Source organism: Monodelphis domestica, chromosome 7 (assembly GCF_027887165.1).
Source record: "Monodelphis domestica isolate mMonDom1 chromosome 7, mMonDom1.pri, whole genome shotgun sequence".
NCBI classification, from domain to species: Eukaryota; Metazoa; Chordata; class Mammalia; order Didelphimorphia; family Didelphidae; genus Monodelphis; species Monodelphis domestica.
Genome location: NC_077233.1, coordinates 165,630,360 through 165,702,448, shown reverse-complemented (window position 1 = coordinate 165,702,448; position 72,089 = coordinate 165,630,360). Strand labels below are relative to the sequence as shown.

The 72,089-nt window shown below is 36.4% G+C and overlaps 1 protein-coding gene across 4 annotated transcripts; it reads left to right on the top strand.

The window, feature by feature from the left end:
- Positions 1 to 13,125: 13,125 nt before the first annotated feature.
- UBQLN1 (ubiquilin 1) lies at positions 13,126 to 68,111 on the top strand. Of its 4 annotated transcripts, none has more exons than XM_007498919.3 (11): positions 13,126 to 13,628; positions 45,014 to 45,165; positions 51,620 to 51,735; positions 53,115 to 53,377; positions 54,047 to 54,205; positions 54,376 to 54,622; positions 56,812 to 56,954; positions 60,995 to 61,078; positions 62,859 to 62,974; positions 64,440 to 64,608; positions 66,105 to 68,111. In XM_007498919.3, exons 1-11 carry the CDS (start codon positions 13,473 to 13,475, stop codon positions 66,255 to 66,257), a joined length of 1,758 nt encoding a protein of 585 aa, XP_007498981.1. In that variant the 5' UTR covers positions 13,126 to 13,472; the 3' UTR covers positions 66,258 to 68,111. The 4 variants fall into 4 exon arrangements, with proteins under 4 accessions (XP_007498981.1, XP_007498980.1, XP_007498983.1 ...); XM_007498918.3 differs by having other exon boundaries at positions 13,133 to 13,628; positions 66,102 to 68,111; XM_007498921.3 differs by lacking the exon at positions 60,995 to 61,078 and having other exon boundaries at positions 13,147 to 13,628.
- Positions 68,112 to 72,089: the final 3,978 nt, after the last annotated feature.

The following is a 72,089-nucleotide window of genomic DNA, read 5'->3' as shown; positions in this document are numbered from 1 at the left end:
TGGCGAGAAAAAAGGAAGAAAAGGCCCTACTTCTAGTCATGAAAGTCAATATATGCTCCTTCTGATGTAATCATCCACTCCCTCCCCAGCATATCCCAAGAAGTCTCTCACTAGACAACAATAGCCATACAGGAAATGAATTCAAAGGATTTCCTCCCAGGAAGTAGCAGGTCTTCTGGAAGTCAAGTCACTCTGACATGTGGCAGTATGATGCACATTCGTCCCCCAACATGGTGGCTAATAAGAGTTCTTGTTTACAGATAAACAAGGAAAATTTCTCTACCCTGCCAGCTTTTACATCTAAATGAAAGAAGAGATGACCCAACAAAGCCTCAAGAAGAGACAATCTGAGCTTCACCCTAAAATCAAATTGTTTGAGCTTATAAATCAAAAGGTTTTCTGAGATCCAAAAAGACATAGAAATTAATATTAACTTTCCACAATACATAGTATGGTAGCTATTTAAGTCAAATGCCAATAGTTAACGACTGTTAGAAATGGATGCTCTAAGATGATTTAACCAAACTATTTTTCACATATTTTTTGGTTACATATCTATGTTGAAAATTTTTCAATCTATCTTTATAGAAATATCAACCTTCTTCCTGTAGCTTTCCAACTTTATTACAATTCAATTCAACAAACATTTATTGAGTACCTAGCATGTGCAAATCACTTCTCTTGGTACTGAGAGACACATCAAGGTCAATAAAACATGATTTAATGCATTGACTGAAGAAGGGCATTCAATAAATATTGACCAATTGATTTCCTCATAGGACTAGGCCTCTGATGAGGCAGAAACAAGCTTAAATCAAAAGGAGAGCAAATCACAGTTCTATTTTCCAACACATCATCATTCTTTCTTTTCTCCCTATTGCTTATTCTCCAATGGGGTTCTGTAGTATTTTTATGAGATTGTTGTAGTGATGATGACTTTAGGACCTAATCACTAGCTGCCTTCATCAGGTGTGGATACCTTAGGAATAGAAATATATACTCTATGCTTGGGGTTAAGTATGGAGCATCTATATTTATTTTGGAATTGACAATTTATTCTAAAATTTCTCTGAGACATACTGAAGGGAAAATGATGAATCCTTATGGAACATATGAGGGAGCCTGGGAAAATAGAAACCCCAGCTCCCTCTCAGAGACTGAATTAAAAGGTCTTACCTTAGAACTTATTGCCATGAATAAGCTGGCCTTTTTTTTTCAGCATAACCAAATCAACCATGAAGATACTACCATCTTAGCCTTAGCCTTTGTTACAATGGAGCTCCTCAACAATTCAGTTTTGTAAAAATGGAGATTTTGAACCCTAGACTTCAATCCCCAGAAGTCCTTGGTATTTCCCAAAATTCCCTATAATCGCACCTGAGTCTCCACCTGGGCAAGATCACAATTGGTATTTGACTGGCAGTAATGCCCACCTCTCTCTCTCGTCTTCTCAGCCATTGCAATGTTGTAGTAAGTAAGCTAAATGCAGACATTCTTAATTGGCTAATCAGCCATGGGCACATGGTTTATTATTTTGTGTCCTTGATTTCTAATAATCCTTAATAAGCCTCATAAATATAATATTTTTATTATTAGACATAATTTAATTTTTACAGTTAATGGCAACCATAAGTCGGACGAGAACTTCTCAATTTTATTTTAAGATAGCCTAGATAATTTTTTTTTTAAGCTATGTTTCTCTAGCCAAGGTTTTTTGCCTACCCTCACAAAGCTTCTGATTCAGCTCACTCCTGCTGCCTGCTTCTGCGATCATGCCATCAGCTCCGGCCCTGCTTGACCCAGATCGCTTTCCCAGTCCCGACTTGCCAAGGCCGGCCCCAGCTGATCTCCAAGCCAGATCGCCCCAGGCTGACCCCAGGACCCAGGCTGCTGGTAGCTGCTCCTGTGTCTTCAGGAATCACAAACCAACTGGTAAAAACTGGGGTGTCCTTTCCTTAGGCAACAATTAGCCTCCATGTGGCAGGGGACCTCAGGGGGGTGGAACAAGGAGAAGGAAGAGACTTTTCCAAACAGGAAGTTACAAGTGTAGTGTATTCTATGAGAGAGCAATGCATTTCCTATTTCAAAGGATATTTTTTGAGTGCACTGATACTTTTATTTATCTCACCTGAGATTCAGGAGAGAAATTCATCTCCCTGCAACTCTTACCATTTAGGCCTGCCTGATTTGAGATTCCAAAAACCCACATTCACCCTTGCTGTGGGATATTTGTCAGTTCTGACAAAAGGCATCTCAACGGATAAAACAAAAACAAAAAATGAACTTTAAAGAGACTGGAGGATATATTTCTTAAGGCTTTTCAGACTCCAATGTTTTATAAAAATCTCTGTATTTTTTTGCATTTTTGATTGTTTTGTTCAAGATTTAATTTTGTGGTTTTAAGTTCATATATTAATGTATTCAATACTATTCTGTTACATTGAATCATTTTAATGTACTGGGTTTTAACTACTGTTAAATTCTGTTGCTTTTCCCCTATAACTATCCTGAAAAAATATTATCGAATAAGTCCATATTTTAAAAAAAACATCCTTTTTTCTATTTTGGCTTTGTAAATTATCAATGGATGGACTTCATCAAAAACTGGTTACAATTGTATAATAACCTTTAGAAAATTTAATGAGCTAAATATCTCAAATTAATTTTAAGGGATCTTTAGACGTGATTTTTAGATTTTTTTTTCAACAACTCTGATAATTTTGCCTGCCTCTAACAGGAGATAAGTTCCATTTTAGTAGCTGAAGTGAAATACAATTATAATCCCTACCTCCCACATTTATAAAAATGTGAACGGATGGGACATCACAGTCTCATACCAAAGGAGCGGGGAAGTTAATCCCAGAGCATGGTACCCCTGGATGGCTCCCAAAAGAGGAGCATCTCTCATTTATAACTCTTCAGCTCACTTTACCCAACATCAACAGTACAGAGGTTTGCTTTTTTTCCCTAGACTCCTTTGCCACATTTTTTAATATCTAGATTTCTTGATGATGTTCTAGACTCAAATAAGTTTTACTTTGTTTAAAAATATATTTGCCAAGGTTGAAAGATTTCCTATGTCTGTAAAAATTGTGACAAATATCCATCAGTTCATAGGATTTTTTTTAAAAACCCTTACCTTCTATCTTGGAGCCAATACTGTGTATTGGCTCCAAGACAGAAGGGTGGTAAGGGCTAGGCAATGGGGGTCAAGTGACTTGCCCAGGGTCACACAGCTGGGATGTGTCTGGGGCCAGATTTGAACCTAGGACCTCCCGTCTCTAGGTCTGGCTCTCAATCCACTGAGCTACCCAGCTGCCCTCTGTTCATAGGCTTTTAAAAATGTCACACAGCAACTTATGTGAAATATGATAGTAGGTTTGTTTGCTATTGTAATTAACTGGGCTATTGTGAATTTGGGGGATTTTGATGTCTTTTGAATTTGCATTATATGTTATACTGCTGTTCTTTATTAAAAAAAAAAAAACCTGTTACTGTGTGAAAGTCATTTGCTTGTACTCACAGTGGATCATGGCCAGATATGAAGAAGAAATGGATCTCATTTTTGGTGAGAAGCCTTGTATTCTACATTTCCTTAGCTGATACAGTGTGTCAATGATTTTAAATTATGTATATTTTTTATTATTAAAACTCTTTTATTACAGTTTTTGCTTGCATGTACAATATACTATTTCAGTTTTTATTTTTCTCCTTTTGTATTTGAAGTACATGTCACCAGTATTAAGATTTTCTTTGACTTTTTTGATTTTGAAGTAATATAAGTTTAAAATACATTTGCTATAATGTCAATGCATGCCCCCAAAGCTTGAGACTATAAAAATGCCACTGATTGTTTAAAAAAAATTATGGGACTTTAATGATTCTGTCTGATTCCAGGTCAAGAGAATACAAAAACAGCCATTGCACAGTGCCAAAGGAGCACAGATTTAACCTGATTAGTGCCAAAGGAGTACACAGGTCAAAAAAAAAAAAAAGAAGAAGAAGAAACCAATCCAGGTAGGATTGATGCACTTCTAAGCCAATACTAAGGACTTGAACCTAGTGTGAGATTCGAGGTTGCAAAACTTGGCTAGATGTAGGCCTGTGAAAATACTTACAGACAAGTACCAAAGTTTGGCTATCATCCTGGCTCCCCCTATCCCTGAGAATGAAGGTAAAATCAGACCAGGGAATGATACTTCCCTATCAAAATAAAGATCTAGTCCCTTTTCTGTCTTTCATAATGTGGCAACTTTCTGTAGTCCTGGCTACTGATTGGGTAACTGCATAAATGCTTATATCATTTTAATTGGGCCCTGATGCAAGGACCTGTTATAGATTTATTTTTCCTTTACTTAGAATTTTTACATATAAGACTTTGATAGTCTATATTTCATCCAGAAATTATTTTTTTAATTTGAATTTTTTTGATGGTTTTAATTTCTTTTGCCAATTGATTCATATACCTCATCACTCAGCCACGCATCCCTAAATGATCCCTGTGCTTTTCAATCACCCTCTTCAGAGGGGGAATATATAATTATTATTATTTTGAATTACAAAGTTTAAATTCCTTTTGAGAGTAATTTTAGGTTAAGAAACAAAGCTACCTCTCCGAATCCAGAAAGTGAACCGTTTGGAGAAGACACCATGAAGATGCCTCCACAGACTACAAGCTGCATCAGAAGATCCAGAGTGAACTTTGGGATGTGGTGATCTGAACTGTGTGGGGTTTAAATGCATTTGTTTTGAATGTACACTCATGCCAACGGGGACTGTCCCCTAACTGGCTTTTTGTCAATGCACCTAGCAATTATTGGTTTTGTTCTCTTTTCCTCTTATCTTCAAATTATTATAATTTCAAAGTTGGTATGTTTACAAGACCCATTGGAGAGACTAGTCTTCCTCGGGTCTCAGGAGGGGATGTAAAATGGAGATTTTGAACCCTAGACTTCAATCCCTAGAAGTCCTTGATATTTCCCAAAATTCCCTATAATCTCAACCGAGTCTCCACCTGGGCGAGATCATAATTAGTATTTAGCTGGCAGTAACACCTACCTCTCTCTTGTCTTCTTGGCCATTGCAATGTTGTAGTAAGTAAGCTAAATGTGGGCATTCTTAATTGGCTAATCAGCCATGGGCACGTGGTTTATTATTTTGTATCCTTGCTTTCTAATAATCCTTAATAAGCCTCATAAATATATTTTTATTATGAGACAATTTAATTTTTACAGTTTCCTCACATCAGAAGGTTAGATTAGATAATCCCTAGGAGAGGATGAGGGTCAGGTAGATGGTAGCAGATTAGAACATAAGGTAGTAGAACCTATTCTACCCTCTGCCTCCCATTACAGTCTGAGAAAAAAAGATTTTTTTTTTTTCAATAGAGCGCCTTGTGATGCCAATTGCTGACAAGAAGGATTCTTCCCAACAGCATTTTCTCCTTCATTCACTATTCTGGACTCAAAAGAATGAAGCCAAATTTTCTCTGGGATTAAATTTGAAAGCCTCCTCACCTGAAACTACTGCCATGTGTGAAAGTAGTATTTATGCTTCCTTGATTGACTGAATTACTTGAGAAACACCTTCTGCAACTGTTAAATACCCTCTACCATCTTGGACATTAAGTATGAGTTTAGTTGGTTCCCTAATGATCTGATTACCAGTTATTTTTTTATTTAAAAACCTTACCTTCCATCTTAGAATCAATACTATGTATTGGTTCCAAGGCAGAAGAGTGGTAAGGGCTAGGCAATGGGAATGCTCTGTTATCAGGGGACTCTGGAGGGTGGCAGTTCTAATCAATTAGTACTATACATGGGGAAATTAGTCCATTGGATTGTAAAATCTCACCATCCAGTGAATCAGAGTAACCATGTGCTGAGATGAAAGCTCCCTTCCCCTAAAACCATTCTCCTCTCTCTTATACTCATTTGATTTTGCCCTCTCCCAACTCTGGTCTCTATATACCTTTTTTTTTTTTGTCTTTCATCATGTTCTCTGCAATTCCTATTCTTTTACTGAAGAATTGCCCTTCATCCTTCATCTTAAGCTATTTTCACTCATACTCTTTCCATTTTCCTGAACTCATAAAAACCTTGCTCTTCATGAAAATTACCATTTCTTGGCCACCCTCTCTGGTAATGGATGATTCATCTTTCATGACTCCTGACATACTAGGCTAAAAGTAGGTATATTCTTTGTTCATTATCATCTCTTTCAGGTTCTTCCTCTGTTGTCATCATTCAACAGCTTGTACTTTGAGGTCCACTCTCTTGTTTTGGCAATTTATAAGCCTGTTACAAGTCACTTCCACCTTTCTCAAGGAGTTGAGTTCCTGGCACACATTCTTCTTCACTCAAATCCCTACCCTCATATTTAAGGGCTTCAATATACATGTTGATGTATCCTCAAACACCCTGGCCTCCCAGTTTGCCAACCTCTCAACTCCAGAGATACCTATTTTTTAAAAATACTTGCCTTTTGTCTTAGAATCAATACTACCAAGTTCCAAGGTAGAAGAGCATAATGGCTAGGCAATTGGAGTTAAGTGACTTGCCCTGGTTCACATAGCTGGGAAGTGTCTAAGGCTGTATTTGAACCCAGGAGCTTTTATCTCTCTCTCTATTTACTGTCTATCTTTCTATTTACTGAGCCACCTAGCTACCCAGATACCTACCTTCATTACACTTCATTTGCCCAAAAAAGATAATCATCCTTAAATTTCATCATTACTCATTACTGTATTACCTCCACAATCCCAAACTTTGAAATTCTCTTCTCTAAACATAACCTCTTATCTTTCCATCTTTTTCTTTGATTCATTCTTCCTAAAACTATTTTTCATATAATCTCTGGTACCTACTGTACCTATCTATGCTGGTCTAATTTTGCTTCTTTTGCAGTCTTTAAAAATTTTTTGTATTATTTTATTTTTGCGTTAACTTTCATTTCCTAATAAATCCTTCTCCCTTCCCTGTCCAGAGTCATACCTTTAACAAGGAATTAAAATAGAAAAGATAGGTAAAAAAAAACCAAACCCAAAACACACACACACAAAATAGATTAGCAGTACTATACTACCAACAAAGCATTCAAATATGAGAGTAAATGAATTGATCATTAATTTCCAACTCTGTGAAAAAGGTGCATTTTAACATCTCTTCTTTGGTGCCAAGCTTGGTCATCATAACTATATGGTATTCGGTTTTAATTTTTTTATTTTTTCTTGCCATTTACATTGTTGTAGTCATTATGTATATTGTTTTCCTAGTTCAACTTACTTTATATTAGTTCAAGTAAATCTTCCATGACTACCATATTCTTTGTTTCTTACAGAGCAGTAGGATTTTAGGATAAAACTTGTAAAACTGTAAGGGATCTTAGAATTCAACTCTCTTGCTTGATGTCTGAGGGTACCAAGAACCAGAGAGCTAAAATGATTATTAGTCCATGGTAATAGTCTGAGGTGGGATTAAAACTCAGGTCTTCCTGATTTGGATTCCAACATTTTATCCACTATTCCATATTCATTGTCTTTAAATAACTTCTATCATATAATTCCAAACCATTTTCCAAAATGATTGGACAAATGCACAGGTCACAGGTGCATTAGTGTGCTTTCTTTTTTCCTTTCCATAGCTCCATCATTGACTATTCCCATTGAGGCAAAATTTCTACCCACAGAAATGCCAATAAGAGAAACAGTCTCAGGCTCCAAGCCAAAAAGAATTAGGTTTATTGAGAGAGAGAAGGTCTCATAATAAAGCCGGACTCTGGTCAAGACCAAATACACAGAGCCTTGTGAGAGGCCTTCCTTTATATCCAAAGAATATTATAACTTTTATATACCAAGTTAAGAATAAGTCAGAGTAATAGTTATACTTGGCTAAAAAGAGAGGAACACAGGAGCATTGTTCATCGGTTGAGACAGTCAGGAAAGATTTCCCATTGGTAGAAGTCACTTGATAGACAAGAGGGGAGTGTGTGTGTGGGGCCCTGATACCTACTTTTCTAAGTCACATGATGTAATTGATGATGTAAACTAGGGTACATAACACGATGAAGGGGAGGTGGCAGGCCTCGAACCAAGAGAAAAGCCTGCTAATGAAGGCTAAGTCACAAGTTCAAGACCATAATTCCTGAGGATGCATGACATAGCAGGTTTGAAGCTAGAACTAAGGCCTATGCTAACAATGATTAACTATATTAAAGCAATTATCTACTTAATTCAAACCTTAAAACTTATACTAAAATAATCATAGAAACACTTAAAATCATAAAGAGTATTGATATTAATTCACCTATTCCAACATTATTTAGCTATCCTAGAATTATAATGATGATTATCCAAAAACTACTGCTAACATTAAAATTTAATCCTCATATGAGGGCATTGGGGATTTTTCATTCACACCATCTTTTTTCATCTTATTCCCTATGGATCCTCCTTTCTATTCTCACTTTTACAGATGAGTATCAATTCTCAGATCAAGGCTACAACTCGGTCTGAAGGGTTTGTATCCTTGAGGAATCAAGGGCTATTCTCTATCCCCTCATTTGTATGCTTCACCCCTAAACCTAATCCTTCCCCCTTCCCACCGAAGGGTGGGATTGAGAATCATTTAGTCAGCCAGAGCCAGCCTTAAGTAACTTTTAGAAATGGGTTTATTTACTAAGATGATACTCCAAGAAAAGTTGGTACAAACATCTCCCCCAGAATCTGAGATAGAGGTCAACTAGACAAGACAGTGGTGTGAGAGCCAGGCCTAGAGAAAAGAGGTCCTTAGATACTTCTTATCTGTGTGACCCTGGGCAAGTCACTTAACTCCCATTGCGTAGCCCTTACTGCTTTTCTGTCTTGGAACCAACACATAGTATTGATTCTAAGATTGAAGGTAAGGGTTTACAAAAAAAATAAATGTCTGAGACACTCTTCCACAAATACATTCAGTCCTGGAGAAAGTGAAGTCAAGCTCAGAAAGCATTGTGACAAAAGGTAACAATATTTGGTTGTTATAAGTTCTTTTCTCCCTTTTTAGGGCATGCTCAAGAAATTCTCCTTACCCATGGTAAATCCCCAATTATCTGTCCTTGGTGCCTAATGCAGATGCAGGTAGGATACCAATGGGAAGATTATAAATTCAGAAACCTTTGAAGCTCTTAAGGACTCCCTCCGGTCAAAGTCTGGGGGCATCTGTAGGCTGAAGCTGGGACCAAGACTTCTATACTCCCTCTTTCTATGAGGTTTTTTTCCCATGGGGTTTAACTAGATGCCCAGTTTGCTTCAAGTTTCAGAATTTATCTTTTTTCAACTTGCTTGATAATATATATGGACAATTTCTAGGGCAGGGTTGTCAAACCTTTAACAAATTCGAGTGCCCAGAGGGCAAATTCAAGCTGTCAGGGAACCCCCAGATTACTGGAGAAAGTCGAGGGAGAAAGTGCTTGCTTTGGGTAGTTAGACAGTGGGATGGGGCATGCAAAAAATGTCCTTGGGAGCTGGGAAGAGGGGGACCAAGCAGCTACCTAAATTTGCAGGAGGGCCAAGTCTTCCCCAAAGAGGCTCTAGGGTGTGGCCAAAATTCCTCAGCCTATCCAAATAACAATTCTTGTGCAACTTCATTCCAGTTTAAAGATCTTTTCAGACTTAGGCTGAGGCCTATGATTGAATTTGACTGATTGATTGGGCTCTTTGTCATTAATTTTAAATGGGGCGGGATTGAGTCATTAAATTATTCCACGCTTACATTTGAGAATTTGCAAGATGAGACAAAAATCTCAAAGTTGTTTTAATATATATTTATCTTAGAGATCTGGAGCAATCTTTTATATACTTGTAAATAGTCTTTAGTTACTCTTAAAAAAGTGTTCTTCAAAAAGAGGAAGGACCTACATGTACAAAAATATTTAAAGCTGATCTTTTTGAGTCAGCAAAGAATTAGAAAGTGAGGGGATACCCATCAACTGAGGAATGGCTGAGTAAGTTATACTATATGATTGTAATGGAATACTATTGGTTGTAAAAAATGACAAACAGGAGGATCTCAGAAAAAACTGGAAAGTCTTACACAAACTGAAGCAGAGTGAAATAAGCAGAACCAGAACACAGTGACAGGAATACTGTAAAATGAACCACTGAGAATAACAGATACTCTAGTAATAACATCATCCCAAACTATTCTAAAGGACTCATGCTAAAAAAAAAATGCCATTTGCTTCTAGAGAAAAAGAACAGAGTCTCAATCCTGACCAAAGGAAATTTTAAACTTTAATTTTTTTTTAATATCCTTCCATAAGATGATTAATATGGGAAATGTTTTATATGATTACACATTAAAATCTATATAAGATTATTTACCATCTCCTCAGGGGTGGGGATGGTGGGAAAGGGGAAGGGAGAAAATATGAGACTCAATATTCTTTAAAAAATGTTGGAAACCATGGTTATATGTAATTTTGGGGAAATGGCTTTTGGTCTTGTACAGCAACTAGCTGCCTATTGTTATTGACTATAACACTGGATGTCAGACACTGGAGATATTTGTTGAAAATATTTTTTTTTTCTCATTCAGCCACTTCCTTTTTTATTCTAGTTGGGCTAGACAATAAAAATTACTAAATACTTAAATATCTACTATGTGCCAAGCACTGTGCTAAACTCTGGGGATACAAATGAGAAAAATAAAGGCAATTCCCTGCTCCCCAAGGAGTTTATAATCTTTTAGAAGTCAACACTCAAAAGGAAGCTGGCAGGAGTAAGAGGAAACACTAGGGAGTATCTTGCTTTCTGGAGTTGAAACCTTGTAGAGTTGTAGATAGAAAGTGGGGTCCAATTCCATTTGGATCTTCCAGTGGCATCTTAAACTTTACAGATTTGCCTAGAAATCTGACTCCAAAGTCACCATGGCATAAACTTTTGTAGGGTACTGTGAAGATCATTTTTTGGCACCTAAAACTGAAGACAACACAGAACAGACACCCTTCCTCCACCCCTCCACCATTTCTCAAAAGAGGAGTCTTTCCCCTCTTACCAGTTCAGTTCATAGCTTGTGAGTAGCAGATAAAAGTTGCCAAAAAGAATAGCTGAAAGAAGGTGGCCCAAAAGGGGCCAATATTTCAGTCTAATCAATTTTAAAGAAGCAGGCAGCCAATTAGAAAAGTCTACCAGTCTGGGCTATCTTTCCAGACTTTTCCTATTCTTTCCAGCCAAACAAACCTACTAAGTGTTCTAGTAATCTCATCTCTGAGCTTTCAGACTGTCCCTCCATACCTGGAATGCACATCCCCTTCACACTTTTGCCTATTATTCCTATTTATTTCAGCTCAGGTGCTACCTTCCAAAGGAAGTCTTTATTCATGACAATTGTCAGAACTTTCTTTTTTTCCCCTTAAATTCCCTTTTATTTACTTATCTGTATACATGCTGCATACAATGCAAGGATATAGTTGGAGGGTATGGACTGCCTAAATTTTGTCTTTTTATCCCCAGGTTTTTGCACAGTACTATGCACATTATAGAGTTTAATATTTATTGAATAATGTTCAGTTGCATAGAATTGAGATATAAAGATGAATAAAACATGATTTAATGCCTTGCAAATAGAAACACATTATTGATCAACTGATATCCTCATAATATTAGAAGGCATAAACTTAGTTGTAATCAATAGGAGACCAAATTGCAATTCATATCTTCTAACACATTGCTATTGTCTTCTCATTTCACTATTGGTTAGGCTAAAGGAACTCTGCAGCATTCTTACTCCAAGGTGTAATAACTTTCGGTCTTTGGTGGGGATGGAAAGTTTTGGCACATGAGACATGCTTAGGCTAAACATGAATTATTTTTTTCCTTATTTTCTTTACTAAAAGTTTTCGGAATGGCATTCTCATATTGACAACTTATAAAGTTGAAAGAATTGTTTCTGTTTTGAAAATAGTAAAAAAAAGTTGTCAAGCTATTTAACTGCCAAAGTTTCCCAAAAGGTTTCCACTTTAAACTTATTTTAATATCCATCCTTAAATTTACCACGAGAATGAACATTTGGTTATTAACTCTTCAACACCACTACATAGGCGGAATATAGCGGCAACCTTCTTACCACCAGAGAATGAAAACAGCAGCGGACTGAAATTGATCCAGTTGAGTGGCCAAAGCTGGGTATTCTGCCCCCTGCCCTGGCCTGCCCTCCCTCAACTACTCTTGGAGACAGTATGACCCGAGGAAGCAGCAAGAATAACGCCACAGTACGCCACAGTAATCTCAAGCTAGTGAAATGGGGCCGAGCACACGGCGCTCTTTCAAAACAAGTGGTCTGATCTACTTGACCAACCGAGGAGGAGGGATAAGAAGTCGTATCAGTGGAGAAATAAGGCGGGGAGGTTGCGTAATACTAGACTGCAGGCGTTTATGGCATCTTCTCCCACATTGGCCTAAGAATCTTTCTCCCCTCTCCCACGTGGGGGTGGGGAGACGGCGAAAGCAGGGGGAGGAAGAGGGTCAGGCGCTTTAAATCGAGTTTGCACACCACCCTGGACCTTACAGCGGCATCCCTCGTGTGACGTCGCAAGCAGAAAGGTCCACATAAACAACCATTCGCCTCTTCCTTACGGAAGAGGCGAAAAAGAAACGAGGAGGGCATCTAGCTTTCGATGAAGGGAGAGGGGCAAGAAGGGAGAGGAGGAATAACATGGAAGTGTGTGCGAGGTCAGAGGCAACAGTGGGGAAGACCGCCAGGAAAACAATCGCGCAGGCGCAGGCGCATGCTAGTCCTCCCCGCAACCTGAACAAGTCCCCTTTCTAGTAACTTCCCCGGCCTGTGATGTCATCTCCGTGCGCCGCCCCTCAACCTGGCAATTTTACTTTTTACGATTCCTTCTCTAAAGAATAACAGCACACCGACAGCGCAAAAACAAACCCTAGATCTCATCCCGTACCCTTGGAAGCTACTAGAAAGTTCTCAGCTCCAGTTATGGAGGGTTTGCGTGCTTAGCTAGGAAAGCTGGGAAGGGGAGACAAGCCAGCTAGAGGATGTGGAAACTTAAGTGTCTCTGACGGCCCAGAGTGACTCGGCGACGCCGGCTTCGTTTCCCATCGTGCCTCGCGCGGCGCCGCCGAGGGCAGAGGGGAGGGGGGAGGGGGGAGGAGGAGAGGGAGGGGGCGGGGGATGAGGAAGCGGCGGCGACGGCGGCGGGTGTCGCGCAGCGAGTGAGTGAGTGAGTGAGTGAACGGGGTCGGAGCACCGAGCGGTGGCCGCGGCAGTAGCAGCAGAAGCCGCCAAGGGCCGGGCCCGCGCCAGCGCCTCCACAGTACCTCATCCCGCGGGGGGGGGGCTTCCTACCGCTCCCCCCTTCCCTTCTCGTCGTGGTTCCTCCCTTTTCTCCCACCCCCCTCAGCCTCCGGGCCCGGCAGCCGCCGCCGCCGCCGCCGCAGCGAGGCCTCGCTCCTCGCCTGAGTCACCGCCGCCGCCATGGCCGAGAGCGGCGAGAGCAGCGGCCCCCCGGGCCCCACCGCAGCCGACGTCGCCGTGACCCCGGCTGGCGAACCCAAGATCATCAAAGTCACTGTGAAGACCCCGAAGGAGAAGGAGGAGTTTGCGGTGCCCGAGACCAGCTCTGTCCAGCAGGTGAGGCCCCCTTCCCCAGGCCCGTAACCTCCGCCTCTGGGCCCACCTACACGCCAGCCTACGGAGGAGCTGGAGCGGCTCGACCGAGGCCCGGACTCGACACGGAAGAACGCCTGAGTCAGGGTGGAGGTGGGGTGGGGTGGCGGGGGGTCCGGGCCTAAGCTCGATGAGGGTAGAGGCGGCGACGGGGCCTCGATCTCCAGGCCCGCGGCCGAGCCTCGGGGCCGGGTGGAGGAATGGGGATGGCCCCGGAGCGCCAGCCTGTGGACCTTTCTCATTCTCGGATTATTTAGGCCGGCTTGGGCCTCCCTCTCGAATCTGGAAGGAAAAAAGGTGGGGGGGTCGCGCCTGGTCTCTTTCTCCTTCCACTTCTCTCCCCAACCGGCCTCTTCACAAAGGAATCGACCGGCCTAGCTTTGGGCTCTTCTCCCGGCCGGGCGGGGGTGGGGGAAAGGCGAGGCGGGGGCGGAGGTTTGCCTTCGCTCTGACTCCCCGGGGTGGCTTCCGTGCAGAAAAGTTTCATTGTTAGGAATGGCTGTTGAGCTTACAGGGTTAAGGTAGGCTTTAGGTGAGGAACACGTGTGCAGTTCTGCCTTTTGACTGCAAAAATTGCTTCCATCCCTCTTAGCATTTTTTTTGTTTGATGACGTAGAAATTGCACCCGGCCAAATTTGAGGAATAAATACAACCAGGCTGTTGGAGAAAGATGGATAATTTTCTTTCACTGGTATTTTGTTTTTTAAAAACATTTATTTGAACTTAGGTGCTGATCTGAAGGAGGATGGTTTTTTTATTAAGTAGAATTTAGAGTTATGAGTTTTGTATAGACTCCTGAATAAGATTGGATAAGCTATTTAAAATTTGTTTTCGATGAATCTTGATGATGCAAAATCACCGAAGTTGTTTGGCAATTTGTCTCCAGATCACTTTTTAATAAAACTTGAAAAATGCCTTTAACTTGTATTTTGGTACAGCATTCAATGACTGATGAAAGGAATTAATTTATAAGACTGCTTCAGTAACAGCTTAATATGCACTGTAAGGTGCTAGGGACTCAACCAGAGGTTTTGAAGTATTGATTGATTTACATCTACCTACTGTGTGTTCTTTACCCTGTACCAGCACAAAATCAATATCATCTTAGTGTTAAATGTGCCATCTATTGAATCTCCAAATTACTGTTTGAAGCCCCAGTATTTTTCCCCCAGTAATCTAGCTTCACTTAGCTAAGTTTGGTGATTCCTTTCTGCACTCTTCAGCAGGTATTCAGAAGGGAAATCTTTTAAAAGTATAGAGTAACTTTAGATCTAAAATTATGTAAACGGAAATATCTACTTAGTCTTTTGGTGTTGAACCTATGAAGATCTTTTACTATTTTCAGTATTAGGGGATACATGAAATTAAAACTTCAAAATCTCAATTTTTAATTTTTCTTTTATAAAATCAATATTTACATAGATGAAAATGCACTGATATTTTGATAGTTGTCAAGACTACAAATAACATTCCTTCTAATATTTAGAATTTTAAAGACAATTGAATTCTTTTGAAGGGAAAAATATTGTATTCTATGAAAATGGTTGAAATTGCAGAATGGACCCTTTTTTGGTAAAGTACCCAAGAGTAAAATTTTCAATTATTCATTAGGAGAAAGACTATTCTCTTATCATCTTGAAATAAAATACTTCTTAATCTTAGAGCTTTTATATTTCATTATTAAAGAAATATGTCCTCATAGTTGATACATATTCAACCTAATCTTTTTAATCCTACAGAATTCTAATTTTTTACTAATTGTTCTCTAGGGGGCATTGTAAGTCAGTTTAAGGAGTACTGGATTTGGCATCAAAAGCCCTGAGTTCCAGTCCTCATTCAGCCCTAAAAATATGTATGTTTACCTAAAATGTTTCTCTTCTATACCTAATCATTATTTAGGGTGCCCATACATATTAGGCAGTTTAATTATCCTGAGTAAAATGAATATTATCAAGAACATTGTTTGGCACACCAAATCATTGGGATGAAAACTGCACCAAAGTGGAAATGGCTCTTTGCCACAGGTTTTCCCATGGTTTTTTGTTTCTGTTTTTGACATTAGGGAGACAAACCAATAATGAAAGTAAGAAAGAAGTTAGGATCATTGCAATTCAGCAAATATTTATTAACTACCTACAGTTTACAAGGCAGCTGGGGATTCAAAGGCAAATAAGACATTCCTCTTTCCCTCAAGGAGCTTACATCTAGTAGAAAAGGTAAGACAGGGACACAAATAACTATAGTACATATCATATGATAATGTTCATGGGAGAGTGACAGAAAGTGCAGTTACAGATCTTAATAAGTGTGAAAAAATGTCTTAAAAATTTCTAAGCTAGGTATGATATTTTGGGTAGTTTCTCCTATGCCTCAGTTTTTAACCAGAACATTTCTTGTCTTGTGATGGGAAAAAACCCCCAGAGAAGAGACCTTTAAAAACTCACATTTTCTGAGTAAATAAGATTATATACAACTTAAATATTGATTGCGATGGTTCTATATAATGTTTTTAAATTTGTTTAGTAATCTATTTTGTTTATAATATGGAAAAGTGTCATGTCCAAGTCTGTCCTTTTCCCTTATTTAAAAGTTAGTAAAGGGCAGAAACTAACTTTCTATAGATAGCTTGATGTTGATTTTTGATGATGGCATTTACTTTTGTCTACATTATTAAGGTAGATGTTAATTTGCATTAAAAAAAGATATATTTTTCCTTGGGTCTTACAGAATCAGAAATGGTTAGTTTTTTGAATGTCAGTTTTTAGCATTATGTTTTGTATTTGCAAAACTTTAGAATGATTTGAGTGCTTTGCAAAGAGAAACTTAATGTATTTTTGAGTAATTGTTATTTGAGTATGGTTTTTTAACTGGAATGTTTTGGGGAGAGATGGGGGGTAATTTCAGAAAAGTATTTTCATTCTGGTTCCTAGTATAGCTTCTTGCCACAGGGTAGGAGTTTGATAACTTTGTTATAAAAAATATATTTCAAAAATACATTGATAAATATCTTTGCTTTAGTAAAAATAGTATAATATACTTTAATAGGACCATAGCTCTAAAGTTGGAATGGATTTAAAAGACTTGCTCATTTTACAGGTGAGGAAACTGAGGTCAGGAGGTTAAATGACTCATCTATGATCTTGTAAGATAGTAAGTTTCTTGAGATTCAGACTTGTCCTTTGACCCTAAAGCCAATGGTTCTTTCTAGTTTACAATAATAGTTGAAATCCATGTGGCATTTTTTTGCTCTTAACTTGATTCACAACTATCCTCTGAGGTTGTTGGTAACAAATTATCCTCATTTTACAAATGAGGAAACTGAGGCTTTGAGAATCTATTCTTGTTAAATGACTAACTAGTAAATGGCCAAATGGTGCCTGGGACCTAGAGCTTAATTTATCTACTTCTTTCCTGTGCTTTTTTTCACTACTCTGCCTGGTGCTGTAGATAAAAAGATTAGGTTGAATCCCTATTGACCCTAAGGGCATATTCCCATACATTTCATTTGACTAGGTGGTCACTAATTTTCCCCCTTTCATTTGCCTGTGACTGAAAATTAGAGTGCAGAAAAAATTTACTGTGAAATGTTATGACCTAGAATTAAAACCTTTTCCTTTTGATAGTTGAAAATCCATTAACAATCAGATCATCTTTTGAAAAACCTTCACCAAGATCTAATTTTTAAAATCTTTGAATGCCATTGGAAAATAGTTTTATTTGTGCTTGGGAGTATTTTTGCTATTAAAATGTGCTTTCTTTGAGAAGATATTGCTTATTTCTTGGCCTTATTGAGGAGGCATATCTATGTCAGTTTTTTCAAAGCTAGTAGCTTCAGTTTAAAAACAAATCCATTAAGATGAATTTTTAAAAAACAAGTTAACTGGACCACATATTGCAAAAAAAATTGTTGTAACAAATTAAATTAATCATAATGGTGAATAAAAGCTTTATTTCTTGGTTGGGTAGCATCCATAATTGCTGAAATTGGATTATTTTTGCAGTTTGTGGTTTCTAACTTTTACAGAACTATCTCAATGTGTAGACCACTAAAATAACTTTTTTCTAGATTAAAAGCAAATTTAGATGTTAATTAGTTAATATTTATGGTTTTATTTTGATTTTTGATGAAATTAGAGTGCTCTAAAAATCTTCAAGACTTTCACAGTCACTTTTGGGATACTGTATAGAGGAGAAAACCAGTTTGGAATATTTAATAGATAGGCTGGTCTTGAAATCTGGAAGACTTAGGTTCTGGTAACATTTCTGAAAGAAAACTTCCCTTGTGACCAAGGGCAAGAAACACTTAAATCTTTCTGTACCCTGAGGAACTCTCAAACTGCAATGAATTGCTGATCTATATCCTTGAAAACTGCTTTCTTACTAGGAATTCGCCACATGTGTAAGATTACAAGAATGTATGAGATTATAAATCCAGATGTAAAAAACAAATTAAACATAGAATGTTTTGATGAAGATGTTATAATTTATAAAGTACCTTTTTATAGATATTTGGCATTATATCTGTCTTAAGAATACTTTTTGAGGAAAAAATGTTTTGGCATTTTCGTTAGAAATTCAAATGTACTGAAAATGGCTTTATTTAAGCCATTTTCCAATTCGAGTACTAAGGCAAAAGTATCCTTGAATATATGGTGAAAGGTGCTTTGTAGCACTATATTTATATTAAAGTTACTCCTTGTACTACACTTGTACACTATTACTTGTTTCTTAGAATGTAAATATATTGTGCCATAATATAATTGTACTATAAGAGTTGAGAGGCCCAGTTAGGCTTAAAAGACCAGTTTCCAAGTGAATTTTACATTTCTTGGTATAAGTTTTTCCTGTACTTGGTAAATTGTACTTTGTAAAGGTCAATGGATATTTGTTGACTTACTGGACAGTTCCTTTAACCAATTGCCTGCTGGCCATCTCTACCTGGATTTGCCATAGACATCTCAAATTCAACATGTCCCTTAAAAAAGAACTCGTTTTCCTCAACCCCCTTGACAATTTGGTGAAGTCTTTGAGCATCTCAAGATTTTTAAATACATAAAATACACAGGAGAGGAAACCAATTATATTGAAAACTTTTTTTTCCAATATATATATATTTTAAGCCCCAGACCCCAGGTTAAGAACTTTTGCTCCAGGATAAGATGCAAACTTCTTGGTTTGGCGTTCAAATCCTTTCACAGTCTGGCTCCAATCTAACCATTCCGGGTTACACATTATTCTCCCCACCTCCCTGGTATGGTATATTCAGTGTTCCAGCTGAAATGGCCTATTTGCTGTCCCTATATACAAAATTCTGTCTCCCTATTCTTGTTTAGACTATCTTCTATAGCTAGAACATACTCCTAGTCATCCTCACCTCTTAAGAGTCCTTGGCTCTCTTAAAAGGCCAGTTCAAATGGCAGGCCTTTTCTGACCTCACTCCCATCTCCAGCAACTTCCCCATCCCAATAACATGGGGACTTTCCCCATTTTTATCTACAACATCTAGCATAGTCTGCCTAGCACATTGTGGATTGTTGGGAATGCCAGATAATCTAGAGAACCTCCAGTGCTCTTGGAGCATATGGATCATTTATGGCATATGAAACAGTATTTCAGAAATAAAAAGACTAATTTTGAGCCAAGAACTTCGCTCTTAACTAAATAGATTACTATAACATAAAATGGCAAATAACTTAAAAAATAATTTTTTCTGAACTTTCTTCCTAAGTAGAGACATAAGAGCCAAGGTCAGTGCAGTTTTAAGCTAATGGTGGAAGATTATGAACATTCTTCACAAAACAATAAAAAGCTGTGAAGAGGAAAACATCTGAAGGAAACTTATTTGAGAGAAGCTCAAGCCAGATCCCAAGAGCATTTATAGATTAAAGAGAAAACAATAGAATGAACAAAGTAAAACAATTTATTAGTATTTTCATAGTCTTTTATTCAAAGCATTGATAAATGTGGAATCATCACATTTGGACTTTTTCAGTGCCTTATGTCAATCAGTAAATATTTATTAAGGGCCTACTATGTGCCAGGCAACTGTGCTTGAATTGGAGATTAAAAAAAAAGAGGCAAAAGACAGCCCTTGTTCTCTAGGAGCTCAAAATCTAATGGAGAAAACTAATGAACAAGTATGTATAAAGAAGCACTATACAGGATAAATAGGAAACGACAGGGAAAACATTGGAATTAAGTATTAGGAAGGATTTTCTGAAGGAGGAGGGATTTTAGTTGAGACTTGAAAGAAATCAGGAAAGTTGGGAAGTATGGAGATAAAGTAGAGCAGTGATGGCGAACCTTTTATGGATCCGAGTGCCCAAACTGCAAATTGTTTGGAGGGGGGAGGGGAGCCAGCCCCATTCTAGCTTTCTAGTAATTCTGGCGAACTCTGTGCTGGGGCAGTGGTGGGCTCTGAATACCCCTCTCTGGCACATTTACTATAGGTTTCCCAACATGGTCCAGGTAGAGTGTTCCCAGGCAATATGGGACAGCAAGCCTGGAATGGAGAAATAAATACAGTATCTTGTTCATGGAATTGCCAGGAGATCAGTGTTCCTGGATTGAAGTGGAGGTTGAGGTTGAATGAGAGGGGGTGAGATAATGAGTATGGATTAAGAAAACTAGAAAGGTGGCTAGGGAAGGAGTTTATATGAAGGACTTTGAATGCCAGAAGATACTGTATTTGATCTTGGAGACAATAAGGAGTTTCTGGATCCAATATTTAAGTAGGGATGTGGCATGGTTGTACCTGTGCTTTAGGAAAATCAGCCTTTTTTTTTTTAAAAAAACCCTTACCTTCTGTCTTGGAATCAATACTGTGTATTGGTTCCAAGGCAGAAGAGTGATAAGGGCTAGGCAATGGGGGTTAAGTGACTTGCTCAGGGTCACACACCTGGGAAGTGTCTGAGGCCAGATTTGATCATAAGACCCCCCCACCCCCTCACCCCCCAGGCCTGACTCAGTCCACTGAGCTACCCAGCTGCCCTCGAGGAAAATCACATTTAACAGAATGGAGGATGGCTTAGAATGGGGAGACAACTGGAGACAGGCAGACACACCAGCTCCATTTGGGAGGTGATTAGGTCTGTATCAGAGTGGTGGCATTGTTAGAAGAGAGAAGGGATCGAGTATATTGGAGATAGGTAGCGTAGCTAAGGTGGAACTGATAGTATGATTTAAAAAAAGGAAGAGGGCAAAATCTGACCAAATACACAGAAGAAACCTGAGTGAACAGATTTGAAGGTGCTCAAGAAATAAATATTTATTAAACTTCTTTTTGCTAAACACTGCTAAGTGAAGAATGGAAAGTCATGGCAGATGGTATTACAAAAATGTGACCAATTATTTTAATTGACATTTATACAGTGCTCAAAGCTTTATAAAGAGCTTTATAAACAATCTCATTACAACAAAAAAACTGAGGTAAATTCTAGGAGTAATATCCCCATTTTTTTATTAAAGCTAACAGACCATTCCATCCTCTGCCTCTGCTTTCATCTGAGTTATCTTCAATGTCTACATTTTAATTTCTATAATTCTGTGTCCATCCATTAAGGTTCAGTTCTAGTATCATCTTTTGGAATCTTTTCTGACCTATCTAGTTATTAGTATTCTTTTGACCCTCAAATTTTCTTGTATTTAGCTGTTAAGTAGTGTATTATGTCTCTACCTCAACTCTTAAATAATCTCTTTGAGGTCAGAGTCAGGCTTGTATTTGGTACTGATCACATCGTATTATAGTTATGCACTTAATGTGGCTTTGAATTGATTTGAATTTTCTGGCACCTTGTGATTAGCAAAGAACTGAGAGAAATATGGACAAAGCTCTCTTTTTGAATCCCTTTCTGTCCTGGTAATTATAACTCTTTAAGATAGAAGGGCAAGGGCTAGGCAAATATGTTAAGTGATTTGCCCAGGGTCACACAGCTTGGAAGTGTCTGAGGCCAAATTTGAACCCAGATCCTCCTGACTCCAGACCTGGCACTTTATTATCTACTGTACCACCTAACTTTCCCTGACAAAGCTTTTTTTGAGTTGACAAAGATAAGCTTGACTACATCATAATTCTTATAAATCCTCTGGTAATGTCTTCAATTTCAGGGTACAAAGAGAACCAAATGGAACACATGTACATTTTTAAAATTTTCAATGTTTTCTGGATACATTTTGTTTTTTTAATAGCACAATCACTACCTAATATCCTATAACCCCTCATAGAACCCTCTTTAGTTAAAAAAAAAACAGCAAGTAAAACTATTTACTATATTTTCCTCAACTAACAGAATATGTAACAGATTGTATAGAATTTTATTGAGTGAAAGGCCATGTATTTTAGCATTAGTTCTTGGACTCTACTTTGGTCATTGTATTTAATCTCAATTTTGATTTCAGTTTTTTACAATTTATAGTTCTTGTGTATGTTGTTTTTCTAATTTTTTATAATTCACATGAGTTTTCTCTTGTTTCTGAATCCTTTATATTCATCATTCATGCAATGCAACATTACATTATATATATAGGAATTTATTCAGCCATTCTTTAACCTCATTTTCTTTGATATCCAGTTTTTTTGGTAGTGGGGGGAAAATAAGTTTTATTTAAAAATAAAACAATAAATGTTACAAAACAAAGAAATAGTTTTTGCTTTCAAGGAGCTTGGGTTCTAAAAAGGGAAAACATAAAAGAGAACTGTATTCTGAAGGGGACATGGTCTGGGGAAAGTCATGTTTGATAGCAAGTAGATTGAGACAACCTAGATAGAAGATTAGATGGGATATAAGTTTGATGCAGTGTCTGGCACCTAGAGCTACACAGAAGATACAGTGGACTGTATCTTGCATGTACTCATTCATCAGTCTATTGAGGTCCTCAGGCAAGAACTCTGAAGATTAGTATGTGAAGTTTTCCCTCTTGGGATGAGGCATGGGGTCAGGAAGACCTAGAGGTCCTGGTCTCTTCTCTGTTCTGAAGGGTGGCACTTTAGGTGGGGAGGAGCAGGTCAGTAGTGGCAGGAAAATGTTGAGATGACCTAGGTAGATAGTTGGATAAGCTATGAAGCTGCATCTTTAAAGTAGAACATTGTTCACTTGGGCTTGATGAATTTGAATGCATCAAATGAAGTCAAGTTCTTACTAGCTTAGCCCTGACTTATCTTGGTTTTCTACTCTCAGCCATATGAGGTAAATCACCCAGGTATTATTTTCCCTAAAAATTTATTCACATAGGAAAGCTGATGATTTCCAGTTTTTACTATGACTAATAGTGCTATTTTCTGAATATCATACTATGTTCATTAGACTTTCTATCTGACCTCTCACAAGGGTTTTAATTTCATTTCACTTATGATTTAGAATGTTTTTTTCATATGGTTTTTATCCTTTTGCATTTTTTCTTTAACTCATTACACATTATGTTTAGATTACATGTTTTATTTTATTTTGTTTATTGTGTCATGTTGTATAAGATTTTAAGCCTGTTTTGGATTTTAGGGTTCATTTCCAATTTATCCAACAGTTTTTGTTGAATAGTAAATCTTGCCCCTAGTAGTAGTAGTGTATTATATTTAACTAAATTATGGACTATTATGTTTGTTTGCTTTTAGATCTTGTTTACTGAGTTTGCTTTTCTATTTTTTAAGTACTACTCTTCAAACCCTGTCCTTAATTCGTAGTGATTTAAACATTTGAATTGATATTTCCTAGTCTCCCAATTCCTGTCTCTTTAAAGGGATTTTAATATTTATAGTAAAATATCTGGTAAGGTGTTTTGCCTCCTTTATTTCTATTCTTTATTTCTTTTGAAATGCTTGGCTTTTTCCAAAAGATTTTTTAAAATTACTTCATTTAAATGTCCAAAGTAGAATTAGTTTGGTACAGCATTAAACTTGTGGATTACTTTAGTGTAGTATTCATTTTTGCTGTGGCCCAGCCTTGAACAATTAACATTCTTTATTTCTATATAAAGAATATCCTAGAATAAAAAAATTTAAATGCTTGTATCTATGGCTTGATCAGTTAAAACTTAGACATTATATTCCTTTTGTAGTTATTTTAGTGGAATTCCTTTCCATTACTCCTGATTTTTGTTAATACTTCATAGAAATTCTGATGATTTTATTGAATTCCTTAAAAAATGTCCACCTTATACAGACCAGACCCTAAATCACAGTACTTCAACTCTTACTCTTATTCTAGTTGATTTGAACATTCATATTGATATTCCCTAACTTTCCAGTTCCTCAATCTCTTCAAATCTTTCACTTCACCTCAAATACACATTTTCAGGGATGTGGTCACACCCTGTATCAAAATAGTATCTACAAGTACCATTTCCTTGATCCAAATTTGACATTTTTTTTTTAGTAGGACATGGGAGTTTCCATTTCTAATGAAATCATAGAATATAGTTCCAGTTTCTTGATCTGTCTAGTTCTGTTTACATCTTTCTTGACCTCTCTGCATTTTCTTTTATGTTTGTCCACTCATTTTAGTATCCTTTTGCTGGATGATCCTTAACCAAAAGGGGTTCCTCTCCATATTATTTCTTGGTAAGTTCATCATCATTCATGAATTTAACTATCTCTGTAGATGATTCTACCTCCATATTTTCATCTCATTTTCTCCCTGAGCTTCATTCCTATATCACCAACTGTCTATTATTACATTTTAAATCAGATGTTCCAAAGGCATATCAAACTTAACATGTCCAAAACAGAAATGTTTACTTTTTAACTTCTGTCTTGTTTCATAACGGTAGCATTTTCCTTAATTCCTCACAACCCCAACAATTTAGCAGGTTGCCAAATCTTTCTGCCTCCAAAACATTTCTCTCATCTTCTTCCTTTACCTTCTCATACAACCAGTACTTTAGTTCAGAGCCTCATCACCTCTTACCCAGACTACTACCATGGTTTCCTAATTAGTTTTCCTGTATCCAGGTTGTCCCACCCTAATCCATTTATTCACACAGTTGCCAAAGTGTTTTTCCTTAAGCACAGAGCTGCCATCTCATTCCTTAAGCAGTAAAGTGAGTGCATGGGTCCTTATTGCCTCTAAGATAAAACAAAAAATTGCTGTTTAGGGCTTAACCTATTTTTCTAGCTTCATCCTTCTCTTCTCTCAAACTAGCAACCAGTCAGACTAGCCCTTCTCTCTCTGTTGCTCACACATGGCACTCCTACTGTCTTTGTTCTTTTGTACTGGCCATCTTTCATGCTTGAAATGCATTTCCTCTGCCCAATAGAACCTCTTTCTGCCTTCAATACACATCTTAAGCACCACCTTCTCCAAAGGAGCCTGGTCTGAACTGTCTTTATTCTACAAATAATTCTCTCAATATTAATTTTGTATATATTTATATATGTACATGTTTACCTTGATATAATATAAGTTCCCAGGCAGTAGGGATTGTTTCATTTTTTTTGTATCTGTATTCCCCATGCCTATCATAGCCTATAGCACATAGTAGGTGCTTAGTGTTTGTTAATTTTTTTTGTTTAATGTATCAAACTTTGTTTAATATAGCAAACATTTCTATTGTCTAAAAACCTAGGATTTTTCTAAGCAAATCACCATTCTGTAAACTGATAAGGATAATTTTACCAGTTTCTAATGATTATTTTAAAATTCCATTTTTTTATCTTATAGTTATGAGTATTAAGTCTTCACATATTTTAAAGTGCAAGAACAAGACTAAATAATAGGCCAGTGACAATTTCCTATGATTTTGAAGGAGAACAAAATTTATTACATTCTCCTATTCCCCATTTTGGACACCTGCTACACCCACAAGACAGCCAGAGAAGTATCTTTTTCTCCCACTCACTGGAAATAGAAAGACCTTTCTATCCCTAAAAAAGAAATAAAACATCAAAATATTTGGAAATGTGATTCTGGACCTGTTGAGAGAAATAAAGATTAGAGAAAATGGAAATCTAGGAGATCACCCAAGGATCATAATATCCTAGATTTAGAGCCACCAGAGGTTTTCTAGTTCAAATGCCTCATTTTATAGGTGAGGAAACTTACACCTTAGAAAATCTTGACTTAGCCAAGATTACACAGTTAATAAAGTCAGAATTCAAATCTAGATATTCTGATGCCAGGTTCAATAAGATCATTGATGGCTCTGCAGTTTCAGTACAGTGTCTAGGGATGAAATCAGTATTGCTCTTAGTTATAAGGAGTGGGTGAGTGGTAAGGAAGTATAGGTGGCAATTCTAGGCTTCTTTCAAGAAAGTTGTAGTGAAAAGGACTTAAATTGTGAATGACTTAGTATAATGGGCTCTGGAATTTGGAGCCAAATACTTTGGTATCTAATTTAGAACAACTTAGGGGATAGAATGACTAATAAAGGGATTTATTGTTTTAAAATAAGGGAAATGTGAATTTATTTGTAGGCAAGGGGGAAGGAATCAATCATAAGATATTGAAGAGATGAGTAAAGAGAATTGATAGAATAAGTAGACTGCCCTCTAATAATGAACCTTTGATTCTCTGATGAGGTGCTCACTCAAGATGATCTCTGCAGTTGAATAAGAGAAGGCAAAGAGAGGAGAGGAAAAGCATCTTTACCTTCATTTTTATACCCTTCATTTGACTAAGAGATGCAAAGTTTTTACTAAAATATTCCTATAAAACAAAATATTTCTCTTCAGTGCCACTATATGTTCTAAATTGGGTAGCATAAGTTATTTAGCTCTGGATTACTATATCCTTTATTTATATCTATATCTATGTACTCATGTCAAATAATTCAGTAGGTTCTAAGTTAATGACAGCTTATTTGGCAAAATAAAGGAAATTTCTACTTTAAAAAATTTTAATGTCTTTCAGGGTGTCATAGTACAGAGAGCATTCATTTAGAAAAAGTTATAGAACTTTTGTTTAATGAGTTTTTGGAAATATTTGTTATTGACTACTAAAATCTGTTTTTCTTCCTCAGTAACTTGAAGTATTGACATGTTTATGCTAGAATTTGGACTTGTTACAGAGTTAAAAAATTAAATCCTTTTTGGGAGGCATTTCAGTGGCACATTTAAGTGGATAAAGCCCTGGGTTTGGAGTCAGACTTATCTTCCCGAGTTCAAATCCATTCTCAGACATTTTTAGCTGTGTGACCTTGGGAAAGTTACTTAACTATTTGCCTCAGTTTCCTTATCTCTAAAAGAGCTGGAAAAGGCAAACCACTCTAGTGTCCACCAAGGAATCTCCAAATGGGATCTTGAAGAGTTGAACATAACTGAAAAATCATTCAATAACAAAAACAGCATTTTACTCTGCATGTGTTCTGCAGTATAGCTAAGGCAAAAGCCTTTTCTTGAAAATTTTTTCCTTTTTTGGGGGTAAATTTTATTTAATTAGATGATTTAGAATATTTTTCCATGGTTATAAGACTCATGCTCTTTCCACCCCCTTCCCTTATCTGATGTGTAATTCCAATGGGTTTAACATGTGTCATTGATCAAGTCCTATTTCCATATTATTAATATTTGCACTAAGGTGATCTCTTAGAGTCCACTTTCCCAGTCATAGCCCCATCGACTCGTGATCAAGTAGTTGTTTTTCCTTCTGTGTTTCTTTTCCCACAGTTCTTCCTCTGGACGTGGATAGCATTCTTTCTCATATGTCCCTCCGAATAGTTCTGGATCATTTGCATTGCTACTAGTAGAGAAGTCCAAATTTGACTTTCTTGCTGCTTTGTACTTCATATATCTTAGTCCATCTTCCCAATCTGTTCCCTTTTTCTGTGGTGTTTGATCTCTTTGATCTTCCTCTTTCTGTAGAAGTATGGGAGTTGGAAGATGGCTTCTGTTGCTGTTGCCCCATGCATGCTTGGAATGCCCTTACTATTAAGGAAGTCATAATCTAATGGTGCAGACAATAATCTATGCCCAAACCTCCATCTCTGGGATGAATTAGAAATAATCAAAAGTGGGAAAGTAGTAGAACTAAGGAGGATTGGGAAAAAACTTTCTATAGAAAGTGGGATTTTATGTGGGTCTTAAAAGAAGCCAGCGAAGTCAGGAAGAAGAGATGAGGAAGAGCAGTCTTGGCATGGTCGATAGTCAGTGAAAATACCTAGGGATTGGTAGATCTAGTGTTTTGTTTGAGGAATGGTAAGGAGATCAGTCACTTGATTGGAAAGGATTTTGGGGGGTTGGTTAAGGAGGAAGAAAGTCAGAAAGGTTAGATTGAGGGAGTGTCCCTGTCTTCCCTATCCCTTCCCTTCCTCTGTGTGTGTGTGTGTGTGTGTAATTATTTGTTCACTCTTCATTCTCTTTGATAATTTATCTGATGTCTAATAACCAAACTCATATTTGGAGATTTTTCACCGGGTTTCTTCTAAGAAACTCAATAAGTATAGGCTCTGGGAATACAAAGTACAATTTCCCCTCCTTCCCTCCAACAACAAACCAATTGCTGCCCTTCAGGATCTTATATTATTGTGGGACCTTCCCTCTGGTTATACTAAATACCTGAAGCAGGTTCTGGCCTTAAATATTTTTTTTCCCCTAAACTTAAATATTTGACAATTTGTTATTTTTTCAGTTGTTTTGGGGAGTAATGGAACTCTTCAGTGTGTGTTCTTAGGTTTGCTTCCACTTGCTTCAGTGTGTGTTCCTAGGTTTGCTTCCACTTGTCTTTTGCTATTAGATTCCAGGTCAACATCTTGTTGCTTTAGTGGTGGGCTATAAACACTGCTCTAGACTGAATTGGTCTTTGCAACTCAAAAGATGAGCATTTATTTATTTTACTGTGTCATAGACTATGGGGATTAAAAGGGCAATATGGTTTTGAGTATTAATGTTTATTTTGGGTGGATTATTCAATAAGTAAGTAAAATACTTATTACATACAAACTTAAAGCCTTTGTTATACTTTTTTATTCAGTTTTATTTTTGGGTCCATATTCTATCAACTCCACCTTCTACCTCCAATTGAGAAACTGGGAAAAATAAAATCTGTTGCAAGCATGCATATTTTGCATTGGTTATGTTAGTACGCATACACACTTCAATTTGCGCTTAGTATCACTTTTTAATCTAAAGATGAATGGCATGTTTTCTCACGAGTCCCAGAGTTAAGTTTTTTAAAAGTTCTTTGTCTTTATAAGATTGTTATATAAATTGTTTTCCTGGTTTCACTCACTTCTCTTTTTCTCACTTCATACAATTGCTGTGATACATTTGAACTTTCTAGGTTTCTATGAAACTAGCCTGCTGTGAGAACACAGCACAATAAATATATCATTATGTCCAGCTACCATATTTATTCAGCCCTTTCCCAATTGATGGGCATTCCCCTGTTTTCCCTCGCAAAAAAGCAGCCATAAATATTTTTTATACATCTGAGTCCTTTTCCTTCTCTCTTTGATCTCTTTGGAGTATAGACCTATTAGCAATATTGCTAGGTTCAAATAGAATGCACAGTTTAACAGCTTTTGGAATTCAAACTACTTTTAATGTAACAAAACATAAGCATAATTAGGAAGGTTTCTCTGCTGTGATAGGAATGAAGAATTCATTTAAAGCAAAATAGAATTTATAAAAAATTGACCATTTGTATTATGTATCAGCATTCTTTTCCATTATACATTATATAGCAGCAGACTCATTGGTGTGGTTAAACTCTTGCCTAATGGTTCAGATCACAACTTTAATGTGCCTGTTTCTCTTACATAATTCTTGCATGTGGCATTTTTTTTCTCCCCACCTAAATTTATTTTCAATGAGCAAAAATCTATTTTTCCTCCCTTCATCTCCTCTTCCCCATTGGGAAAAAACAAAACCCACATAACAAATATATAGTCCAGCAAAACATTCCAACATTGGCTGTGTCCAAAAAATATGTCTCACTTGCATCATGACTCTCATCAAATAGATTTTACATTTTTAAAACTTCTCTTGAGGATCTAACAGTTTATTATTCTGTGGACACTAGTATAGCATTCAGTTTATTATATTATCCTTCACTCTTGCCTGATTAGCTTATCTCTTTTTTGGACATAAATGTCACTGGTATTTTTTTTCCTGTGCCTATTGTTCATAGATCACTTTTGGTGATATTCTGCAACCTAATCAGGCCTAGTGTATTTCCATCAGCTTTTGAGTGACCTGCAAGTATGGTTCTGAAATTGTGGTGCTCTATGATTTGCAGCCATATTGGAGTTACTAGAAATAAATCTGTGTTTAAAAGATTGATCTTTATGGCAATAGGCAGCTTATTGTAATTGAAAATGCTATAGTTTATTGAAAGTAAACCCTACAGATCTAAGGAGTATCCATTAAAGATTTGATGTTGCTTTGGAAGGAGGTTTCCAGTGAGATGTCCCAAGCATATAAGCTTTACTCTTTACAGATAGCATTTTTACTAGTAGTGTGGATAAAGATAGAGATGGAATGCTTTCTATCTTAATAGTTGACAGATATCTTGGAGGAATAGCAAAACATACTGAATATAAAATAAAGTGATATTTACTAGGGAAATTGTAAAGTCTACATTTAAGTAATCAACTTTTAAAATGTTTGAAGGATGGCATGAGGACTGGTTGAAGGAATGGGGTATTTAGCTTGGAGAATACTTAAAAGGGGACATGGTATATGAAAGATTGTACAAGACTAGTTATGCTTGAGACAGAGGAACCCTTAGAAGGCCCCAGATGGAGGAATTAGGTACAGGTTCCAGATACACATTTATTCTTGATATAAGGAAAAACTTCCTTACAGTTAAAGCTATTCAAAGATGGAATGGGCTACTTTGGGAGGTACTGGGTTTTCCCTGATTCCTCTGATTCAAAGGCTGAATGACCATTGGTTAGAAATTTTGTAGAGATTTTCTTTTTCAAGTATTAAACATTTACTTTGTGTCAGACACTGTGCTAAGTACTATGGATATAAAGAAAGACCAAAGTGAATCCCTGTCTTCAAGGAGCTAAAAATCTCCTGGCAGAGAAAAACCATGCAAACTGTGTACAAACAAACTATGCAGTCTATAGTCTACATAGGACATAATTGAGGAAGGTACTAGAATTAAGAGACATTGGGATTTTATTTGGGACTTGAAGGAAGCCAGGAGGTGTAATAAGGGATAGTATTCCAGGTGTGGAAGGCAGCCAGTGAAAATGCCCAGAGTTGCTAGATGGAGTATTTTGTTTGAGGAACAGCAAGAAGACTAGTATCACAGAATTGAAGAGTACTGAGAGGGATGTTAGAGAATGTAAGCTTAAAGAATACTGGAAAGGTAGTTGAGGTAAAGCAGAGGTCAGGTTATAAATGACTTTCAGAATTAAACAAGATTATTTATTTGATCTTGTAGGTGATAAAAGAGCCCCCTGAGTTAGTTGAGTGGGCATAGGGGTGATGTGATCAGACCAGTGTTTTAGTAAAATCACTTTGGTGGCTGAATGGAGATTGTACTGGAGTTGGGAGACATTCGTGGCAGGTAGACCAACCAGCAGGCTATTGTAGGAGTCCAGGCATGAGGAGATGTGCCTGTACTAGGGTAGTAGCATTGTTAGGAAAATAAGAGTGTATTCAAAAGATGCTGCAAACGTGGAATGGACAGGCCCCAGCAACATATTGGATATGGTAGGTGAACGATAGTGAGGAGTCGAGGACAATTGAGATTATTATACACATGGGGCACTGGAAGGTGCTACACTGAACAGTAATAGGGGAGGGTTTAGAAGGGGGAAAGTAATGAATTCAGTTTTGGACATGTTGAGTTTAAGATATAGATCCAGTTCCATGATGATTTGAGAATCAGCAGCATGGAGGTTGAATCCATGGGAGCTGATGAAATCACTAAGTGGAGCAGCATAGAGGAAGAATAGATGACCCTAGGACAGAGCCCTTTGGGAAAATAAAGGTTAGTGGGTATGAGCTGGATGAAGATCTGGCAAAGGACATATTGAGTGATCAGACAGGATAATTGGAGAACTAAGAGAGTAGTGACTGATAGTGTCAGAGTCTACATACAGAAAGCTCAAGAAGGATGAAAATTGAAAAAAGGCCATTGGACTTAGAGAAGTAACCATCTATTAAAAACTGTGGTGTTTGTACACTATCACAAGAAGATTTAGAGCTGGGTTTGAATCTTCAAGGTTATAGCTGATCCCATTCCCCATCATTTTATAGTTGAAGAAACTATAAATTAAATAGAACCTATCCAAGGTCATAATGTCCAAGTAAGGGACAGAATCTTAATCCAGGTCTTTGCTTCCAAATATGCTCATGATTAATTCAGTAGCCAGTTTGTCCAAATACATGTTGTAACCTGGGTAGTGTAACCTATCTATTTTATGTATCTAGTATGTCTTTTAAATTCTTTGAAGTGATCCCTCAGTATTATAGGGTTTAATGAAATTAGCACAAGGCTATCTGGTATCAGACACTTCCTAGCTGTGTGACCTTGGGCCCGATTTGAATTCTTGGTCTTCCTGACTCTAGGCCTAGCACTCTATCCACTATACCACTTACCTGTCCTGCCTGCCACATAGTAGTGTTATATAGTGAACTTATTTTTGAAGATTGTTATAATATTAATTTATCGTCGCCAAGGAATTGACTATAAAATTCCTAAATGAAACACTCAAGTCAGAATGGAGTTTATGGTGGTTTAATCACAACAGAGGGAGAGAAGGAAAGAAAGGGAAAAGGAAAAAGGTTAACTCAACTTTCTGGCAGAGCCAGAGGGAGTTGAAGCCCGAAGGCCAAGGTAGAGAAGAGAATCAGTCCTTAACTCACATCACCGATCTGAAAGAAAGCTGTGGGCTTCCTCCCTGCTCAAGTTCCTAGCACCAACTGGCGCCAAGTCCTGTCCAGAGGAAGTAAGCGAATTCCAGAGGCTGCTCTCTACGTCACTTCCTCTGCCTCACAAGTGCCAATGGTGGCTCAAGCTTGGCTTAGGACAGCCCAGGTGGACAGTTAGTTATTTCTAATTTGTCATTGACCAGCACATGCCCATGTTGTGTGGGTGTGCACAATTTTGGGTGCTAGACCAAGCAAGATGGAGATTCAAAAAATCACAACCCCAATGATGATTGGGGGACTAGTCTTCCCAATTGATCACTAAACATAGTGTCCTGCACCCCAAAATTTCTGACTGCAAGTGCATACAAAATTTCTACCTCTAAAAGGAAAACTACAATAAATGTAGATTACTGGAAATAGGAGAGAGAGAGACAGCAAAACCAATGTTTTGCTGGGCGCATTGACAAAAGCCAATTAGGGGGCAGTCCCCTTTGGCATAAGAGTGTATATTCAGAAAAATGTTCAATCAACCACACTCCAAGGTTCATTCTGGATCTTCCTGTAGTGAAAGGGTTTAGATATCTTTCTGCAAACAGTTCATTCTCTGAAGATCTATCTTGAACAAAATTTAAATCTTGGATTTTATGAAAATACAATCCCCCCTGAAGAAAGTGTTGAAAAAACACCTTGTCCAGCTGAGGATAGAAGGTTTAGTTGTGGGGTGTGTGAGTTGATTCAAAAGGAAAACAAACCCCAAAATGAAAACAAAATCTAAAAACAAAAAAACAAAAGAAAAAAAGGGAAAAATATAAACCCTCTCTCTCTCTATTTATATTAAAGAATTCAAAACCAGTATCAAAATATCAAAAAATCTATGTATACAAAATTTTGAGAAAGCAAGAATAAATTTTCTCACAGGCCCCTGTATGAGGGTCCAGTTAAGTAATTTCTTATCCCACAAGTCTGTAGGACAGAATGAAGTAAATTTCACTTACCATTTGCAGACAAGGCTATAGGAAGTTGCCATACTATAGGAGAAAAAAAAGGACCAGATTCTTATTTTTATAGGGAAGTGTCATTCCCTTGTCTGCCCTGCCTGCCACATAGTAGGTGTTTAAAAAAATACTCAGTTCCTTCCTTCTATGTAACTTACAGGTTATAAATATTTGATGCAGGTTACAGCTAGGTAGCCCAGTGGACTGAGAGCTAGGCCTAGAGATGAGAGGTCCTCAGTTCAAATGTGACTTTAGATACTTCCTACCTATGTGGCTTTGGGCAAGTCACTTAACCCTAATTATCTGGCCCTTAACTGCTTTTTTGCCTTGAAACTAATTCAACAGTATTGATTTTGAGATGGAAAAATAAGGGTTAAAAAAAAAAACAGGAAAGAAACAATATAGTGGGATCTTAAAAGTTGATCTCAGACAGTTGGTTTTGGAAGGTATTAAGATTTGGGATTGGAAGAGCAAATATATTGTGTTTTATGTTGATTAATGTTAGTTTTTGTGATTGTGACCCAGATGTATAATGGATAGCATTAAGAAAAGCTGGGATTAAAATTTGCTATTTTGATAATCAAGATAGTAAATAGTTCTTTTACAGATCTTTACAAGTTGACCATTAAAGCCATTCACTTGGATTATTTATTGTGTGTGGAAGGTTTATCTGAGGTCACACAATTAGTAAATTACAGAATTGGGACTCAATCTAGGACTTCCACATCCTTTGAGTTTAAGGAAACTTCTTAATTGGATAGTATTTTTATTTTCTTTTGTATTTACATCATTTCTGAATGTATCTTCCCTCTCTACTTAGCTAGCTGCTATGCCTTATAACAAAAGAGAATAAAAAGTTCAGCAGAAGTAACCATCTGTCCACCAAGTCAGATAGTATATGCAATCTTCCATGTGGCAGTCTTTCAGCCTTCCAATTGGGAGAGAAAGGTATATTTTCTCATCTTGGGAGCCAAGCTGGGTCATTATAATTATAGCATTCAGTTTCTAATTTTTTTTCTTCTGTCATACATATTGTTTTCCTGGTTCTTAGAGAATCTCTCTCTCCCCCTCCCCCCCAGCTAATAATGCTTAATAAGAGTTTAAAAATTTTTTCTATTTTCAAAGACATTTTATTTTCTCAATTACAACAATTTTAAACAAATGTTTTTCGAAATTTTAAGATCCAAATCTTCTCCCTCTCTTCCCTTCTCCTTCCCTCCCCCCTCAGAGATGGTAAGCAGTTTGATCTGGGTTATACTTCCATATTGGTCATTGATAAGAGAATACTCAGATAAAAGCCAAATCCCCAAATAAAGCCATACATATACTAATGTGAGAAATAGTATGTTTTGATCTGCATTCCAACTCAGAGGCCAGATTTGAACCTAGGACCTCCCATCTCTAGGCCTGGCTCTCAATCCACTGAGCTACCCAGCTGCCCCCATCTTTTTTTTTTTTTTTAAATAAACCCTTACCTTCAGTCTTGGAGTCAATACTGTGTATTGGCTCCAAGACAGAAGAGTGGTAAGGGCTAGGCAATGGGGGTCAAGTGACTTGCCCAGGGTCACACAGCTGGGATGTGTCTGGGGCCAGATTTGAACCTAGGACCTCCCATCTCTAGGTCTGGCTCTCAATCCACTGAGCTACCCAGCTGCCCCAGTTCTTTTTATGGAGGTGGATAGCATTTTTTTTTTTGGTAAGTCCTTCAGAACTTTTCTGGATCATCTGGATCAATTTCTGGATTACTGAGAATGGCTAAGTATTGCTGTTTCTGTGTACAATGTTCATGGAGAATGTTTTTAAAGAAATGAGCTCTTTCAGGAACAAAATAGAACCAGTTCAGCAAACTAAGTGTTTATAGTGATTTTACAGGTATCATTTTGATATATACAAGAATACTATAAATGGTACACACATTAACTATGTTTAAATGATGTTGTTTAGTCCAACTCTTTAGTAATCCCATTTGAGGTTTTCTTGGCAAAGATACTGGAGTGGTTTGCCATTTCCTTTTCTAGCTCATTTTACGTTTGAGGAAACAGGCAAATAGAGGTAAGTGACTTGCCCAGGGTCACAAAGCTAGTAAATTGTTTGAGGAACTCAAACTCAGGAAGAGGAATCATCCTGACTCCAGGTCCAACACTATCCTTTTCACCGCCTAGGTGCTTTTTAGAAGTGGCAGTTTGTCCAAGAGTAGTTTAAATATTTCCTTGGTAACTCCCCTCCCCCATTCCCCCCAATAATATGATCCTTCACCATGCAAGGTAAATTAACCCTAAATCACAGCATCATAGGAGTTAGAGATAGAAAGAATCTGAAAGGCCCTCTATAAAAGACCTTAATTTATAAATGGAGGAAACTGAGGTCTAGAGAGAAGAAATTTAAAATCACCTGGGTAGTCATTTACAGAATTGGAATTCAAATTTAAATCATCCATCTTCAAATCCTTTTTTCCCCCCTGCACTACACCACACTGGGGAATCCAGTGAATGTCTTATCTAGTAACTTTGTCCAATTGTGGAATCTTGCTGAAAGGAAAATATCCCTGGCAGGTAATTAAATATATATTAACAAGTCTTTCTTGGAGGAATAGTAAATTTTAACAATAAACTGTGAGCAGGACATAAACCTTCCTATAAAACTCATGGTTCTTTTAAACATTTAAAAATTAGGTTAATTAATAGTGTGCACCCCCCCCCCCCCCCATCAGCAGGTTCTTATTGAATACCAACTGCAGAATTCTATAAATACCAGATGTCAGGTCATTATGGCACCCTGTAGCTCAGCTGGAAATTAAGAGTATATTTCATTTTTTTCCACTTAGGCTGTGGATGCTTTGAGAGAGAGTAGAGCTGAAATAATAGGTCAAGCAAACAGCCAGCTTAAGTTGATCATCGAGAACAAGGAGACTGTTAGGGCCATGAGAGAGCAGTCAGGAAGATGTACGGTGTCTAAAAACAGAGTTTGCAGGAAGAGGGGATGTTCATCCCAGGCACCATAAAAAACTGAAGAATGAAAACATTGGATTTGTTGATTAAGAAAGTCATTTGTGTGAGACAGAAACCATATACTAAGTTTTTTAAAAAACTGAAGTGGAGCTAGGATGTAGAGGTTGAAAATGGAAGAGAAAAGGGACAGTTTGTTGGAACTAGGTCTTCGAAGAGGTTGGGAAGGTATTACCATCTGCAAATGTTGTCCAGTTGTTGCAATTGTTTCTGACTTCCATGACCCCACTGGGGGTTTTCTTGGCATAGATAATGGAGTTTGCCATTTCCTTCTCCAGTTCATTTTACAGATGAGAAATTGGAGGCAACTATGGTTAAGTGACTTGTCCAGGGTAATACAGCTAAGTGTCTGAGGCCAGATTTGAACTCTGGAAGATGAGTCTTTGTGACTTAAGGCCAAGCACTGTACCCCATCTTCAGATTAGATTAACCTTAATATAGATTCTGCTAAGTGAAGTCACAGCTCTGTTTTTTCTTAGGGGTCATCCTCTTCCCAAGTAAAAGTTACTAGAGGACAAAGACTTGCTCTTTGTTTTTGTATCCCCACATAATAAGTGCTTAATACATGCATTTTGATTGATTCCTTCATTATAACTATTCACCATGGGGAGGTATCCTTATACAAGAGAAGAGATAATAGAATTATATATACATAAAGCATTTGCTAAATGTTTACTATATGCTATCTTTCAGGAGCTTATATTCGAATAGACAACACAAGAAGGGGTGTTGGAAAGAGCATGTGGAGATGGCTAGGAAGTGGCAGGAAAGTCTGGCTTCTGCAAGATAAAGATCATCATGAACCCTAAGTACCCAGGGGTGAAGTGGGTGAGGGGAGATGAAGATGATGACCATATATATTCAGTGATTTAGGGATGATTTCTGAGGATTCATTTGGTTAAGCTTTAATCACCTCAATGAAGCATGGGATATTCCACTTGTTTAATGTAGGTTGGGCCCTGGGCATATAGTTAGAAGCTTGAGGAAAGGAAAAGGTGCTATGAATGAAAGTCCATAAATAGAATAAAAGGGATACTTGGGCAACAGTGAAAGTCTAGATGAGGTTATATATTGTAAGTGAAATTACTTGGATTTTCAAGACTTTATCCTGTTTAATTTATCCATCTAGTAGCTGGAGTGAAGAAATTGAAGGTTGGGGTAACCTTGGCTTGAGGGATAACAAATGGGAAAATTAGGTAAAATCAAAAAGTTTTGAAGGGTAATATTTAAAGTAAGCAGACTGGTGGTTGACTTGGGGTGTGAAAAAGAATGAAAACATGGTGAGAATAAGGAGAAAGCTTAAGGGACTAGAAGCTTATAGTGAAGGTAAAGAATGATAGGAAAGAGAACATAATATGGTTGTTAGATGTTTGTAGTAGAGAGAGAAATGTCAATATTTAGAATCTTTTAAGTTGATGTATCCCTGGGGGATGACACTAGGTGGGTAGTGATGGGTAGAATGGAGAAGAAAAATGTTGGTATCAAGAAATTACTTGGTTGATAATCTTAAATATGATCATCCTGAATGTTATCTTGGGAAAGTTTGCATAGGACGTGACGAATATGAAAATAATTGGAAAAACTGGATGATAGAAATTCACAAAATGATAACAACTGGGTTGATAATTCAACAAAGATAGAAAAGGCAAGTAGAAATTAGGTGGAAATGGAGATTCAAGAACTTGTTAGGATTTATTTTCTTCCTTAGACTTCATAGAAAACAGCTGAAGGCAGTTAATGTTTGCCTGAGGGAAGGGGGTAGAAGTAAAGTTTTCTTAAGGTGCAACTTTTATTGTAGGAGATTCTTAACTGGGATTCCTGATAATGGCTTAAAACATTTTAATAACTAGATTTTAGTAGCATTGATTACCTTGGTAATCCTGTAATCTTAGAAATTCAAAAACATTTTCAGAAGGCATCTACAAACTTCTTCAAACTCCTCTTGGAGATGTTGAGGACAAAAAAGGTTAAGAACCTTTATTTTATTATAAGCCTTCTGGCCCTGGGGCCCAGGTCTTTAGCTAGGCTAGGGGGTTGGCAAACAATTTGGCCTTCTTCCTGTTTTTACATTTTAAAATAAACTTTGTTGTGTTAAAAAATGTGAAAGCCATTCTTTGCTGTCCCTCGTTCCTCCCCCCCCCCCCCCCCCCCATTGAGGGGTCAAAAACTGGAAGTTGGGTGGATTTGGCCCCTAGGTGTAAGTTTGTCAACCTCTGGACAAGACTTTAACATTCTTGGGGGGCCTAATAAAAAGTTAATGTTAGCTGCTATATAGTTATCTTTGAGATTTTGTCTGGAAAAGACAGAAAAAGTCTGTGTGTGTGTGTGTGTGTGTGTGAGAGAGAGAGAGAGAGAGAGAGAGAGAGAGAGAGAGAGAGAGAGAGAGAGAGAGAGAGAGAGAGAGAATCAGAGTCTGCAAAAGGGATAAAGGGATGTTTAATAGTGAAAGGGTTGAAATGTACTTTTTTACTTCATAAGGAGAATGAAGTGTTCCTTGGGTAGGAAAGGTACTTTAAAATAAAAATTGGGGGTGGTGGTCTGAAGAAGCAACGTTATATTAGGAGTTTGAGGGTAAAAGAAAGGAAAAGGGAAAGGACCACCACTGAATCTGTATAGAGCTATGGAATACATTGTCTGATAATATTTTATACATGAAGATTGACACCCAAAGAGGTTTAGTGAGTTTCATAAAGTTAATTCAAATGTAGTATTCCTTCTGGGCTGCTTTAGGGTAGTGGATAGTGTAGAGCCAGGAGCCAGACAAACCTGGACTCACACCCTGCTTCAACTTTGCTAACTGTATAACTCGGTTCAAGTCATTTTGAGCCTCTGTTTTCTCATCTGTAAAATGGGGAATAGTAGTAACAACCAAAGGGTGGTGGGGTGGTTTTATCAAGTAGAAATAGTGCCAATAAAGTTTTATAAACTTTTGAAACCTTATAGAAACGTTTTGCTCTTTTTAACATTATAGGTTAGAGTAAGGCAGTGTAGGCTAAGACTTTGGAGAATTTGTCAGAAATAGTGGCAGTACATTACAGACCACCAACCAGCAAGTAAAAATGGCTAAGTTCTAGAAGCAGATCCTAATTTGGTGAAACAGTGCAAAATAGTGGTGGAGAATTTCAGTATTTGTATATTTGCTAGTGTTGTTGCTGACTAAATTAGAACGGTTTAAATTATTTTGCTGATAATTTCCTTCATCAAAAAGGTGAAAGAGGTAGGGCAAAAGATCAGTATGGCTAGGCAGTGTGTGTTAAGTGACTTGCCCAGGTTCACACACCTAAGAAGTGGCTGGGGTCACATTTGAACCAAGATCTTCCATTTGTAGGCTTGGCTCTCAGTCCACTGAGCCACCTAACTGCCCCCTTTACCATGTTTTTTTTTAAATAACTTTTTTCTTTTAATAACTTTTTTCTTTCTAAATAATTTTTTTCTTTTTTTAGTTTTTAATATAATTTAAAATATTTTTCCATGGTTACATGATTCATGTTGTCTCCCTCTCCTTTTTCTTCCTCCCTCCAGGAATTGACAAGCGATTCCATTGTCTACCATATGTTTTTAAAAACACATGGAATGTATAAACAGGGACAGATTATTATGGATGAATACAAAAATAATGACACAGCCCTGTAAGAATAGTGTCTGAAGAGCTAAAGTTCAGAATCTGTCTAGAGTGGATGTGAATATTGAAGGCTAGGGGAGATCAAAGAACTAATTTGAAGTTGGATGGGAGTGGTAACCTGATAGAGAAAAGGAAGAACTACTTACCCAACTCTTTATTTTCCTTCTGTTTTCTAATCATTGTTCTTTGGACAGGGAATAATAAAGTGAAAAGGATTATTAGGTAATAAAACTCTAAAATGGGATGCTAAGAAAGCATTTAACTCAGCCCATTGAGTTTAGATCACCAGATTCTAAAAGGATTTATGAATATGATCACTGAATAGTAATCTTTTTTAAAAATTGTGGAGGTGGGGGCAGCTGGGTAGCTCAGTGGACTAAGAGCCAAGCCCAGAGATGAGAGATCCTGGGTTCAAATCTAGCCTCAGACACTAGCTGTGTGACCCTGGGCAAGTCACTTAACCCCCATTGCCTAGCCTTTACCACTCTTCTGCCTTGGAATCAATATTGATTCCAAGATGGAAGGTAAGGGTTTATTTAAAAAAAAAATGGAGACCAAGTCCTTTTGTAGGGTGCTTTAAATGAAAAGACAAAAAGGAATTGTAGTCCCTCCTTTTAAGGTACTACTGGCACCAATACTTATTGAAATTTACCCTGATAGAATCTGATATTTGAATGGTGGTAGTCTAGTACTCACTTAACATTTTAGTGCAAAACAATAGTGGAAACTCTTTGTTTCTCTAGGCATTCCCTTGTGACTTAGACCATGAAGCCCAGATTCTGAAGTACCAGTCTATATTTTATCTGAGCCAGAAACACAAGCTCCTTCAGGATTTTGGGAAGCAATCTTTAATGGGGTTTCTTTTGAACTTTAACATCTGAATGGCCGGTAACCAAAAACTAACTTTGTGTTTGGTTGGTTCCTGTGGTGTGTAAAGTTGGCCCTAGGTTTTGAAGCTCAATGAACATTTAAATAGTCATCTAGTTAATATTGATCTTATTTTTTCCTGGTATTGAGTATAATATCTGAACCCATGCCCTGTGTCCTATGTTTACCAAAATGATGAAATTTGAATTTAACAGGATTAATGTTAACTTTCTGATGGACATTATCTTCATCTTCATTCAGAGGGGTATAAATCTGTCCCTATAAGCAGTGTTCTAATAAAGTACTCAAAAAGTCCCAAAGTCTCAGGTACTTTCTTGACTATAAATTCCTATTTCTACTTTTTATAACTGCCACTTTTTGAAGGTGTTACTGAGGAATCATCTCCTCTGATGGTAAAATTAAGTTGGAAGTGTCAGACATTTGATAAGGACTAAAATTCTGGCCCACATTTTTACCCATTTCTGAATATACCAAAGTATATATATTCATGGTAAAATTAATAATTCATTGTGGAGGCAACCTATCTTTCTCCTACTCAAGGAACCATCCTTTTTATAAGCAAAAGTTAAAAAGAAGAGGCAGTAAAAGCAGTTTATTCATGTCACCAGAATCAGACCAAATCTGCATTATTTCATACATATATATATATACACACATGTATATATATAGTGCTAAATGTGCAAATAAGGAAAGAAGGTACCATTTCCTCATATTTTGGTACAGGTTGGTCATTATAATTATACAATGCTCATTTCTGAGGTTTTGTTGTCTTTGTGGATATTATTTCCAGTTCTATTTACTTTGTGCCAGTGTCTTAAGTCTTTCTATGTTTCTCTGAATTTTTCATATTCATCATTAAGACCATAGATCTAGATCTGGAAGGGACTTGAGAGGCCATTAATTAGTATCTCCTCATTTTACATATGCCAACACTGAAATCCAGGAGATTAGGTGACTTACCCAGAGGTGATAGGTAGGGATTTGAACCTAGGTCCTCTGATTCCAGATCCAGTAATTATCTTTCCATTATTCATGGTCTTATATAAAAATCATTTAGATTCTGCCTTTAATAAAAAATTTTGTTATGTAAGCATTACTTGGACTGTGTACAAAGTAAATTAAAATAGTCAATTTTTACCATCTAATATCTTCATTATCAACATAGATGAATAATTATCCCTCCATACAAATTAGTTTTTCCCCATAATAGAAGATTAGGGGGTGTGTATGGATCATTGAATAAAAAGTAGAGGATGTGAAAGATCCAGGGTGTTAATAACTTGAAAGATGCCAGGTGGTTAATGTGAGGTAAATTTGGAAAAATAATGTATTTTAAAGTTAAGGAATTATCTGAGAAAAGACCCAGAAGCCAGCCTAATGATAATCCATTAGACAATTATTTGAGAGGAATGCAGTAGATATATAGATATAAAATGAGATTATTCTGTAGATATCCTGGTGAAAGACAGACTCAGAAAAAGAAATGAGGACTATTTCACACCTATCAAATTGACTAATATCACAAAAAAAGCAAAAATGATAAATGCTAGAGAGGATGTTGGAAAATTGAAACACTAATACACTTGGTAGAGGTGAATTGGTATAACTATTCTGGAGAAGAATTTGGAGCTATGCCCCCAAAATTACAAAACTGTATACCCTTTCATACAACAATACCACTCCTAGGTTCGTTTCCCAAAGAGGTCATAAAGAAGCGAAAAGGACCTACTTGTTAAAAATATTTTTAACAGCTCTTTTTATGGCGGCAAAAAAAAATGGAAACTGTAGGGATGTCTATCAATTGGAGAATGGCTGAACCAGTGGCATATGGTTGTAATAGAATACTATTGTGCCATAAGAAATGAAGAATGGGATAAATTCAGAAAGACTTGTATTTACTGATACAAAGTGCTGTGAAGAACTAAACTATTATCAGCAGTGCAAAGATCTAAGACAATCCCAAGGGATTCATGATGAAAAAAGTACTATTCGTAGCCATGGAAGTCAAAGTATGAATGCAGATTGTATCATACCTTTTCTTGCCTTATTTCCTTCATGTGTTTTTTCTTACATGTGTGATATACTCTTTTACAACATGAGGAATAGAGAAATTTGTATTACAAATTGTATTGCAAAAGGTCAGAAAGTAGATGTTAAATTGTAATAGAAAAAAATGGAATGAATGAGTTATTATAAAAAGAGAGATGAGGATGTTAGAACTGAATGGAAACCACAAGGAGAGAGAGATGGCTTAGTGAGTTAAACCTTCTGAATTGGTGATTTTTGGTAGCACATTTGCTGGTTAGAGGCACATAGTACTATGGATAGAAAATGGGGAAAAGAGTCTGAGAAGGAAGCTATAGTAGTTTTGACATGAGATAGAATCCTGAACTGCAACTATGATAATTAGAATTGAAATTAACAAAGTTATTTTAATTAAAGAAGTGATAGTCATATAATTTCAGAGTTGAAGAGATTTCAGTTGCTATCTAGACTAAGGTTTAACATAGCTGAAAAAAAAACAAAACAAAAATCCTCTACAGAATAGCTGAACACAAGTGGTCATTAATCCTTTGCTTGAAGACTTACAGCAGAGTTGGAATGAGGGAAGAGTGTCCCAATAGCCAACTTTTGGATAGCTCTAATTATTTTTTAATTTTTTTGTCTTTTTTTTAAACCTTTACTTTCCCGTCTTAGAATCAATTAATACTACTATGTATTAGTTCTAAGCACTAGGTAATTGGGTTAAATTGACTTGCCCAGGGTCACACAAGCCAGTTAAGTGTTTGAGGCCAGATCTGATCCCAGACCTCCTGTCTCCAGGCCCGGCTTTTAATCTACTGAGCCACTTAGTTGTCCCATATAGCACTGATTATTAGGAATTGATAATCTCTGAAATCTGCCTCTCTGCAACTATCATTTTATTTTCTCTGCCTGGAGACAACTGGAAACAAGTCTAAACCCTCTACTCTGTTATGGGATTTCAAATACTTGAGGATGGCCTGCATATTTCTACTGTCTTCTCCAGGATAAACATAGAAAGTCAGTATGGAAAAGTAATGGAGTGCAGGACTTAAATAGTATGGAAGGTCTGGGTTTGAATTTTTTTCTGACAGTTTATATATTTGTAAAATAAAGACAATAAGCTACCTCATAGGATTGTTATAAGGATCAAATGAAATAAAGTATGTGAAATTCTTTGCAGATTTAAAATTTAGATAATGTTGTTATTATGGTTGTTGTTATTAAGCAACTGTGCAATTCCTTCAATCAGTCCTCATGTGGCATGAACTCACTCTACTGTTTTGGTTACCATTATCTGGATATTCTTTAGCTTATGAATGTCTTTCCCCCTCAAAAAAAAAAAAGTGGCACACAGAACCAAACATAATTACTGCTGTAGATTAAAAATGAGTGCAGAGGTCTATAATGAATTAAGGGATTATATAAAAATGTTCCTTGCTTGAGATATCTGAAAAATGGTAAGCATTTTCCAAATTTCTTATTTCCAATTTAACAAATAAGTATTTATAGAAAAAGAATTTAATAACTATAAGTCATGTACAGCTAGAAAATATTGGAGATCAGCTGAATCCAGGGACTCCCATCTCTAGGCCTGACTTTTAATCCACTGAACCACCTAGCTGCCTACTAGATAGCTTGTTTTTAAAGTATATATTAATTTAATATGGCTGTTCCAACAGCCTTTTCTACGGTCTCTTTCCCTTTCTCCTATGTAAATGTTTTCTTTCTCTTTTTTGTATCTTCATTCTTCCCTTATTCCTATCCTCCCTCCAAAAAGAGAGAAGATAATCCTTCCCTTTTAATAAGTCCAGTCAAGCAAAATGCATCCATTCATTGACCATGTCTGAAAATGCACATCTCATTCTGCACTTCTACTTCATCATATCTCTGTCATTAAGTGGGTGAAGCATAATATGTCAGTCTCCTGGAATCATAATTGATCATTCCATTGAGCCTAAGCTCTTAAATTGTATAGGGATATCTTACAGTTTTTGTGTTGCCTTGTTTAAAATCACATTAAATCTTGTCACATATTAATTCAACTTTATTTTATTTAGTTTAAGGAAAAAATCTCCAAACGATTCAAGTCCCATCCCGATCAACTTGTGTTAATATTTGCTGGAAAAATTTTAAAAGATCAAGATACTTTGACCCAGCATGGAATACATGATGGACTTACTGTTCACCTTGTCATAAAAACACAAAACAGGTAAGCTTTGAATAAACATTGTTGGAAGATCTAATATTTTTCTTTAAGAATCTTATGTATTCCTTTTTTAAAAAAATTAGTCAATTTAGAACATTTTTCCTTGGTTACAAGAATCATATTCTTTCCCACCCCCTTCCCTTGGCTGATGTGCAAGTCCCACTGGGTTTTACATGTGTCCTTGATCAAAACCTATTTCCATGTTGTTGATGTTTGCACTAGGATGTAATCAAGCAGTTGTTTTTCTAAGAATATTACCTATTCCTGATAATATAGGGCTATTTAAAAACTGAGAATTCAGTTACTCTTTTATCACTGTTTTCTCTAATAAAATGTTAATAAGACTAAAGTTCAAAAAATAAATAATTTAAAAAAATTTCCAGTGCTTCATCACTAATGCTCTTTAAAACAGATTGAAGCCATTAAATTGAGACTGGAATCCTGTCATTTGAAAGCAGTGGCAAAAATATAGTTGGAACCAACGAATCTTCTTAAAGGTTGTGACAATATAAAACTTCAATTTCTGACAGTTTAGTTAGTTTTCTCTATTAAGAAAATAGCTGCATTTCAATGTCACTAAATAAACTAAGTGCTATTCTTAAGAGAATTTTGCTTAATTTCTTTTGAATTTCAGCAACCAAGAAAAAAATGTACTTATTTGAAATAAAAATCTTACCTTATTGGGGTAGGGTAGGGTAGTTATTGATCTGATCTATAGCATTGATTTATTTAGAATTCTTTCATGAGAAAGCTACTGTGAATTTATATTAACTTTAATTCTCAAAAGTATACATAAATAAACTTTAACATCAAATAGACTTATTTACTACATTGAATTATTTACTCCAGAAGCATAAGAAATTCCTACTGGTTAGGGTAGGTTTTTGCACCTAAATTGATAACTGATTTACTTTAATATTATCTCTATTCTCCTTCTTTACAAGTAGTCTTGCTCCCTTGTCTTTTACTATTCACTCCTTTTGTGTGCCTCAGCCTAGATTATTTTTGTCATCCGTCTCCTCTGTTCCTCATATATTGCTGAATAAAGCTAGAGGAAAATTTAATCAATTTTTAGTTCACTATAAATTTATATTTTCTAATCTTGTAGCAAGATTGTAGCAAGACAATCCTAACTGATTCATAATATCAAAAGAATAATTGTAAGGTGTTTTCTACAGTGACTGGCACATATTAGGCATTTAATAAATGTGTCTATTTTTCTTTCCCCTCCTTTCCCTCTCCAGAGTGACTATTCCCATTTTCCTACTAAGTTTCCTACCTTAGCATCCCTCCCCCCCCTTGTATCTCAGATTCTAGCAAAATTTAAAAAAAAATCAAGTCCATTCACTGAAGTCTCATTTTTCCTTTTTCCCCCCATCATTTCCCAATTCTAAACTTCATTCTCCACTATTTTCTAATTCTTATGAAGAACTGAGCCTTCTCCTTGACAAGGCCAACCTCTGCATGTATCCTGAATTCCATCCTCTATCTTCTCCAATAGATTGGCTCAGTTTTATCCTTTTATCACTCTAATCTTCAATCTCTTCTTACCTATTGTTTCTTTTTCCTGTTGATACAAAGATATTTTAAATTTTCCTAATCTTTTTTAAACAATTTTTATAAAACCCCACTAGAACTTACTATTTCCATAGTTAACTATATTTTTCCTCCCCATTTTAGCTAAACTCTTTGGAAAATGCCATTATGCATTCAGTGCTTCTACTTTCCCCCCTCTCATTCTCCTTAACCCTCTGCATTCTAACTTCTCATTTATTCAAGTGAAAGTGTTTTTTCAAAAGTTGCCAGTGATCTCTTAATTGCCCATTTTCATTTTGTTCTGTTCTTACCCTTGAACTCTGTAGTATTTGACACCGTTGACCACCTTTTATTCCCTTTTTGGGTTTTCATGTCGCTGTTTCTTGATTCTACTCTATCTTTCTGACAGTTTTCTTTGCTGGATCTTGAGCCATGTCTTACCTACTTGCTGAGTGTCCCTGAAGTGTCTTTCCTGAGTCTATTCTTACTCTTTCACTTGGTGATTTTATCACCTCCTGTGATTTCAGTTATCTTTATGAGTATTTTCTGGATTTATTTTTAGCTTTAGTTTCTCCTCTGAGTTTTAGCCCTCTGTCACTGGCTATTGAATATTACGAGGAGATTTGTTTAATAGGTAACTCAAAATTAACCATTCCCAAACATTTGTCTCTACCAGACCTACCTCTCTTCCAAATTTCCTTACTACTTTTTTGAGTTCACCATTAATCATCTAAGTTTGTAACTTTGGTATTATAATCCTCCAACTCATTAGTGTTCCCTCACACTCCTAATCAGTGTCTGAATCTTTTTCTTTTCCCACATCATCTGTTAAATAAATATGATCCCTTCTCTTCACATAACACAAGCTCTCATCTTCTCTTGCCTACATTTTTCAGTAGTCTCTGAATTGGGTCTTCCTTTCCTTAAAGACCTCCCTTAAAGCACCAACTGGCTTCCAAAAGTGTTTTTTGTTTTTTTCAAAAGCATAGATTTGATTATGCAACTCACCCTAGGAAACTCCAGTGAGTTACCTATTGCCTACAGGATAAAATATGGGTTCCTTTTTTTTTTTTAACTTAAGGTTCTTCATGACTTGGCCTCTTCCTATCTTTCCAGTTTTTTAAAAAAAAATATTTTATTCTCCTTCATGTACTCTACAGGATAGACATAACTGGCTTGCTTGCTGTTACTCACACATGCTGTTCTACCTCTTGTTCTTTTGTTATTTTACCAGCTTTCTTCGAGATTGAGATATTTCTCCACCTTTTGGATTCCTTTCTTGGTCCACTTGACTATTAGTTCCTTTTTCTTCAAATTTTCTCAATCTACTTTGTATGTATTATATTTAAATACCTATGTAGTTACCTGTATTTTTCTTGGGTCATTGATGTAAAGTTACTGTAGACGAGGGATAAATATGAATAGAGAAATAAGTTCTCAATATAGTTAGTACCTTGTGATTGATATTAATGAATGGGTATCCATTCTTTTGTAAATGTGTTTTTGTATTAGTAAAACATGTGTTCTCTTTTGTCCATCCTGCTGTTCTGCTCTATCTATCAGAGAAAGGGAAAAAAAGCTATATGATAAATCAGATCCTATTGAGGTGGCAAAACACCTTTAACAGGGGCTGTGTAGATAGAATTGGCCTTAGAAGTAGGAAGAACAGTCTGACAAGTGGCTAGAGAGTTTGCCTCAGCGATAGGAAGGCTGCCTTTGACAGTCTCCAGAGCCAGTCACTTAACTTTCAAGTGTCTCAAACAACTTTTAAGGACTATAACTCATAAAACAGGTGACATCTTATGTTGATAGAGGTTGTTCACAATTGGAACTGGTGTGCTGGTAAATGTTTAACAAGTGGTTCTTAAATGGATTAGAATGTACTCACGACACACATCTAACTTTAATCTACATTATTAACATTTTCATTATTACTTTCTTAGTCTAGACATTCAGTAAAATAGTAAATCAAGCTTTGATTTGTAGCATTTACTGATTTCTGAGATGTAAATGCTCACACAAAAAATTTAATAGTTGGCTTTTGTGTACTGGTACAAGCTGACTCCCAGCACATCATTGCCAGGATAGTACTAGATAGGATGCAAAAAAGATAACATGTATAATTGAAAATCTGTTAACCTAAAAAAGAACTACATTTCCCAGGAGTCCCAGTCCACTGATGTCTGTTATTACATACTTCCTGTAGATAGTTGATACCTTAACAGGAATGTTTTAAGGGAACCATGATATCATTCTCATTCTCAACTCAGTTCAAAGGAATCAATCTAATGATGGGCATTTAGGATATGATCTTTCTTATTTCATCAGAACATCCACCTGTGCCCCCTTTCCCCCTTTACAAATATAATATTAGGTGGAGTTTCCCCCATTTACAAATACAATATGAGGTGGGTAAATGAATTGATTCATAGCAAAGGAAGGATTTGTTGAGAAGGCATTGACTAAACTTAAGTGGCTTCTCAAATTGGGAACAATAGAATCAGTGATCACAAAATACAGTGCTGATTTTTCTTTAGGATCACGAGAAATATAAATGATGACCCATTAAAGAATGAACAGATCACACTAATCTCTTAACTCTTAGTTAATAATGCCAGAGTGATCTAAACTTATTTGGAGAGGACTTCTATAAATTCTAAAAGCAGATATTTTAACATATCTACATCTACTTGAAGTGGGGAATTGTCATGAAGTCGGTAGTAAGCACTAGTAATTCCAGGAAGAAAATTCCTTTTTTCATTCCCATAATGGGTTTTTATAAGTGATGAATTTTGCTTTTGAAAATGGTGGTTGGGGGCAGAGAGGTAGCTCAGTGGATTGAGATCAAAGCCTAAAAATGGGAGGTCCTGGATTCAAATGTAAACTAAGAGACTTTCTAGCTGTGTGACCCTGGGCATGTCTCTTAACCCCCATTGCCCAGCCCTTACTAAGAGGGTTTCTTTTCTAAAATTTATTTATTTTTCTGGAAGCTTCCTATTTTATTTTATTTTATTTTGTTTTTTTGGTTTCAATACTCACTTTACTTCCCTTCCTCCTCTCCACCCACCCTTCCCGTAGCTGACATGCAATTTCATTGGGTATTACTTGTGTCCTTGATCAGACCCTATTTCCATGTTGTTGTTTGCACTGGGATTTCATTTAGAGTCTACATCCCCAACCATATCCCTTCAATCCATGTATTCAAGCAGTTATTTTTCTAAGGTGTTTTTACTACCACAGTGTTTCCTCTGAATGTGGATAGTGGTTTTTCTCATAGATTCCTCCAAGTTGTTCAGGATCACTGGATTGCCGCTAATGGAGAAGTCCATAACATTCGATTGTACCACAGTGTATCAGTCTCTGTGTACAATGTTTTCCTGGTTCTGCTCCTCTCACTAAGAGTTTTGTTTTTTTTTAAAAGTATAGGTCAGAGAACAAAGCCAAGGTGATGAAATAAAGGTAGGAACTTGCCTGAGCTCTACCAATTTCTCCTTCAAACAACTTTAAAATAATGCCTCAAATTGAATTCCAGGGGGGCAGAACCAACAAAATTTTTAAGCACAAGACAATTTAGGAGGTCAGGAAAAAAGATCTGCCTCACTGGGGTGGTAATGGTCTGGAGCAACTCAGGTTACCTTAGTGGGCCTTGGGAACAGCTACATTGGTGGCGACTGCTTTGGGAGCTCTTAGCCCAGCAGACAACTCATCAGAATGGTTTTATCAGTTATAATGACCCTGCTGGCAGTGGGTTCAAAACTGTTGCATTGCCCATACATGGTTTCAGGTCACATCTCAGGGCAAAGAAGAGCATTATCCCCTTTAATGTAAATTTATCACAGGTTCAAAAAGAACTCCTTGGAAGAGCTCAATTTTTTTTTGAAATATCAAGAGAGGCTGAGGAAAAATTGGGAAAAGGAATGAGAGTGACTCAAGAAAAATTATGAGTCCATTGGTTGTTTGTTGTCCTTAGTACTCAAAGAGGACCAAGATGACATCACTGGTTTCTGTTATGGCATACATTGGATTTAAATGAGGCAGAGTTGCACAGAGACTATAGCTACGTTCTTTTTTCCAGTCATCAAAGACCAGTGGCAAGACAAAAGTCAAGATGACTGGTGATGACTCAGAATGCAGTAGATGACCCTGGCTTCTTCAATGTCTAGCTAAGCTCTAAATATTGCATAGCACCTGCTTCTGCTGCCTTCATGACCATTGAACAAATTGGTCTCATCTAGGAAATCTTCACATACCTGGGGTAGATACCCCTCCTCTCCCCAGTATATACAAGTTCATATATGTGCTATGAATTTGCACGTATATGTTGCAGGTTCATGCTTGTATGCTGTAAGTTTATACCTATACACACTGCAAGTCCATGCCCATATGCTGCTCAGTTCATATTTGTACACAAGTTTATGCATATGTCCTATACACCTACAAGTTCATACATTTGTATGTTACACACACCTATATGCTACAAGTTTATGCCTATACTTTCAAGTTCACACCTATTATAATTATACTGAAAAGTCACATCTCTATGCTCTTGTTTTGTGCTGTGTTTGTTATGAATTTACCCATATGTTGTAAGTTCTCACCTGTATTGATTAATTCAGAGTGTAGATTGGAAGGTTTTCCCCCCTTTTTATTTTTCCTGCCTTTTTTTTTACAACATGGCTAATATGGAAATTGTTTTGCATGATTTCATGTCTAATGAGTACCATGTTACTTGGCTTCTTAATTGGTTTGGGAGGAGCCAGAGAGAGAATTTGAATTAAAAATGAAAAGGATTTTTAAAAAATTGAAAAATGTTTAACAAATAAACAAAACTAACACAAAATGACCCTTTAGTACTTAGATGTATGGTTTTCATCAACTTTAAAAAATAATGATTAATTTGTTTAATTTTTTTCCCCCCTAGACCTCAGGATCATCCAGTTCAGCAAACAAACACCACTGGAAGTAATTCTACCACATCAGCATCTCCCAATAGTAACTCCACACCAGTTTCTACAAATAGCAACCCTTTTGGTTTAGGTAAGATTTTTAAAAAAAAAGCAGATAATAGGGGAAAGGCAGAAAAAATTATCGGTGAATTTCTAGTCATTTTACTGTTAAAATGAAAGCCAAAATTAGCAAGAATAGGTGAATTAGTGATTGACATCTTTAATTAAATTTTATGAAAAAGGTGAAGTCATTAAAATGTAGAAGACCTCTGAAGAAGATCCTTATTGTAATATTACTCTTTAAAGGGGCTAAGATAAATATATACCTTCAGGATAGACTTTTCTTTATTGAAGTGAGAGAATTAAAAGAGATAAGAGAACACTGTCTTGACCTACTACATAATTTTCCATGGAAGTTTAAATCTTTAAATAAGATAAGGGTGAGCAGATGGTCTCTAAGACCTTTTTCACCTCTAAAAAGAGTACTGGAAAACTATGTTTATCAGGTTTTCTTGGGTCATTGACAGAATTACAGTAAAAAGGATTGATATTTGATGGGGTACTTTTGGGTATTTATATCATTAGATATAGTATCTGGCAGATAGAAAATACTTGATAAATGTTTAATGGATCGATTAAAATTTACTTAATCAGGACCATGAATTATTTGTACTTTATTTCTTTGCTAAGACAAAGTTTATCTACTCTATTTAGTTTGGACTATTTGGGAATTTTTGGATATGAAAAAGACTTTGTGGATGATGCTATACTACTCACTAACCCTTGGAAACCCTTAGTGAATTCCATGTGTCCTCGTAACTTTGTAGAAAATTGAGCCTAAAATAATTCTGCCTTCTTGATAACTGATAAGTTTCATTTTGGTTGGGGACAAAGTCTGAGCTTATTTTGAATCATCATCAAACTCCTATTGTAAAGTAGCTGTTATGGTGGTATTCATATTTTTTTATATTTCTACCTCCTAGTTTAGAGTAGGCTTTGAGAAAACCATTCTCCAATTTCTGGCTGCCTCATTACTTTAAGGAATTAATCATTTGATAGAAGTCACACAAATTAAAAAAAATTTTTTTTCCCATTTTGCTTTATAAAAGGAATTTGTTTTGATTGTAGAGTACAGAATTTTAGCATAGATTTAAATAACTATCTAGTAACAGGTATGAAACTGCCTTTGCAAGAATTTAGTATTTGTGAAGATGGCTGTATCACACATTTCACATTTTGGACTAAGTACAGAAAATTAACATTTCTTTTAAAGTAGTTTTGGCCAAGCTAAGTGCCCTTTAGCAGACTGATAATGTTAATATATTCCCTTTATAGAGTTTATAAAATGTCAGTTCTCAGTATTTAGAGACCAGAAGAAAAACCTAAACATGAAAATGAAAATGAAATAGCTTTAAGAAATCCATACTAGTTACTGATTATTTATTTATGCTTTCCTCCCTTTTCTCTTAGGTGGCCTTGGAGGTCTTGCAGGTCTGAGTAGCTTGGGCTTGAATACATCCAACTTTTCTGAACTACAAAGTCAAATGCAGCGGCAGCTCATGTCTAATCCGGAAATGATGGTCCAGATTATGGAAAATCCCTTTGTTCAGAGCATGCTTTCAAATCCTGACTTGATGAGACAATTAATTATGGCCAATCCTCAAATGCAACAGTTAATACAACGAAATCCAGAGATTAGTCACATGATTAATAATCCAGATATAATGAGACAAGTATGTTGAAAATTCTTTTGGTATAGTTAATGCTATTCAAAGTTATATTTGTACATATAAATATTTGTATATAAACATGTGTAAGTTAAAATGTATGCGTTTCCAGATCTAGAGATTTCTGATAGATGGATAGATGGTTAAATTTTAGTCCTTATCTGTAATTTCATCAATGTGTCTCACTCCCTTTTATGGAAACTACCATTGTATTCTTGCAACTTGTCTGTAACTTAGTATCAGTTTCTACAGATCACTAAAAGGTTAAGTGATTTAGGTTGTTATTACACAGCATTTAACCAGTATGGCATCCAAGTATTGTTTGTATGTGAATTGTCTTGTGTACCTAACACTAAAGGCAAAGTCTGAATGAATGACTTTCCTAATTTGATCTATGTGAGATTTAGACATAGATTGTTCATTTGTTTCCTTCCATTTGATTTTCTAAATTATTGTCAATTAATAGAATAGCACTGTAAAGAAATTGTATTTGATATACACTCATTAACTTTTTTAAATGTAGACTTAATGTGAGTTGATACCAATGAAAAAGTAGATATATTTCAACTATAATAGACTGAAAAACCTCTTAAATTACCTGTAAAAAATGATAGAAATAGCTTATGTGTACCTCAGTGAATTTTTTAGTAAGCTGAAGCATTCTTTTTCTTGAAGACACTAGAACTTGCAAGAAATCCAGCAATGATGCAGGAAATGATGAGAAATCAAGACAGAGCCTTGAGTAATCTTGAAAGTATACCAGGAGGATACAATGCTTTGAGGCGTATGTACACTGATATTCAGGAACCAATGTTGAATGCAGCACAAGAACAGGTAAGAAACCTATTCTAAAATTTCATAAACTTCATATTTTCATATATTGTGTGATTGAAGTATATTTCATAACAATATTTTACATAGGACCTAGAAATGACACTGAAAGCAAAAGTTTTAGCAGTTGGCTTAAGCTTGATCAAATTGTCTTTTTTCCCATTCTGGTACAGTTTGGTGGTAATCCTTTTGCATCATTGGTGAGCAATTCACCCTCTGCTGAAGGCAGCCAGCCTTCTCGTACAGAAAATAGAGATCCTTTACCTAACCCATGGGCTCCACAGTCTGGTACTCAGAGTTCAACAACCAGCAGTAACACCACCAGCAGTGTTGGTGGCACTGGTAGCAATGTTAGCAATAGCACTACCAACTCTACTGGACAAAGTAACACTCTGCCAAATTTGGGACCTGGAGTGGGAGGTAAGTAAAGCATATATGCCCATATTTTTTACCTTTTTATCTTTACTTTTAATTATCCAAATGTAAAGATTTTTGTATTTTTTTGTTATATCATCTTCCTTTTATTTAGTGTCATTTTAAATTTCTTCATTTTGAAAAGTATAGGTTGTGGAATAAAATAATCATTACCTAAATACACATTTTACTTTCATTGTCACAGTAGTGTAATCCAGTAGACACTGAAATATTGTATTGCATCTTCACATTATCTTATTCTCCTATCATTACTTTGATATAAGGGGAAATATGCAGTAATCATTTCTACGTGGACCGCCTGAAGATGAAAGAAGTGATAAAATTTATGGTGGAGTTAGGAAGATCCTCAACTCCCAGCCTTGTCAGTATAATCATCTGTCTTTTAGACTGTACTACTTCTTGTAGAAAAGGATAAAATGATTTTTTTCATTTTACCAGAAATATTTAAATGTCACTCACACAAATAGGAAGATGTGTTAGTTTTATCCAGTATTTTGTAATATCCAAGGGATGAAATTTTGGGTTAGGGTCTAGAATTTAATTTAAAGGTGAGAAGAATGGATGCCTCTTTGTAAATTTAATTCTAAGTGAATGGAAGGTTTATATAGTAGAGCATGCCTTAAAACATTTATATAGATGTTTCCCTTCAAGGAAAGAAAAGGATGAAGTATAAGAAAGGTAGGCCTAAAAAGTTAAGGTGTTAAGGCTGACTGTTTTGCCTCAGATAATGGAGTAAACATATATTTATAGAACCCTGCTTTACAGAGAGAGAATATAGTGTAATTGTATAGAGATTTGGTCTTGTCGGGATGAAGACCTGGTATCAAGTCCCACTACTGACATGTAAGGTCATAGATCTTTGGCTAAGCAGAGATCTTTGAATCCATATAGTTTGATCTCATTTGACAGATAAAGAAATTGAATACCAGGGAAGTTAGATGATTTTTGTCCAAGGATACTATAAGAGTCAGAGATCAGTTTTGAACCCAGGTCCCCAGTGCTAGTGCTCTTTTCTTTACCATATTCCCTCCTTAAATGGCTATGCAACTTTGGGGAAGTCATTTAATTTCTCCAGTATCCCAGGTATTTCCCTAACACTTCAAGTTGTATAACAGATAATGACATTTGGAGCAATTTCCTCATTGGGTATTCCTTATACCAGGGAAATCACAGGACCAGAGTAAAAACAAACAAAAATGCTCTCCTGTGTTAAAGCATTGTTTTAGGAACTGATGTGTACTTGATATCTAAGACACAAAGATAAATACAACTCCCGCTAAAGGAATTTAAGGGAGATAAGACATACACATACAGAATTTCAATATGAAATATGATAATTAAGTATGTTGCAAAGTTTACTGCCTTCATTTTATGAGATTTACTTTGAATGAAGAAAGCCTTGACTTAGTAGTACTTACTAAATGCAAAGCAGAGTGATACCGATAGAAAATTAAGACAATTCCTGCTATCAAAGAGTGTGCTTTCTAATGGGGAAAACAACACAGTGGTTTCAGCTCCCAGGGTCAAGTGGGAAAGTCCTGTGGTCCTTCGAGGTGATAAAGCAGATGTTAATGCCCCTTTAATGGTTAACCCTGAAAAAAATCACACCAAATTCTGATATCAAACCATTTGACAATGCCATGTATTTCAAAACACTACTTTTGATACACTGCCTTACATACCACACCTTTCTTATGGAGAAATTATTGCTTTACCATTTCCAGCTTTTAAATGATATTATAGTGCCTCTATTTTTTCCTTTTATAATGTGAGATTATTGCTATGTAAGTTATAGGATCATATATTTAAAGCTGGTTTTAGGGACTTTAGAGGCAGATGAGGAAACTGAGGCCCAGAGTGATTAAATGACTTGATGAAAATCAAACAGGTATAGGTAAGATTTTAATCCAGGCCCTCTGATTCTGTAAAGTTAGTAGTTGTTTTTCCCCACTTTATAACCTATCATGATTTTTCATTTTTCATGGTAACTGATTGCTTTATACTTTTTTGGCATCTACATTATATATTTAAATACTTTAAATATGGAAAAGATTTTATAGTCCAATAGAGAGAAGAATTTCAAACATCTATATTTGAACAATTCTAATTGTATTAGAATTTGGTATATTTTCCTTAGGAAAACAACCTATGTGATTTATTTATTTTACTTTAAGCTGGTATGTTCAACACACCAGGAATGCAGAGCTTATTGCAGCAGATAACTGAAAATCCACAACTTATGCAGAACATGCTATCGGCACCCTACATGAGGAGTATGATGCAGTCACTAAGCCAGAATCCTGATCTTGCTGCACAGGTATGTTCTAGAAGTACCATGCTGTATGAATTGATTATGTCTTAAGTTATTTTTATTATAGGTACATACCTGTTGTGGACATATGGTTAAATGTATCTTCAGTTCTTTCAGCAAGTAATTTATATATGATTAGAATAGTAGTAAGAACCGTTGAGAACATTTGGGTTCTGTTAAAGTTTTGAATTAGCAATATGCTGGGTTTAGAGGAATGCCTATCAAATGGTTGAGAATGGAAATGATCATTTTTAATGTTTTATGCTACAGCTAAATTTATTATTTAATCAAGATTATTGAATTTGAAATTCTTCTCTTAAAGACATTAATTTAGAGGAAGCTGTTATCCTCTTAAATGATAATTAAGTGTAGTAGAAAGGTAGATTCCATTTGTCTTTCTTAGACTGGCAAAGAAAAAGTTACAAAGAATCTTTTAATTTAATTACTACTCTTCACAAATTAGTAACTTAATGCTTTTCCCCAAAGTTTTTTAAAAAAATAACTCTTACCTTCCATCTTAGAATCAATACTGTGTATTGGTTCTAAGGCAGAAGAGTGCTAAGGGCTAGGCACTGGAGGTTAAAAGACTTGCCCAGGGGCACACAGCCAGGAAGTGTCTGGCCTGGTCTCAATACTTTGAGCCACCCAGTTGTCTTCTACTGAAGATTATTATCTGGACCTGATTGTCCAACTTTAGCGACTAACTTTGATTTCTAAAGAGGCAAACAATTGAGTAAATTTGAACAGGAACAGTCCTCAAAACTCTTAACAGGAAAAGATAAGACAAAGACTATGAGTTTACACATACACCCATTTTTGGAATATAGTCTTATGTTTGTGAGAGAACTAACTCTATGGACTTTGAGGCTTGATCTATTTTTTTTAAAACTCCTATACCTAAAAATACCATTTTTTTCTTAACCAAAGACTTGGTTGTTTCTAAAACCTGTAGTGGGCCAACAATATTATCAAATAGATTAATTTTTAAAAATCTTTAACTTTTTTATCTTAGAATTGATATAAGTCTCAGTTCCAAGGTAGAAGAATAGTAAGGCCTAGGCAATTTGGGTTAAGTGACTTACCCAGCTAGTCACACTGCTGGGACTGAGGTCAGATTTAATCCAACTCCTACTGACTCTAGGCCTTGTACTCTATTTAGCCACCTAGCTGCCCAAAGCAGATATTTTTTTTTTTCTGAGAGACAGTACTATTTATTTAACTTTTGTTTTATTCAGATTTTTCTGTGTTCAGTTGCAAGTGCTCAAAGGATACCTTAAAAAGAATTCTTAATAGAGATTTTCTGTATATCCTTCATCTTTGCATTTCATTATTTTCATTGGGGGAAAGTTATCAAATATGAAAGAATTATGCCCATACTTGATTATAATTAGTAATTTGGGCAGTGAATTAAACTAGAATATTGCAGTTTGTAGAAGGGAGGTGAAATTTTATATGTATTATGCAGAGTATTTCTCTTTGTCCTTTTAAAATGTATGCAAGCAAAAGTATTAGAAACATAGTGTGACATTTTTACATGGGCTTTAGAATACATAAAACCTAACATTTAATATATGGCCCATGTAGTGACAAGGAAAATAATATAAATTTTGATATTAAGTTATTTATCAGCTTTTTAGTGTCTGGTAATGGACAATATTCTTTATTTGTATACTCTAATTGAATAATAAGAAATTTTTTTTATTCCTTAAATTTGGATAGCATTTTTTTTAAAGCCCTTACCTTGTAACAGTTAAAATTTAGGGGAGACTGAAGGCAGGGTAGAAATTAGTTTCTCTCTGCAAGGAGTATTATATTTTTAGAAGTTTATTGAAGATTAAAATATAAAGAAAATACAAGTAAGAGAGGCACGTGTCTAAGCCCAAAGAGCCTATTCATGACCACTCACATCATGCCTGCTAGGTAGAGAGCCGTGTCTGCTCCCAAGGGGAAGTAGGAAAAGAGGGCAGAGCCTTTTTACAACCAGGTTAAATACCCCATCTCGCTCTCAGCCCAGGTGAGGTTACAAGGCATTCTGGGGAAGTGGAGCAAGGACTTCTGTGGATTGAAGTCCTGGATTCAAGTCTCCATTTTTACAACCTTCCATCTTAGAATCAATACTGTGTTAGAATCAATACTGTGTATTGGTTCTAAGGCAAAAGAGTGCTATGGGCTAGGCAATGGGGGTTAAGACTTGCCCAGGGTCACAAAGCTTTATTTTTATAAGAAAATCAGGTGTATTTTATCTAAATAAACTTACAAAATAGATTTAGCTTGGATGCAGTTTAAATGGTGCATATGGTGGCAAAATTGAATAAGTTGATAGATTACAATATCAAGAAAGGAGAATTGTAGCCATAAGAGAAACAGTTCTGATGATTAGTAAATAAGTGGCATGATTAATGAGTGATATAGTTCTCAATTTTAGTTTTGTTTCTGATTGGGGGAGTGGTGGGAAAATATTGGTATGGTTTTGTTTACTTTGATCCTAAACATTTGTAATCTGATACTTTATCACAGATGTATAAAACAAATCCATTGAGGATACAAAAAAAAATAGCCCATTCTCATTCTTTTAATTTTGTGATAGCAATGATGAAGATAGTGAAGATAAGATAGTTATTCTCCCTTCAGGTCTTCAACTAGAAGAGGGCAAGTGAATTAGTCCTTCTTGACATTATTTTAAGCACTTTTACAGGGACGGTACACTGGATAGAACCCTAAACTTGGGGGCACATAGCATTAGAATTCAAAATTGCCCTTTATAGATTGTCCCCAAGGTGACTGTGGGCAAGTTCTCTGTCTTAATTTCTTCATCTGTAAAACAAAGAGGTTGGGCTAAATGATTTTTTTTTAACCCGTACCTTCCATCTTAGAATCAATACTCTACAGAGTATTGATTCTAAGGCAGAAGAATGGTAAGGGCTAGGCAATGGGGGTCAAGTGACTTGCCCAGGGTCACACAGCTAGGAAATGTCTGCGGTCAAATTTGAACCCAGGACCTCCTGTCTCTGGGCCTGACTCAATCCACTGAGCTACTCCGCTGTGCCTTAAATGATCTTTTCAGCCTTAAATCTATAATTTTACTTCTATGGCAAGATGATGTTTTGTTTTCCCTAAGGGAAAGACTAAAACCTCAATAAGTACTTATTGGTTGGTTTTAAAATCAGCCATGAAACTTTAGCATTAGAAAAGTAACATAAGTCTGTGACTTTTCTCAAAACATTTACATGTCTCTACTAGTTGTTAGTTGCACATTCATGTATGTTGATCACATTAAAATTATAGCAATACTATATTTCTCACCTCTGATAGTAAGACCTATTCCAAGTAAAAAGTAAAGAAGTTTGAGCCTTTTCCTGCAGTGGTTGATTCAACTTAGTAGCCAGATTTCCTCTTGGCATTTATCAGGGTCATCTAGGTGTAATTTCAGCCCTTTTAAAAGAACTCAGAGCTAATAGGGGTTTCAAAGAAAGTTCTAACGAATTACCTGAAGACATGACATTCCATTGCCATAGTCATACAAAAATACTAGTCTGATAAAACAAAAACCATGATTGAGAGAAAGCTATACTACTTAAGAGACTGAATTTGTAGAGGGGCTATCATGTTCTACAAATTCAGCCTTTCTTCTTTCTAAAGTCCCAACACAAGACTTTTGGGAAATAAATTATGTTAAATAAGGTACAATAATCACAGCTTTAAAATATTAATGGTTAAAATTGTTTGCACACTTGCTTCATAGATGATGTTAAATAGGTTAGCTAGGTGATGCTGTGGATAGAGGGCTTGGCCTGGAGTCAGGAAGACTCATCTTCCTGACTTGAAATCTAGACTCAATACTTAACTAATTTTGTGATCTTGGGCAAGTCATTTAACACTCTTTGCCTGTTTCCTCATCTGTAAAATGAGTTGAAGAAGGAAATGGCAAACCTCTCCACTATCTTTGCCAGAAAACCCTAAAGAGGATATGAAGAGTCCGCAACAAAACAAAACATTACTGCTTTCAAATATTTCTAGTTAAAATTGTTTGCACACTTGCCCCATAGATGATGCTGAATAATCCCCTATTTGCTGGAAATCCTCAGCTTCAAGAACAAATGAGACAACAACTCCCAACTTTCCTCCAACAAGTGAGTAAGCTAGTTGTCTGCAGTAACTATCTCTCAAAAATGACTTTCTAGAAAAGATTTGTTGCAACTGTGGTCGTTGTTCTTGTCTGGCAGATAGCAAAATATTTAGTAAGGGATTTGATCATTACTGTCAGTCCACATATGATTCAGCTTAATGTAAATATGAACCAGATCTTGTTGCTGCAAACAGATCCTAAGTTCTGAAGAGATGGAGGCAGTTTGTTTTTGAGCACCTAGTGTTCTGGAGGCTTCTCTAATATAAAACCTTTTTCCTGCTTTACTACTTGTCCACAAACTTTAAACTTAATAATCAGGTGTAATAGAAGAGAGCTATTCCTTCAGTTGTTTGCCATTTTATCTAACATGTCATGCCCAGGTGACAGAGGAGCATGTTTCCTCATAAACTTGAAATTAACAAGATGAAAGTTATCACATCTCCTCAACAGAAGGTTGGCCCCCTGGTGGATGAATCCTTTTGTGGGGAGGATCTATGGGTCCGGTAACTTGCCTAGAGTGCTAGCTAGCTACCACAAAAGGAGGCATTGCAGTTTATATTGTTGGAGTTACTATCACACTGATATGTCCTTGGATTTCAGAGTTTGATCAGTGTTTTAAAATACTGTATTAGTCTGAACTGAGGTTTGACACATAGAACTATAATGTAGCCTATACTTCTCCCCCCTCCCCCCACCCCCCTGCAAAGAGGAAATGTAATCTGCTTTAAGAGAGAGCAAATTTTTTCACTGGTTGTCAATAATTTTTACTTAACCTTTACCTTCTGTGTTAGTATCAATTCTAAGACAGAAGAATAGCAAGGGCTAGACAACTGGGATTAAGTGACTTGCCTAGGGTCATGCAGCTAGGAAGTATGAAGCCAAATTTGAACCCAGGTCCTCCTGACTCCAGGTCTGGCTCAATCCTTTATGTTACCTAGCTTCCCCATCATAATTGCTTTTTTAAATGACAAGTGTTTCATTCACATAGAAAAGAAGTCAATTTTGAGGTTTTTTAAATTTAATATTTCCATAGGATGTAGATGGTATGAAATGATACATATTGGAGAGGGGGCTAGGAATAGAGACTAATGCTTTATACACGACTTTAAAAATATTAAAGAACTGTAATGATTATTTTTAACAGCATCCACAACTGATCAAGAATGTACTTATGTTACATACTGACAAGGTCTATATGTAGTGTAGTGGAAAGAATATAGAATTTAGAAATAGAAAACCTGGGTTGGTATTCCAGCCTTGCAATTCATTACATGGATTCAGACAAATCAGTTCACTTCTCTTAGCCTCAGTTTTCTTGTCTCTTGTCTTTGCCCATCTAGAATGAAAGGGGTTTTGATTAGATGGCTTAAAGCAAGTTTCCTTCTTGTTCTGTATGATTCTAATATTTTGCTCCAGAAATTTGCCTCAAAATCATATTTACATATCAGGCAAGATTTTGAATTCCTGTTATGTTGCCATTTATTTCATTGCTTGGCTCTTTTCTTGCATTTGATTCTTTTGGAAGAAGGGATCTCTAGCTCTAGAATAGTCTGTTCATCTTCTGTAAATAGAATGGAGTTAACAGTAATGAGTTGATCAATAGTTTTGATTTTCCTGCTTAATAGATTGTGTGGTAGAAAAAAAATAGCCCAGAGTTTAGGAATGAGATAGTTCTCAGAGTTCAGGAATTTTTTCCCATGAATCAAGCAAAAAGAAAAAGTCAAATCCATTTTTACATGTTTTGATTTACATTTTTACCCTTGGGTTTCTTTCTCTTTATTTAGATGCAGAATCCTGACACACTATCAGCAATGTCCAATCCTAGAGCGATGCAGGCCTTGTTACAGATTCAACAAGGTCTACAGACATTAGCAACAGAAGCACCAGGGCTCATACCAGGGTAAGATTATCTTAGATGAATAATTTTGAAAATGTTCATTTTTTTTTTCTCCTTGAATCCTTGGTTTTCATCAAAATACTATTTTTCAGACTAAAAGGAAGCTATTCAAAGCAGTCTTTTTATTCTTTGTTGCCTGATGCACTCATAACTTGTTTGAATCTACAATTAAATTTTTATTTACTTGATTTAGAGAATATTTTTCCATGGTTACATGATTCATGTTCTTTCCCTCCTCCCCTGTAACCAACAAGTAATTCCATTGGGTTTTACATGTCATTGATCAAGACTCATTTCCATATTTTTAATATTGTTGTTTGTATCTAAAAGATAGTAAATTAAGAGACTTGAAAGCTCAGCTTGGATAAGTAGGGTGACATAGCTTATAAAGCAGAGACCTTTGTGGGTTATATTAAAGGAAGTATGATATCCAGAGTAGACTTTACTTCCCTATGTACTTTAATACCTATCATATTTTCAGGAGGGACATTAATTTAATTTTTTTTTGTTAAGCTATTTTATAATTAAATGTAACAGAAAATTTCCCCATAAGTTCCCCAAAGTTTTATGATTTCAAATTGTGTCCATCCTTTCCCCTTCCCAGAGCTGGTAAGCAATTGAATTTGGATTATACATGCATTATCATACAAAACATTTCTATATTGTTCATTTTTGTAAGAGAATAATCATATAAAACCAAAACCCCCAGATAAAAACCCAAATAAACTAAAGTGAAAAATATAAAGCTTTGATCAGCATTCTGACTCCAGTAATTCTTTCTGGAGGTGTGGATAGCATCCTTTGTCATTAATCAGGGGACACATCCTGAGGGGGGATGGTACCAGGAAACCATTCCACATAAGGATCACGGGACTTGGGCATATCTGAGAGAAGACTTTAGGGGAGGCTATTGTAGCTCTAAGTATTTGAAGGATTGCCCCGTGTGGAAGTTGGATTATACTTGTTCTATTTTGTGTCAAATGGAACATAATTAGAAGGAGCAGTATAGAAGTTACAAAAAGCAGGTTTAGATTCCTTATAAAGTGGGCTGTTTGTGCCAGGGTATGCTGTAGAGAGAATTCTTCTTTAAGGAAACATTTTTACAAGATGATCCCTTATGGTCTTTTCCAACTCTGAAATTCTGTATGTCTGGTGAAATTAAATCTTTAAAGACGGTGCCATGTAAGGGGGCAGCTAGGGGACTCATTGGATAGAGAGCCAGGCCTAGAGGCAGGAGATGGGTTTATATCCGGCCCCAGACACTTTCCAGCTGTGTGACCCTGGGAATGTCACTTAACTCTGGTTGCCTTAACCTTTTCTGCCTTGCAACTGATTCTGTTGATTCTAAGACAGACGGTAAGTGTTTTTAAAAAAGCAAGCATGTGTAGCCAATATTCCCATGTAAAGAAATGACAAATCACTAGATCTTTGTTGGACTGATGACTTACTTTTATATTTATATATTCAGGTTTACTCCTGGCCTGGGGGGATTAGGAAACACTGGAAGCTCTACAGGAACAAATGTGTCTAGTTCAGCACCTAGTGAAAATACAAGTCCATCATCAGGAACTACAGAACCTGGACACCAACAGTTTATTCAACAAATGTTGCAGGCTCTTGCTGGGGCAAATCCTCAGGTAATGATACTCTCTTGTTTTTTCAAAATTGAAATTTCAGAGTTTCAGATTTCAAAACCTTTGAACAAGGAATTTAAATAATACTTTGAGAAACATCTTTAATGAAAGGCCACATTTCAACAATTGATTTAAAACAGCAAGTTGTGTTTGTATCTAAAACACCTCTAGATTCTGCTTTATTGCCACCATTACTAAATTTAGTCTTCAAATTACTTTTTTATATTATACACCAGACTTTGGCATTTTAAAAGCAAAAACAAACTACAAACCCAGTTTAGGAAAATTTTCTGGCAATTTATCTAGTAAATCTTTAAAAATGATTCTCAAATATGTAATCATATAGAGATGTTTTGCAAAATCTAAAAATCACCATATGAGATGTCTGCTGATTTTCATAGGTAAAGAATACTATTGTAGTAAGTATATGAAATTCACTTTGAATTTTCTCCATTTTAGATTTTTAAAAAATATAATTAACAGCTGCAACAAAACAAAAACAAAAATTTCTAATAAAGGGATTTTGACACAGTGCAACTTAATTACATTTACTGTAGTCATTTTATATATATGTAGTTGTCAATTTGTCATTAAAATATAAGCACCTCATGTGAGTATACATTCTTGAATCCCCATTGCCTAACAGTGTCTTCCACATGATGAGTGATTACTAAATATTTTGTGATTTATGGATATTAAGTATGTCCAAATTTTAGTACCGCAGAAGAATTGATGATACATGTGGAACTTAATGAAACAATAGTTCCTTGTCCTGGTAATGTTTTTAATATGTCTAAATCTCCATCCCTTATGTGTCATGATTGATTTAGCATTAGGGGTTCTTTCTGGTTTATGATCGTTAAGTGGAATTTTTTTTTGCGTGTAAAAAGCTATCCATTTTGAATTTGAACTTAATTTCTTGGGCCTTTACAAAATCATGATTTTTAACCAGTCATTTAATAAATTACTTGCTGAATATCAATTATGGACCTACAAATATGCTTAACAGTATTTGCTAAGTGATGTTCTTTTCCTTAGATGGATAGATATAGGTATTTTGTTATTTCCCTTACTTAACATAACTGTAGATGTTGGGGATATGTCCCCCCAAAGCCACCAAACAATAATGGAGGCTCATTAAGATCCTTTCTTTTCTATTTCATTTATGCAAAATAACTTTGTGCAACTTCTTTTTGAATTTCTATTTTATTTTAATTCAGGATTTTTTTAAATTAGAAATTTAATAAATACAGAATGGCTATAGTTAATAGCCTTCTCAAATGAATTTCCTTTAGTAGATAGTAAGCCACTTTTTCTGAAACTCAAATCTTTAATAAAAAAATTGGTTCCAGTGTCATTTTATTACAGAATTTTTAATTTGGGGACCTTTATAGAGTATTAAAAGAATAGAACAAAATTCTATTTGTTAACAATTTTAAGTAGTATTATTAAGTCAAAAGCTTTTTCTTGGTAAATTTGTAACTTTTTTCTCCTAGCAGTTACAAAATCCAGAAGTCAGATTTCAGCAGCAACTGGAACAGCTCAGCGCAATGGGTTTCTTGAACCGTGAAGCAAACTTACAGGCTCTAATAGCAACAGGAGGAGATATCAATGCAGCCATCGAAAGGCTACTGGGCTCCCAGCCATCATAGCAACATTTCTGTATCTTGGAAAAAATGTAATTTATTTTTGATAACGGCTCTTAAATCTTTAAAATACCTGCTTTATTTCATTTTGACTCTTGGAATTCTGTCCTGTTAAAAACTAAACCAATACAATGCATTTTAAGGTGGAGTGCAAGTAGCTTTTTCGTTTTGTTTGTTTTATTTTTCAACAGTGGGAATCAATGCTTTTCACTCAAAGGTGTTGCATGCATCAAACACTTCTCTTTGTTCTGCATTTATTGTGATTTTTGGAAACAGATATCAGCTTTTACAGTTGGATGAACAGGTTTTATCCTGCAACTGTCCAATTTATTTGCTTTTTAAACATTAGCCTATGGTAGTAATTTATGTAGAATAAAAAGTATTGAAAAGAAACAAATTATTTGATTCTATAATTTGTGGTACAATATTGCATATTGTGACTTAGGCATGTATTTTTGCTAGCAGAGTGCTGTAAGATTTATACCACTTACTGACCATTTTTGCTTCATTTGTATAAAATAAAGTATGCACATCTGAAACTGTGCATTTTGAGAAAAATCCATTTCAATGGAATAACTGAGCAGGACACTTGTAACCAAAAAAGAAAGAGAACATTTGAATAAATGAATGAAAGCAGATACTTCCCTAATTGTATAGAATCTTACAGCCACTTTGATAAACATCTCTCAGCAAAAGTGCTGTTTAGTCAACTTCCTTTAAAATATAGTAAACATGCTGATCCTGGTTATCTCTTTAAGTATACATTTAATTGTACAGGAAAAAGTACCTTGTAACATTGTCTCAACATTCTCAGATTGACTGTAAATTACCTTTTAGTCTTTGTGCAGACTGAAGAAGCACTATATTATTATTCCTAGAAAGTGCTTTTGCCTAAGGCTTTTCAGCTTTACAGTAGCGATTCTAACATGCATTATGATTTGTAATTAGAAATGTTACTTTCACTGAAAGTGTCGTGATATTTCAATTACTTTTAACCACCATGTAAAAATAAAACTGTTTCTCTTGGGTTTGTCAGCTATTTCTCTTGTGCACAGGTAATAAATGAATTTAAAATGATTTGTGAGCCACTCGTTTCCGAAGTGTTTTGGTAGTCCTATAAGAGTAGTTGAACATTACGCTTTTCAGAGGCTCAGAAAGGAGACATTTTGGGGGGAAATCTGCCTCCGGATTGGACCAGGATTATACCTGGTAACCAAGAATCTATTTGAATTGAAATGGATATTGGGTAGTATAGAAACGTCATTTATGGATGAAAGATCAAGAGCTGTTTTAATTATATAATAAGAGCATTTGGCTTTCTTTATATAGCCTTCCAGAGAAGTCCTATTTGCCTAATTCTCAAACTGTTAGGGTGGAACATTCCTTTAGGACCAATTCAAAGATGACCTAGAAGTTAGTCACATATTTGACTGACTGGTTCAGTATTCTCTTAGGTCAGTTTTTTTCCCTTGAGTATCGTTTTAAAAAAAACTGAAATATGTTCAAGTAACATGGGTGCAGACCAATAAAATCAAGGGAAATATTGAAGTTCAATTCTATTACTTCTGTAACTGCTTGCTACAAAAAAAGGTTGTGGAGGTCATATTGCCCCACTAATCTGTTCTGACACTTTTCCTTGGTGGGAATAATGTGTAGTACACAGGCACAAAGAGTTGTAAGTTGAGTTACCAATAATATTCACATGTCTGCTCTTTCTGCCTTGTGCCTCAGTCTGGTTAAGAACCAACTTCTGTACTGGTGACTGGTGAATGGTGGTATTTAGTTGTGGGAAAGTGTCATAGCCAATTTGACAATTTATTAATCACAAAATAACAATAAATCTCTAGCTTTTACACTTCATTTGTCTTGCTTCTTTATTTTGTAAGAAAAGATGACTTAATAAGTTCCCTTACCTTTAAAAAAAGGATATTAGAGTTTATTTTCATGTTTAACTCCCATTTTCTATGTACTTTTTCTTTCTTTTTTTAAAATCTCCCTTGACGAAATTGAATAGTACACACATTGGTTGAATCTTGAGTGTAACAGGAAAGAGGAGAGGGTTGGGAAACTTGGGTTTTAGTCAACCTCTGTCATTAACTAGCTGTGTGACTTTGGGTGAGTCACAACTTCTTACGGGATGCAGTTTACTCCTTTTTTTAGACTGGAGGGGCAGCTAGGTGGCTCTGTGGATAGAGAGCCAGACTTGGGAATGACAGGTCCTGGATTTAAATTTGGGCTCAGATTCTTCTCACTATGTGACCCTGGGCAAGTTTACTTAACTAATTGCCTAGCCTTTATAGTTCTTCCGCCTTGGAACTGGCTCAGTATCAGTTCTAAAACAGAAGTTAATGTTTAAAAGCAAAAAATTAATAGAGCAAGAGTCAACAATGGGATACCTTGTGATAGGAAGGACCAGCAAGGAGACCAGAGGCACTGAATGACAGTATGGGTTGGGGGGGAGGGGGAGGTTAAGGTGCAAGAAAACTCAAAGGTTGGGGAAGAGACCAGGTTATGAAGGGCTTAAAAAGCCAAACAGGATTCCATATTTGATTTTGGAAATAATAGTCACTAGAGTTTATTGAAGTTAGGAATTGGAGGAGGAGGACTATTTGGGGTTTGACTTCAAAGTTTAGGAAGATCACTTTGATAAGTTGTTGGATGAACTGGAGTAGGGAGCGACTTGGTGATAAAGGACTGGCACCACTAGGGTGGTGGCAGGGTAAGCAAAGAGTTATGAATGAGAATTAGCAGGACTTGGCAACAGATTAGAGATGAGGCATGAGAGGCTAACTAGCCCTAGTGACTTGAGAATAGTGGTGCCAGCTATGGTAGTAGGGAAGGAAGGGGGTGGTGTGGGGAGAAGGATTTTTTTCTTTATTTTTTAAAATTTTATTTAATTGATTAAGAATTTTTCCATGGTTACATGATTTATGTTCTTTCCCTCCCCTCCCGTAGTGAATGCTCAATTCGCTCAATTCCACTGGGTTTTACGTGTGCCATTCATCAAGACCTATTTCCATATTGTTGATATTTGCACTAGAGTGATCGTTTAGAGTCTGGATCCCCATCAAACCATGTGATCAAGCAGTTGTCTTCTCTGTTTCTACTCCCATAGTTCTTTCTCTGGATTCCCCTTGAGGAGAAGGATTTTGGGGGAAAAAATAGTTCAGTTTCAAATAGAATTGAGTTTAAGATGTCTGAGACAGGCAGATTGAGACGTCCAGTAGATAAGTGGAGTTCTGAGACTACAGATTGGAGGATGGGAGAGGTTAGGGCTAGTAAACAGATTATGAATCATAAGCATATGAGATGATAATTGAATTCATGGGAGCTGATGAAATCCAACGTAATAGCATAGAGGGAGAAGTGGAACAGCCCTGGGGACACCCACATTTTGTGGGAATGGCTTAGATGAAGTTTTAACCTACCTTCTCACCCAGATTCAGTTTGTTTCTCTGCGTTGAAATAGTCCATCCTCTAGCTGGATTGTCCTTAGGTACCACCTCTGGAGTTCTTGATTTGCTTCATGCCTATTTTTTCCTTCCCCCCTTTTTTCAGGGTATATTGGATCTCTCCTTTATTCCTGAAACAGCTTACCTTCTGAATGTCATAAACAAAATGTCAGGACTAAAAAGGTAGAGCTGTCACCTTTGTGCCTCAATACCTAGTATAATGTCTTATAAATAGATGCCCAATACTTTTGTTGAATTTGACTAAATTGGAAGATGTTGGAGAGTTACAAGACAAGATGCTCTGAGGCTGGGGTGGGGAGCTTCTTGGATGAGGTGTCATTTGGAGTTACTTTAAAAGGGTTTGTTTGGAATTCAACAGATGATGAAGGGAAGGGAGAGCATGCTGTCATAGGGAGGGAGTGGTGAGCCAAGCCACAGAGGTAGTACTGCGGAGGGCCTCTTTGGAGGATGGGGTGGGAAATAGTTGTGTGGTAGAAGGGTAAACCACGTTCCTTTCATGCCTTCATCACCGATTAAAGTCCAAACAGTGTACCTTAAGACTGTAGTCTGGCTCTTACCTGCCTCTGTTAATGAACTGCCTCAGCTAAACTTACGAAATTGTTACTGTGCTCATTTGTTCGAGCCTTTCGCCTCTTCCTCCTTATCTTCTGTCAGCCTGAAGCTTAACTCAAGCTCTATTTTTCCATGATGCCGTGAGCCTCCTGTTCCAGCTCAGTGATGAACAACACTTGTTCCTTACATCCATATGCCCCTTTACATGACTGTCATTATTTTCTGCTTCTTTAACTAGCTTGTGGTAGATAGCACACCGGGGTTGGAAATCAGGAAGACTCTTCATGAGTTCAAGTCCAGCCTTATAAGGCATTTGCTAGCTATGCGACCCTGGGCAAGTCACTTAAGGCTGTTTGCCAGTCTGTAAAATGAGCTGGAGAAGGAAATGGCAAACCACTCCAGTATCTACCCCAAAACCCCCAAAATGGGTTGTGAAGAGCCACACCCAGCTGCAAGAACAGAAAACATCCGCAGGTAGCCTTTTATCCAACTAACAAGATTGTACGTGGCCTTGGGCCTGTCCTAGGATGGACATAGGTTTCATTACATCTCTGAGGCATCCAGCACCATTACTGGATCATGAAGATGTTTGTGGCGATTAGACTTCTTGGCCAAGTGCTCATGTGTGACATGCAATTTACAGAGGGTTGAAGGGAAGGAAAAGCTTTGAATGTGTTTGTAAAATAGAATAATAGAATATCAAAATGGAAGAGACCTTAAGGATCTTATAGTCCAACCAAGTAATGCTATATGAGCAGGAGATTGAAGACACTGGAGGGGTCTATTGACAGTCAATGGGCTTCATTAATGATTAAGAATAGGAGCAACTGGGGCAGCTGGGTAGCTCAGTGGATAGAGTCAGACCTAGAGACTTGAGGTTCAAGTTTGGCCTCAGATACTTCCCAGCTGTGTGACCCTGGGCAAGTCACCTAACCCCCATTGCCTAGCCCCTATTTATTCATCTGCCTTGGAGCCAATACCAGTATTGACTCCAAGACAGAAGGTAAGGGTTTAAAAATAATGGCAATTTTCAAAAGAATTGTAGAAAATCAGCAACCATCTGACTGCTCCAAACCATTAATGTTCAGTCAAAATTAAAATGATCAGTTTCTTTTTAAGTTTTATTTGCTACTTTAAAGTTCCCAAAGATATTTATTCCTCATCAAATTTGCAAATATGGTATAAAGTGGAATTACTGTTTGAGGGGCTGTGAATAAACTCATTGTTCTGGAAAAAAAATGAACATTAAGCATCTCCTATGTGCCAGGCACTCCGCTAAGCCCTGGTAATACAGAAAGAGGTGAAAGAGTCTGACCAGAGAAGCTCACAATCTAGGGGAGGGGGGCACCACATACATGTATATGCATGTATATGTATAATGTATAGATAGTCCATAAATGTGTTACATGCAATGTATATGTATATCTACACGAGCTATATACAGGACAAATGCTTGTTCCTTGTTTAAACCCTTCTAGAATCAATACTGTGTATTGGCTCCAAGGCAGAAGAGTGGTAAGGGCTAGGCCATGGGGGTCAAGAGACACAGCTGGGAAGTCTCTGAGACCAGATTTGAAGTCAGGCCTGGCTCTCTATCCACCAAGCCTCCTAGCTGCCCCTCATTAATACTTTATTTATCTATATATTTTTAAATCCTTGCCTTCCTTCTTGGAATCAATACTGTGGCAGAAGTAAAGAAAAGACTAGGCAATGGGGGTTAAGTGACTTGCCCAGGGTCACACAGCTGGGAAGTGTCTATCCACTGAGCCACCCAACTGCACCCACCCACCAACATAAAAGTGTTACTCTTTCA

Bases quoted from the DNA above. Each gene is read 5' to 3' on its own strand.
- UBQLN1 (XM_007498918.3), top strand. From the start codon at position 13,473: ATGGCCGAGAGCGGCGAGAGCAGCGGCCCCCCGGGCCCCACCGCAGCC. The intron at 56,955-60,994 runs GTATGTTCTAGA...CTTGCCCCATAG, and splicing joins ATCCTGATCTTGCTGCACAG to ATGATGCTGAATAATCCCCT. The intron at 62,975-64,439 runs GTAAGATTATCT...TTATATATTCAG, and splicing joins GCACCAGGGCTCATACCAGG to GTTTACTCCTGGCCTGGGGG.